The 60,948-nt window shown below is 37.2% G+C and overlaps 3 protein-coding genes and 1 long non-coding RNA gene across 8 annotated transcripts in view; 2 read left to right on the top strand and 2 right to left on the bottom strand.

The window, feature by feature from the left end:
- Nucleotides 1–649: 649 nt before the first annotated feature.
- On the top strand, nt 650–10,552 carry LOC139983023 (uncharacterized). 2 transcript variants are annotated; one of them, XM_071996345.1, is made up of 4 exons: nt 650–1,572; nt 5,037–5,243; nt 7,565–7,669; nt 8,713–10,544. In XM_071996345.1, the coding sequence occupies exons 1-4, from the start codon at nt 1,366–1,368 to the stop codon at nt 9,316–9,318; spliced, it is 1,125 nt and encodes a 374-aa protein (XP_071852446.1). In that variant the 5' UTR covers nt 650–1,365; the 3' UTR covers nt 9,319–10,544. The 2 variants fall into 2 exon arrangements, with proteins under 2 accessions (XP_071852446.1, XP_071852445.1); XM_071996344.1 differs by having other exon boundaries at nt 7,565–10,552.
- Nucleotides 10,553–10,950: 398 nt separating this feature from the next.
- On the bottom strand, nt 10,951–31,674 carry LOC139983024 (uncharacterized). Of its 2 annotated transcripts, none has more exons than XR_011798476.1 (3): nt 31,119–31,674; nt 29,214–29,485; nt 10,951–13,694 (listed from the first exon to the last, which is right to left on the bottom strand). It is a non-coding gene; the product is annotated as an uncharacterized lncRNA (long non-coding RNA). The 2 variants fall into 2 exon arrangements; XR_011798475.1 differs by lacking the exon at nt 10,951–13,694 and adding an exon at nt 13,792–13,860.
- Nucleotides 16,328–24,511, bottom strand: LOC139983022 (uncharacterized). The gene is made up of 2 exons (XM_071996343.1): nt 24,183–24,511; nt 16,328–23,745 (listed from the first exon to the last, which is right to left on the bottom strand). Exon 2 carries the CDS (start codon nt 21,591–21,593, stop codon nt 16,674–16,676), a length of 4,920 nt encoding a protein of 1,639 aa, XP_071852444.1. The 5' UTR covers nt 21,594–23,745; nt 24,183–24,511; the 3' UTR covers nt 16,328–16,673.
- A 2,853-nt stretch (nt 31,675–34,527) lies between the features above and the next one.
- The window catches only part of LOC139982293 (uncharacterized), a 166,148-nt gene continuing 139,727 nt past the window's right edge, over nt 34,528–60,948 (top strand). The window contains exons 1-7 of one of the 3 annotated variants that reach the window (XM_071994982.1): nt 34,528–34,678; nt 39,305–39,548; nt 39,867–41,390; nt 49,253–49,455; nt 52,758–52,834; nt 54,317–54,372; nt 54,924–55,003. In XM_071994982.1, coding sequence (XP_071851083.1) covers nt 40,671–41,390; nt 49,253–49,455; nt 52,758–52,834; nt 54,317–54,372; nt 54,924–55,003 — 1,136 coding nt within the window. In that variant the 5' untranslated portion in view covers nt 34,528–34,678; nt 39,305–39,548; nt 39,867–40,670. Of the gene's footprint in view, nt 34,679–38,117; nt 38,551–39,304; nt 39,549–39,866; nt 41,391–49,252; nt 49,456–52,757; nt 52,835–54,316; nt 54,373–54,923; nt 55,004–60,948 lie in introns of all 3 variants that reach the window. The other 2 variants (XM_071994981.1, XM_071994980.1) reach the window with 2 other exon arrangements.

Here is a 60,948-nt window from a genome sequence, read left to right as displayed (position 1 = left end):
GTAACCATCCAAAAACACAAAAAGGTCGGCAAAAGGAGAGACAAACAGATATCAGACATCTAAAGAAAATATATGTTTCATATTCCGTTTAAAAATATTAGCATTTGGCAAGCTTGTTTGGGAGAAGACTGTTCCACGACCTGCTTCTAGAAAATTGAAAGGACCTTTTACCATTCCCAGATCTAACAGGAGCTAGCATAACATTTTAGCTAGATCTAGTTCTGTACGAATGGCTATCTCTCAGTAGAATGGTAGTATCAGTAAGGTAATCTGGAGCCAGGCCGTGGACACATCTATACATTAGAATATTCCTGAAATATAATCCACGTTGACGGACATTTAGCCACTTCAATTAAAAAAATATCTGTAACATGCACATCCCGAAGCCCACACCCCAGGACAAATCTAGCTGCACGATTTTGAAGAATCTGAACCCGGTCAACACATTTGTTCGTCGCCGTAGTCCAAACGGCAGAACAATAATCAATATCGGGTACAGTTAGAGCGTTTGAAAGAGTATTACGTGGATGCTGGTCAACACACGAATTAATAGTTTTAGAATGCCCAGTTTCTGTGATAGCTTTGGAGTAATTTTGTCAATATTTTTTTCCCATTTGAGAAACGGGTCGAACCACATTCCAAGCATTTGAAAATCCGCCCTTTAGTGGTACGGACATAAGGATTTTTGCTGCCTCAGGCATTCGAAAAGGATCTTGCGGTATTCGCAGGAAATTTGATCTTCTCCTTGGTAGTGCCCATGCTCCATTCCTTTCTAATCCGACAGAAGAATCTCGATTTGGACATTTTGATGCCGAAATTCGAAATGCCTGGACCATTTAGTATGAAATTGCACCGTTAAACGAAAATATTAGTAATTTATAAAGCATTTTTCACGAAAACTGGTTATCCGGGTTACAATTCAAAACAGCTATTCTTAGGAGCCAACTTCCTCCCCATCAACATTTTCGGTTATATCGCGTCAGTTTCCATTTGGACGGTTCCATTATCTTTTGGTGTTAATAATACACATTCTTCTTTATTGAAAGCCAAAATACATTGCCACTGAGGATAATTAAATGACTTTTAATTACAAATTTCTGGTAAATTACTGCTTAGAAATAATATTAGTAGTATTGGTTATGTTTTAAGTGCAATAAAGTTAAGAAATAGCTTAAATATAAACAGCTTCCCCCGTCGATTTATCAACGTGGAACATGCCAAAAGTAAAGGTTACGTCATATCGCTCAGAACTTATCTCCGTTAACGGCAATATAGTGCAACCCACGGACAACTGTTTTTGTGTATAAACGAAGCAGAACTGTACCACGAATTACCCCCTATCGTTCTTTGCGAAATATACCTCAAATGGCGACAGCTTCTCTTCCGAATTTTTGTGTTGGTGAGCAAGCAGAAGCGGTGGACGTAGCGGGAATTTGGGCACCGTGTAAAATAAAAAAAGTAAATGAATTGGAAGACGGCAACAGAAGCTTTTATGTCTCTTTCGATGGATGGAGTCAAAAATGGAACGTTTCGGTCCCTTCAACCAAGATAAGAAAGAAGACTGTTACCGAGGTAAGCAACTTAGGAGGCTTAGAAAAATAACGTTAGAGTTGGACATACACTTGTGTTGACATGTTTTGAATTGACATATGCCTAGGCCTACCTATGGTTGAAGTTATAACACTGTGAACAGTGATGCTAGGTCTTGATATTTAATTGGAAAATGGGCGTATGTTTCTCTGCAATCATGCTCCAGAATAAATTTGTGATAGAATTGGCATCTCATTAAATCTACCAAACATTGACAATGTATCCATAAGTGTATAAATATTTAATGGGACACCAAAGTGGTCTGTCAATATATTAGAATGTTCTTGTATTTTTTCATTGGACTTTCAACCTTTGTTACTTTGTAATCCTTGAAAATGCTGCAGAAATCTAAACCAATTACCGTAGGACATGTTAATATAATTACAACTCCTGCCAATGATTCACTCGATGCAATAGGTTTCCTGTGTAAATGATTTCGTTGGACAACGACGTTTACATGTGGAACCTCTTTTCGATGGCCCGATCTTGTTGGGATAAACATTAAGTAATTGTTATCAAAGTATTAGTTTAATAGTGAAAATTATTCTGTTATCAATCACTTAAATTTACAACTGAGCAAGTCAGCAATTTACTGTATAAAGGTGGAAAGTTCATTATTATTCATAACAGATTAAAATGTCCCCCCCCCAAAAAAAAATACCCTTTTTTTAAATTTTAATCAAATTTGAGATATTACATTTGTCATGGTAAATGTTTGGGGTTTTATTTAGTACAGATGGATAGTGGAAACACAATAATAACATTAAACTTATCATGTTCATCATATATAGTAGCATTACGACAAATGCCCCACGAGAGAATAATAAATAAGAACATACCATTGGCTCCCAAATGTATGGAATAACCCAATGTAAATTAGACAAAATAGTGTAGTTCACTTTTTTCAATTCCATTTCTCCCCCAGTTTGAGTCCAGTCCTAGGCTGGTATATTTTTTGCGAATGCTAATTAAAATAAAATCAGCTGCTAATAAGTTTGGGGTGAAGTTGCACGATGCAGAGTGGAGGGTTTCTGCATGTAGTCATTAGCTTAATTTGGCTAGTGATTTAGCAGAAAGATTGTTGTGTTCAATGATAACTGAAGGTACACTTCTGGTGGAGTTGGAGAATAGGGGACTTATCTTATTCTATAATTACTCTCTAAATGTATGTTTTTGCAAAGCAGCTGGGTCATTTCTAATTTGTATCTTTGTTGTCCCAATTTATTAACCACTCTAGTTTCTGGAATTAACTTAATAATTAATTCAGACAGTAGCTCCCAGCAAGGAATTGCTGTTATGCACCTATCAATTGTATGACCACTACAACCGTGGATATGTGCGTAAATGTCCAAAATTAAGGTTGACATTCATAGGCTTGCGCACCCCTGCACCTTCAACTGTGCACCTTTAACGCACCATTCCCTGGGGTCATTCAGTTTGTCTAGGTACAGATTAAAAATGTTGCTAGGTGCATTGCACTATTTCACTGAAAGGCATATAACATATTGTAATTGTTCATGGTCAGGAACATCAATTCTGCAAACTGCTAACAGAAAGTATCTATTTAGCTGGATGGAATTGCCAGAGATGACATAGTCCATATTTTGAGTAAATAGTATGGCAATGATGAGAAAGAGGTGGGGTGTGGGGGGGGGGTGGTTCATACAAACAATCTAGTAGTGTATCATGAATATCAAACAACTGGCTATATTCTCATCAACCATCATGAAACTACTGTACATACAAAAATTGAGAGTTAAATAGGCCTATTGTTCATATTTGTAACTAGAATTGTTGTTAGAATAAAATAATTATCACTTGGCATTAGCTCACTATTTTGAAAGGAACTTGCCCAATTAATATGTGTAATTCACACTTTATACTTCATTTCACATAGTGTACCATTCAACCTCATGGGCTGAACATTCAGGAAGGACATGACTAACTTTCCTCTGTTCCCTACTCCTTCTCCCCTTTCTCCCTTCCCCCCCCCCCTTTCACTCTTCCTCTCACAGCTCTCTTCCCCTCCATTTTTCTTCACACCTTTCTGTCTTTGTCCCTCTCCAGTTTATTCCTCACCCTGTGCCTTTAATCCTCTCTTTGTCCCTCTACAGTTTATCTCCTTCCTCTCCTCTTCTCCTGTTGCTTTCTACTTATAATCCCCTTTCATCCATCTCATTGTGTTCACCGTGCTCATTAACCTGTCTGTATTCTGTGCGTGTTTTTGTCCCCTCTGTTACTGTAACTTGTCATTTAGCCTCTGAAGAAGATCCTGCTAGGATCGAAACGTCAGGCCAACTTACTTTTACACATTCATTTCACATACTTATAATTATCAGCATTTTTTCCCACAGCTTCCCATTACAATTTAAAAACAGCTTTTCAGTAAATCAGTCTTTGTTTGCTTTCCACTTAATCGCTACCTGGTTATCTTTATTCTTTTAGGTACTGTGTAACCTCAATCACTGCTGTGATTATATTCTTTCCTGTGTATCTCATACACAGGAAAATTAACACCTCAGCCACTGCTTGTATATAAAGGTTCTTTGTAGTGTTGTTGTTAAATCTTTAAGTCTGAATGAAGCTTTAAAAGTTATCTTGTCTGTGCCAAATGATGTTTCATTATCACTATCTGATCAGAGAGGTTTACTTCTGGAAGGCATTTATTCACTTGTGGTTAAATCCATGAATACAGACCTACTTGTGTTATCTGAACCCTTTGAGTCTTATAGCTGATTTTCTGATTTTTTTCTGTCTTAAATCAGAAATTTGTCTGGAATTGTGTCCAATTAATTGTATTACATAATGTTTTGTAATCATATTTAGAAGAAATTTATAAGCATGCACATTGGTGGTTATTGAGCACACTATACACAGTATGCATGTACATTGGCATTAACTGCTCCTTGCCCTCTGCTTGGAAGACCTTTTAATGCTTGTCCAGCATTTTCAAGAAACGATTGATTTCCCTAAAAGTAGCTGTCAAATACAGCTGGAGATTTACTGTATGTGTACACCCGTGTTGTATGTTCATTGCAGTTGCAGTACCTAAACGTGGCTACTGTGGCACCTTGTGTTGTAACCCCCCCCCACCCTCAGGATTGATTTTCTCTAGAGTGATGTTGGTGTCATCCCTGACTGAATGATTGCCCCCACCTAAGTCTCCCCCCCCCCTCCCCCGACTAGCTAGGGTGGTGGAAAGGCCCATAGCTGCAAAATTATCTGTAGATATAGTATAATTTTTTTCTCTTTGGTGTAATGTGTATGATAATGGCAATTGATTTTTTCCATAATGCAGTATATGTATGGTCCGCTTGACGACTGACAGTACCTATTGCTAATGGTAATGTACTCGAAAATGTAATCTTACTCCTCTAATAACAATAAATAGTGCTCTTTCGATTAAAATAGTGAATGAAATATATTCCTGTCTGCTTACTTTTCAGCATACTTTGAAAACTGCATCATTACGTTTGGAGAAAGATGATGCAGTATCTGTTAAGAAAGGTGATACAATGAAAGAAGGATTTGTCGTAGAGGTAGATCCTATTCGGTCAAAGGTGTTGGTTGTAGTAGATGGGGAAGACATTTTGGTGGATGCATCAGAGATTAAAGATCCTCAACAATGTGAGCCTCCATCAAAAAAGACAAAGGTACAGTACCATATCAAAGTTAATATCTATTCACCTTTTCACCATCTACCTGTAAGCTGGGTGTTACTAAAACGAATGACAATTGCATTAACCATAACGAATGACAATATGTTGTACACACTAAAAATTGCGTTGACTAAAACGAATGACAGTAATGACAGCACAGACATTTGCTTCAACCGGATATCACAGTTCAGACTTCGTGGGTATCTAGATCTAGTAAAGTACGGACAAGATTAAGTACCTTATAGTAAGCGAAATTGTAAGTCTGATTTTAAAAAGTAAATTTAACATCGTTTTTCCGATATTAATTGTTAGAAACTAACAATACTATAATCTTGAAATTGCTTCAGTTATCTTTCTATATAAATCTGCAGAGGTAAAAAGCACAGCACTCAAGCGCATTTTCACACAAAAACTTTCCCTGTGGTTTCTATCGGTAAATTACACCAAAACCCTGCAACCACGTAACATGCGAGTTTCCTCAAATCATTTTTGCGCAGAAAACCGTTAACCGCATTTACTCCACTCCGTTAATCATTCTATCTCCACTCACCACCGTCCTTCGTTTTCATTCGCTGTCATTCGCGAATGATAATTAACCCTGTACAAAGACATTTGTCATTAGCTGTCATTCGTTTTAGTTTGTCCCTGTAGGCTCTTCCGTAGTTGATGAGAACCAGAAATCATCTTTGTCATTTCTTAAACTGCTTGGGTCCAAGCAACGTCACCTGGCTACAGTCAATATGAGAATTGGTGCTTCATGGAATATTGTCCTGTTCAGATAAATAAAGACATTTTGCATATCTAGTACAACTGAAAAACACTAGTAACAACATAGAATGAAACCTCATACTTCACTTACTGTATGGCCCTTTGAAAATGTTTGATTAAAATAACTATGAACTGCTCCTTCAATGTAAAATACCATCTTTGCAAATTCTTAATTTAGCTTGCAAATTAGCTGTTAAGGCTTTTAGCCATTGTATGCTGTATTGACCTTACACCAAACTAGTTCACATTCAAAACTCCCCTCCCCAATGACTTATTAAATTGTGCCTTGATAACCCAATTCTCTTTCTAAGTTCATACAGTATTACATTATATTTGCATGATATGTATATTACTAACTGATGCGTTATATCCGCACTGTAGTTATGTGTAGCTTGATAATTGATAAACCTTTATAACTAAAGCTATTAGACAAAATCACCGGATCATGTAACATATGAACCAGTACTAAACAGTATTTAAGTTACTGTAAACTCATATCTAACACTTAAGGGGTTTTGTTTGCAAATTTAGCATTTTTATAACCAATTGTTGCTGGTCACCCTTCTTCTGAGATAAGGGGCATGGCTACAAGGTTCAAGAGAGGAAACTGTCACTTGCTGGGTGGTACCAGAAGACATTGAAAGATCATTGGTGCCAGTGGCGTAGGAAGGTACTTTTGAGTGGGGGGCTGAAGACTGATGGCTGGCCTGGGGGAGGGGTCTAAGGGGAGGGGGTAGAGGTTGCCTCAAATGCAATTTGGTGCAATATAGCACACTTCAACCCACCCACTCCATTTTGTTTATAATTTTGCATTTTCACCTGGCCTTAGATGCAATTTGGATCTCCAAATGAGATTTTTTTCAAATTTGGAAATAAAAAAGGTGTTTTTTGACTTGCGAAGCGGGGGGGGGGGGGCGGAATGATACCTCCGCGCCTCTATATTTTTCACTGGGGGTTGTGCCCCCCAGCTTCCTACACCCTTGATTGGTGCGTTCTGTCGCAGTAGCCAATGGAGGAGGGGGGGGGTAGAGATAACAAGGAAATGGCTACATGAATGGGCTGCTTGCCTGTACATAATTTGATATTCAGGAAGATGTGGTGTCAAAAGGTGACATCTTCCAGTTTGCCACTGTTGTTAATTTGCTTGATATACTCTGTGTCAATGTCAGTGTTTTTCGATGACAGTTTTTTAACAAGACTAGTATATAACACATTTTCATTTCAGACAGTATTCAGTAGGCTTATATGAAATTACAAGCAGCACTTTTCTTAACAATTGGCATTAATAGTACAGTATATAATATAAAATATATACAAAGGAAACAGGAGAAGGGGATTATTTTTAAGGTCTGCACGGCCAAATCATGAGAGCAAAAAAGAAGTGACAAAATATGGCATAAAGTACTGTACCTTTGGTTAAACCATGAAAGATGCAAATGTAGTTTTTTTTCTGAAACTCATTTGATACTAATACTACAGTGTACTAATGGGACTGCTTTATTATGTCACATAAACATCTTCATATTGGTTTTCCTTTTTAACTGTAGGTATCAAAGGTGGCTATGAGGAAGAAGCCATCAGGGCCCAAGTCCTCAACTCTCAGACAAGCAAGTGGACCAAGCACCTCAGCAGCACCAGAGCAGCAGTTAGAAGTAAATATTTCTACTGCTGCTAATACTTTTGTGGGAATAGGGGATGTTTGCTCCTTTGCAAATATGTTTTTAGTCCTGGTGACTTCACTTTCATGGACTTTGTCACATGTCACTGCAATTTGCAAAGTGTGTGTCATTGAGGGTGATCAGGTTAAAGATTTCATTGTGGATTCAGAAGTCCGCTGCCCGGTAGCACGGCTTTATGTTAAGCCTAAAGTAAAATTAACAGCTTTGTTTTCTAAACGAGTAAAAGAATTTGTTCGGCATGGTTTGGAGGCTACCACAAAGTGTTCTCTCGCTCATGGTGATAACTATTACTATCAAAGATTTTTAAGGCAGTGCCGAATTGGTAGTTATATTTGTCATCATGTTACACAGACTCTGCGTGGTAATGCCTTCAGACATGTATTTGATTTTGTTATTCATGATGTAGACTTTTCATTGTTTGGATTGACAGACGTAAATAACTACAATGTATTGTATACAATAACTGATTTTAGTACTTTAGATATGTTATTTTTCAAACAATGGGATGTATTTCATAATGATTTGGATCCAACAGCTCATTTCACCTTTGTTCATTCAATTAGATTTAAAGCTGAATCTAGACGTATTGTTGTAGTTATTCAGAAGGCAATATGTAACAAAGGGTTTAGTGAAGCTTACAGGCAACTTGCTCAACAATATGCAGCATCTGTAACTTCATCTGTTTTACAAGAATAGTAAAGAATGCATCAGTAAGGGTTTGTATTAGGGTCATTCCATATCAAATTACCAGATTTTGGAGTATGTTGTGGTTTGACCTCTTCTAAAATTTCTACAAAAGGTGCAATGAGCTGTAGTGGACATACACAATAGCAATACACATGTATATCCGAATGTGCCATTACTTTGTTGGCCTGGTTCATCCTATTATGAAATATTATTTTGTGAAAGTTTGGCTTTAAAGAATATGACTTCCTAATTATAAGCACAAGAAGCTAGCTGTTCTTTATGATAATTAAAATAATACAATATTTAATGTTTACTGTGCTTCTCAACAGAAATTCCTCATTTTGGCGGACTCAAATGGTCGCTATCTGGATAGCCACTTGAGAGCGACTCTGCCACCCTCTGTTGAGGTTCTCTGCCACTTTTTGCCTGGTGGCACAAGTAGAGACTGTTTGGATTACATAAAGAAGTTTAATAAAACTTTTACTTTAACTATTAATGCAGTGATCATGCACTTTGGCAGCAATGATGTAGGAAGAATGTGCAATGCACAGGAGGTTCTTCGAAACATAGAATCTCTTGGTCAGTGTGCAAGAATTTGCTTTCATTGCCCTATTTTTATGACATCTGTTCTGCCTCAAGTAGGCAATAGGCCCTTTAATGATAAAGTACGCTATATTAATAAAAGGTTGCCTCATATTTTGCAATCCTGTTTGATAATACTTTTGGATGTGACTTTTATTTTCTTAAAATCACATAGAGTTTTATCCATATATTTTTCACACGATGGGATTCACTTAAATTGGGAGGGGAAAATGCTTCTGGCAGCCATTTTTCATTGGGTTCTGCGTTGCAGACCTCATCGTGGTACTGTTCTTCCTATATCAGACATAGGCTTTGAGAGTCAAGCCCAAAATCAGTCTGTCTTTGTTTACTGATTTATTCTTGTAATTGTTACTGTTTGTAATTACTTGCTGAAGTAATTAAGTGTGATGCCTCATCTTACAGGGTATCTGAAGGTCAGTGTCATTTTTTACTGATTTATTGTTATTGTTTTTAATTACTTGCCAAAGTATTTAAGTGTGATGCCTCGTCTTACAGGGTATCTGAAGGTGATTGAACCTGAAACTTGTTATGTAGCACTTGGTGATTAGATGAACCCTATTGCTTTCCATGGGTGTCAAAGGTCATTTGAGTTAAGAGTGATAGTTGCTCAGTCAAATCAAACTTAGTATGCAGGTATTCTTTAGTTAGCAGATGATTGCTAGAGTTGTTAATGTAGGTCAAAGGTCATATTAGTTCACCAGAGGGCATATGCTTTAAATCTTGTAAACACAGTATTTTAAGGATTATAAGTTGATTGAACTTGATACTTTGGTAACCATTATTGTGTAAATTATTCCTTTTGTCTTTTATGGAGGTCAAATGCCATGTGAGTTAACATTTGGAAACATTATAAATATAACCTAGATAGTAACAGTTGGTTGAACTTCAAACTTAGTATCTTGATAGTAGATGAGGTCATCATAAACACTGAATCTCATGAAGTGAAATTTAGTTCAACTCAAAATTTGTTATATGGTAAATAATACATCCTTATTGATTTTCATGAAGGTCAACATTCACTTTACAACATTTAGAGGTTAATAAAGCTGATTACTGTTGAACTGTCAGCTGGTTAAACTTCAACCTTGGGCAAGTTTCTAGTCAGCATCGCAGGAAATTGGAAAATTCTTAGAAAGTTGTTATCACTTAGTCATCTTTGTTTCACTTTGTCTCAATGTATATGCAACAAGTAGTTCATGTTTAGTAATGTCTGCTTTGTTTTTAAGATTTTCTTGTTTAATATAAAGCATAACAATTGCTAAAGTTTTACTTTGATGTTGTGTTCTTTTTAAGTTGATTTTTGTTTGTTGTACAGCCACAAAAAGAAATACCTATTTTATGCCTACAATTAGGGTGTAAGCTTGGCTCAAATGATCCTACTATGATCATCATTTTATCCATACATCAAATATTTAACAACACCAATCCTCCTTTTGTTGATTATGACACCATTCCGATGGCTCAATTTCACTATGATTGTATGTCAAATAAATATGTAGAAAATCAGCAATGGATTCTACCCAAAAAGAAAACATAATTGTTAGTCTGTGATTTATCTGTGATTTTTTTCAATTTACGAGAAGGGGGGGGGGACAAGTGGATGACCAGGTTGGGGAGGGGTATGTTTGCTTTTAGAAGGGGGATTTTCTTTTGTTCCAAATATATTTAATGTTGTCCTGGGAACTTGTAGAAGTCGATTACAAATGCACATCCGGTCTTAGGGGGAGAAATAGAGTCAAAGGGAATGTCAGTGGAGCTGTGACTAGAAATATGTCACGGGGGAGGGAGATGCCAGGCTATGACCAGTGGTGTGCGATGACCGGAGAAATGTCTTCAGTTGCCTTTACTTGCAGAGGGGGTGGGGGGGGGGTGGGCAATGTTGGGATACAGGCAATATATTAAAAAAGCACAAAAACAAAGAATAGCGCAACAAAATATTTCATTAGTTTGTTATTTTTTATTTTGTTCCATCACAGTGAACAGCAAAAGAGAGCAAGGTATAAGGGTTTTCAGCATAACTTACTTTATAATAAAACCGACAAAGTGCTTTTTACTCTTATGAATTATGCTCTCCCATCTTTATGTGAGGGGCACAACCTTTCTGTGGGGTGGGGCACATTTTGCCAAGCCACATCAGACTAATGCTCAGTTATGTTCTGAAAGAAAAACTACCCATATGAAGCTTGATTTTGTTACAAGGCCCAGCCCGCTACAGTTCCAAAAGACGAATAATACAAGGAAGACTTAGTAAAATGCAGTTCGAGTGGTCTGATTGGCTCTAGAGTTAGATCACATAGGTTCCTACTTGATAGACCACTAATGTACAGTTAATACATAACATTGCAAAGCAAATCATTTTAAGTTGATTTTATAAGATTTTTGAAAATCTAAGTTCAGCAATGACACAAACAAAATGCACACGATATGCTCACAATTTTACAAATTCACAAACAACATTTTTACATCAGTATACTGTACCCTTTGACTTTTCTTTTAAAGATTTTATGTATAGATTTTTTGAAAGATAACAATCTCTAAGCTGAGCAACCTTTTCCATTGCAATCTACCAGACACCCCCCCCCCCTTCCTCACCAATGCTTCCTTAAGGACATGTGGCAACACACTTTTTCAGCCAAATTCATTGTGGAGACAATGGAATGAATTAACCATATTGCTCTTGGAAAATTTCAAAAATCATGGTAAAATGTTGAGCTTGGCATGACCATAGTCCAAAGCAACTCATACAATATTTTTCAAGTGTAGAGTTCCATTGCAGCCAGGTCATTCCGTGTCAAATCACAGATATGCCTGTTGCTGCACCCTCTCCAAAAGTTCGAAATTTATAGTATGCTTTGGAACAGCATGAAATGAGCACATTCTGAAAGATGTCAAACTTCAACATACCCCAAAATTTGGTGACTTGATATGGAATGACCCAGTTAATAACATACCATCATATTGTTCACATGGTTTTTAAATAAATTCTACTAACCTCGGATGACCATTGCCTTCTAAACACATCTGCAGAGGAGATTGGGTACTTTCTGTTAAAAGAAAGAGCCCAAGGGCACTGCGGTTCCTTGCATAGGGGTATATGACAATACACACAATATTATCATAGCAAGATTGGGCTCAAATAGTCCAAGTAATTGTGGTCCTGCATGTACCCATGAAGTAACCAACATTATAGCCAACACTTTTCTGATCATAAATTGTGATTTGATTTTTGATCAGAAGGCACTTTTGAGATCTGAATATGGCGTCAAAAATGTAAGAAATAAGGTCACCTACAAGCGGGTCAACAGATACGATAACATTGGTGACCTCAAATCACACAACCCATAAGTTTGAAAATGTTCCACCAGCCCATCCACAACTTGACTCCATATAACTTCACACAGGAAGGTCACACAAGGGTCAGCCTATAGACATTTATGATCAGAAGGTACCTTTGACATCTGAAAATAGCATCGAAACTGTAAAAATCCCCAAAACACTTTAAGGTCACCAGAGGTCAAATTGAGGTCAAGGGTACTCACATAAAAATGTGAACCATCTTTTGATTTTGATCGATCCCACATGTGGCTGCCGCTTGCATTAGACCAATTGATCTGTAATGTTTTTTGGTAAACCCCTCATTTTAAAGGGTCATGCAAGAATACACAATTACTAAATTGATATTCCAAAACTTATAAAACAATAAAAACTGGTATTTCTATCACTATAGAAATCTTCCGGGGAAGATATCGACATCTACAGCAGCTTTTAATTTAAATTTCAGGAGAAATATGGATGGATGATTTGGAAGGAAACTGCACAAAGAGCAAAATATTTGTTCACAACCTTTTCACATGTATCATTTAACCACTTTCTCACCTCTGCATCAAAAAAAAAAAAAAATGGGAGTATCTATAGCAAATCCCCAACCCCACCCCCGTCCAAATAAATGAAGACATTACTTCATAGATTACTTTAACAATATTGCCTTTATTGCCAACTGGTTCCACCAACACTGCAACTATAACCATGGACTTGCAGTTGTTATTCAGCTTATGTAAAATGTATACCCATTTTTGGACCATTTTCTTTCCTCTTTTTGGTAAGCAGTTGTTAGTTGTTACAATAGCTCTTTCTACCATTTTCACCATCAGGTATTAACCATCAGGTATTAACCATGGGTTATTGCTGGGTTTTGTCACTACACAAAAAAGGCCAGAGGTCTTCATTTGGCCTCTTACTATGAAGGAGCCATGGTCTGGTAGCCAGATTTTGTAACAAAGACTGAAAGCCTGTTGTTGCCAATCAATTTATTTTGTTCACATAATATAATGAAGAGATCATGGTGGTCCCAAGCTTTTATTCAAATAACACTACAAGGCAATTCTTGGTAGGCTAGCAATTGCAATGTTAGTTGTTAATGATGATGTGGTTGTTAGCATTCATTCTATTTTGGTGAAATATTAAGGCAGTTGCTGCAAGTTTATTTTGGAGAACATATCACAAGGTCACCATTGACTATTTGAAAGAGTGTAAACAAAACAAAAAAAGTGGTGATGCAATGGTATGTGTATAAACTAGCTGTAGAAAAAAACATATATCAAGTATAATGAAGAGGCAAAGGTCACCACCTTATTAATACTGTACCAAGCTCTTGAAAGGCGGTTGTCGCCAGTCATTTTGTTTGGTCACATATTATGGAGGAAGCACCCTTAAAGAAGAGAACAAAATATGTATAAATATTAATCAGTACAATGTACTAATAACATCAAGTATAATGAAGAGGCAGAGGTCACCACCCGTTATACTGTACCAAGCTCTTGAAAGGCGGTTGTCGCCAGTCATTTTGTTTGGTCACATATTATGGAGGAAGCACCCTTAAAGAAGAGAACAAAATATGTATAAATATTAATCAGTACAATGTACTAATAACATCAAGTATAATGAAGAGGCAGAGGTCACCACCCGTTATACTGTACCAAGCTCTTGAAAGGCGGTTGTCGCCAGTCAATGTTTGGTCACATATTATATATGGAGGAAGCACCAATAAAGAACAGCACAGAATATGAATAAATATTAATCAGTACAATGTACTAATAACATCAAGTATAATGAAGAGGCAGAGGTCACCACCCGTTATACTGTACCAAGCTATTGAAAGGCGGTTGTCGCCAGTCATTGTTTGGTCACATATTATATATGGAGGAAGCACCAATAAAGAACAGCACAGAATATGTATAAATATTAATCAGTACAATGTACTAATAACATCAAGTATAATGAAGAGGCAGAGGTCACCACCCGTTATACTGTACCAAGCTCTTGAAAGGCGGTTGTCGCCAGTCACTGTTTGGTCACATATTATATATGGAGGAAGCACCAATAAAGAATAGCACAGAATATGTATAAATATTAATCAGTACAATGTACTAATAACATCAAGTATAATGAAGAGGCAGAGGTCACCACCCGTTATACTGTACCAAGCTCTTGAAAGGCGGTTGTCGCCAGTCATTGTTTGGTCACATATTATATATGGAGGAAGCACCAATAAAGAACAGCACAGAATATGTATAAATATTAATCAGTACAATGTACTAATAACATCAAGTATAATGAAGAGGCAGAGGTCACCACCCGTTATACTGTACCAAGCTCTTGAAAGGCGGTTGTCGCCAGTCAATGTTTGGTCACATATTATATATGGAGGAAGCACCAATAAAGAACAGCACAGAATATGTATAAATATTAATCAGTACAATGTACTAATAACATCAAGTATAATGAAGAGGCAGAGGTCACCACCCGTTATACTGTACCAAGCTCTTGAAAGGCGGTTGTCGCCAGTCATTGTTTGGTCACATATTATATATGGAGGAAGCACCAATAAAGAACAGCACAGAATATGTATAAATATTAATCAGTACAATGTACTAATAACATCAAGTATAATGAAGAGGCAGAGGTCACCACCCGTTATACTGTACCAAGCTCTTGAAAGGCGGTTGTCGCCAGTCATTGTTTGGTCACATATTATATATGGAGGAAGCACCAATAAAGAACAGCACAGAATATGTATAAATATTAATCAGTACAATGTACTAATAACATCAAGTATAATGAAGAGGCAGAGGTCACCACCCGTTATACTGTACCAAGCTCTTGAAAGGCGATTGTCGCCAGTCATTGTTTGGTCACATATTATATATGGAGGAAGCACCAATAAAGAACAGCACAGAATATGTATAAATATTAATCAGTACAATGTACTAATAACATCAAGTATAATGAAGAGGCAGAGGTCACCACCCGTTATACTGTACCAAGCTATTGAAAGGCGGTTGTCGCCAGTCATTGTTTGGTCACATATTATATATGGAGGAAGCACCAATAAAGAACAGCACAGAATATGTATAAATATTAATCAGTACAATGTACTAATAACATCAAGTATAATGAAGAGGCAGAGGTCACCACCCGTTATACTGTACCAAGCTCTTGAAAGGCGGTTGTCGCCAGTCATTGTTTGGTCACATATTATATATGGAGGAAGCACCAATAAAGAACAGCACAGAATATGTATAAATATTAATCAGTACAATGTACTAATAACATCAAGTATAATGAAGAGGCAGAGGTCACCACCCGTTATACTGTACCAAGCTCTTGAAAGGCGGTTGTCGCCAGTCATTGTTTGGTCACATATTATATATGGAGGAAGCACCAATAAAGAACAGTACAGAATATGTATAAATATTAATCAGTACAATGTACTAATAACATCAAGTATAATGAAGAGGCAGAGGTCACCACCCGTTATACTGTACCAAGCTCTTGAAAGGCGGTTGTCGCCAGTCAATGTTTGGTCACATATTATATATGGAGGAAGCACCAATAAAGAACAGCACAGAATATGTATAAATATTAATCAGTACAATGTACTAATAACATCAAGTATAATGAAGAGGCAGAGGTCACCACCCGTTATACTGTACCAAGCTCTTGAAAGGCGGTTGTCGCCAGTCATTGTTTGGTCACATATTATATATGGAGGAAGCACCAATAAAGAACAGCACAGAATATGTATAAATATTAATCAGTACAATGTACTAATAACATCAAGTATAATGAAGAGGCAGAGGTCACCACCCGTTATACTGTACCAAGCTCTTGAAAGGCGGTTGTCGACAGTCATGGTTTGGTCACATATTATATATGGAGGAAGCACCAATAAAGAACAGCACAGAATATGTATAAATATTAATCAGTACAATGTACTAATAACATCAAGTATAATGAAGAGGCAGAGGTCACCACCCGTTATACTGTACCAAGCTATTGAAAGGCGGTTGTCGCCAGTCATTGTTTGGTCACATATTATATATGGAGGAAGCACCAATAAAGAACAGCACAGAATATGTATAAATATTAATCAGTACAATGTACTAATAACATCAAGTATAATGAAGAGGCAGAGGTCACCACCCGTTATACTGTACCAAGCTATTGAAAGGCGGTTGTCGCCAGTCATTGTTTGGTCACATATTATATATGGAGGAAGCACCAATAAAGAACAGCACAGAATATGTATAAAAATTAATAAGTATCCTGGTATGGCAACTGATATACAGTACTTATGACACCACTATCGTCGCTACAATCAAAAGTCCAGTGTGATACTGTACATGTACTATATGTGTTTAAATGATTTCTTTCTTTCATATGAAAGTGGAAAGGACTGTGACTTCATCGCATCTGAAACATTGGGAAGTTGATTCTTAAGAGTTTTATAATATCTCTCCCTTGCTTTAAATGCATACATTGCCTTTTCTTCAATTGTAAGCTCCCTCCACTTCTTAGAAATGAGACACTGTCGGTCACGTATTGGTAGTCTTAATTGTTCCCCTGTTAGAGTTTTACTAGCATCATAGACAAAAAGGGCAAATGAGGAACCTGGTTTCACTAAACCTGACTTCTTCTTTTTGTGATGTCTTCTTACATTTACCTTGGCTTTCTTTCTTAGCATATTTTTGTATTTGGTTACTACATGTGATTTCCTGTGCTTGCTGCTTTGAGATGAAAATGGTCTTGAAAGTCGTACAAATGGGTGACTTTGTATGTTTTTTATATCTAACATGAATGAGTTTATGTCTGAGAAGGGATCATTTACATACTGCAAGGCAAAAGCAACATTAACAATTGGCCAACCTCGTTTGCATGCCATAATAAGTGATTTAGGTGGGTTCTTTTGGTGACACAGAGACTGCTGTGTCAGCATAATGATCTTCCTATGATGAGACCGCTTTGGTAATTGGTCAACAGTTAGGTCCAAAACCCGTGACTTGCAGTCTCTTAATTTCTTAACTAAAGCATCCTTACTAGAAATTGCTGAGTTTTTGAATAATACTGCTGGTACTCTACCTACAAAATAGAAATTATAAACAGGGCTACGACTTTCCAATTGAGGAGTGCATGAAATACGGTTTTCTGAGGCCATATTGGAAGCATGGTGTTCTAATTCCTCATCAACCCAGTCCAGAAAATCCCTACCAGCTTTTGCATATTGAGCTTCAGAATTTGTTGAATATTTAATAAGTCGAGATTTCAGAAGTCGATACTTGTGGCACAAAATTGCATAAATGGGGTCCTCAGTCTTGCCTGCTCCACCTTTCTGGGTATGCTGATGGAAATATGTACCATCTGTATAATGCAAGTGTTCACCACCTTCAGTTGAAAAACGCATTAGGGTTGTGACTGGAAGGCTTCTTAACAAACAACCAGTAATGTCAATTATTTTGATCATGTATGGAGTTAACTTATTTCCACCATACAAGAGGACAAATAACTTATGAAACAAATCAAGATTCAATATACATTCATCTACTTTATCTGCAGACATACCCCAATAGTAATCATTTTCATCTAAAGATGTTTCAAGTGACCCTGGTTTTAAGGTGGGAACTGGATCTGAGTCTCTCAAGAGAAATGTAACTTTCGACATGCAATTCCAAAGTGCAGTCTCAACTTTTAATTCTGTTTCTGAAGAACTAAACCCAAGAGCTTTTTGCAAAACCACATCAATATCAAAAGTCACATGGTCAGAAGAAACACCTTCCAATAATGGTCCATAACAGCACCCTTCATAGCAGGGTAAAAGTAGAGCATGAGCATCAATTTTATTCAGACTAATTTTTTCTTTAAGTGTACCATCTGGATTGCAATCGATTCTTTCACCTTTAGCAACACAGCGCTCTGCCATATTTTGTTTTAATCTCTCTACCTTTGAAATAAAATAACCTTTTCCACTGCCTTCTCCAGCGACACTCTTTTTTGAACAGAGAGATTTTATTTTCAGTTCTAATAATTTTTCAACAATTCTGGTACATGCATGGTCAATACAAAATACTGTTCTTTTAAGTGGGATGCTGTCAAGTAAAGAGTGATCAAGTGTACGATTAATGTTTTTACTGAGACCAGACCGAAAACCAGTATGTGGACATGTTTCATGCTGTTGTTCTTTACTGTCAGTGGAATACATGTTAAAACCATTTGTTTTGTTGGGGGCAAATTCTCCTTTCATTCCATGAACAGCATCAAGAAACATTGAATCACCTGTTAAAAAGAACAAGCAACTGTTAGTTGATTGCTCCTTTCTTATCCAGTCATTAAGCCATCCTGGTTCACCTACTTCTGTGCCGATTGCATCCTCTAGACTCCACCGCCCATCACCCCCATAACGAATACAAAGTGGCCATATTTCTGAAGGGCTATGAAACTGCAGGCCATGTAATACCATATTATTGTTTATACATGACAAGGCAATGCTACAACTTTTCTCACCCCCAATTTCCCTACCATCTCCCCACACCTTCCACCATTCACATTCTGGTAAGAAAAAATACAAATGACGTAAACAGTGAACTAGTCTCTGTGGATCAATTCGATATCCACTTTTGCAATAATTTGACAGAGGCTGTGGTCTCAAAATAACATTAAATTCATGTTTCAATTGTTTCCACTCAGTTTGCATTGTTTTAGCATCATCAAAAAACAGGGGCAAACTTTTCCTTAAGTTTTTGACAATGGAATTTGCATTGTTCTTATCTATTATAGATATCACTTCTCTAGCACTTAAACGGAATTTCTTACTTACATGGTCACAAGCAATTTCATCAAAGAAATTATCGTACTTCAAATTTACAGAGGGAACTCCCTTTAAAATATCAACCAAATCATCCCTGTTAACTTGACCACTCCATTCAACTTCATGAGAACTAGGAGACTTATTTTGGTTTATATCATATACAATAGCTTGTTTGAGGGAATCTTTATCGCCCTTGTGAATAACGGATGCAATTTGCTGCAGAGAGAGGTGCTGTTGTTTTAGCCTTCTCTTCATTGTTTTATTATATTTTAAGTTAGTACCTGTAGAAGGAGAGATAATATCAGCAGTACTTCTGCCTCTAGATAATTTGGTTCCTGCATTTACTTTACAAACTTTCTCTGAGTCTGTGTCATCATTTGGCGAACTTAAATTCTGCTTGGATGCCCATGCAGGTTGGTTTCTGTCCCTCAACATTTTACAATGAAAGTCCTTTTGTATATTATCAAAATTTTGTAAAAAATAAATTTCAAGTCTGTTCAGAATATCTGCAGTTGGCTTAAGTAACTTTTGTTTACTTATACTGAGATGTGTAAGTAATACCGCAGTAAATGCTTCAAATGAAATGTGGCTCCGTGCATTTTTTTTCTCAAATATAAAATGGTCATCACTCAATGCAAGTCGTTTAAGCCCCGGCAATAGCGGTCTAATCCTTTTGGTTTTAACATCAAGCAAACTATACAAATCATTCATTTCAACATAAAGCTGATTTTCATCTAGCTCTGTGTGAACTGAAAAAGATGCCCATTTACTAGTATTGTTTGCCATGGCAGCCTTGTTTAATAACGTTAGGATCTCTGTGCAAGTATTTTGACGGAGAGTTTGTTCACAAAAGTTAGACTTGAAAAGTAAAACAATAAATACTTTGAGAGAAATGAAATTTATACAGTTAATGTCTATAACTTCTGTTGTACTGTCAAAACCATAATATTTAACTCTGTTAAGCAGCCTAGAACGTTTCCACTGTTTGCCTAACAAATTCATACTGTTCAATAATTGAATATCTACAAACAACCTTCCATTCTGAATAACAACGTAATCACAAAACTGAACGGAGGGGCCTTTTTGCTGAGTGACATTGGTGATATCATTCAGCGGTATAGAGGCATTATCCGAGTCTGATACATTCTTAGATTTTAATGTGACTTTTGGATCACAGCCCTTTGTAACATTTTCAAGCTTGAGAATACATTTCTTACTACTGGAGTTAAGTTTCTTACTACTGGAGTTAATTTTCTTACTCGGAGGGGGTGAAGACGGAAGCAGTTTCCGTTTAGTCTTTTCTTTGGCACAATTAGTAGTATGGGCTCGCACTGGAGTCACTTGAATTATCTGGCTTGCTACAGTCTCATGGGATGTTTCAGCTTCATCAGTCAAAAGCTGATATGAATTCCTCACTGGGATATTTGGTACACATGAACTTTCAATAAATGTTTCCCTTATAACTTCTGTGCTAGAAGAACTAGTCTCTGCATGAGATACATTCAAAGGGGGTGAAAGGTATTTCATGGAAGAATCCTTACTAAACATAAACAAAAAATATCCATCAATGGATTTAGTTTGATAGGAATGGACATCACTATGGTGTTCTTTGGGTGCTTTAGTCACAGAACTGTAATATTGCTGCTTCACAGCATTTGCAAGCTGTGTCAGTGATGGTGCTGTCAATATGTTTGTGTCATTGCCATCAATGTGCACAAATTTGTCATCAATCTTAACAGCAGTAGTAAAATGCCTCCCAATACCCCTAACTGCACCTCTCAAAATGTACTTCTGACCATTAGCAAAGTCAATAACTTCTGGAACAATAATGCCATCCATCACAACCAATTGCTGTATCCCACCAATATTCCTATTAACAGTTGGAACTCTTACAAAGAGATACTCAGGAAGTCTAACAAAATTGTCTCGACTGCTACATTCAAGTGATCTAACTTGACAAGTATCACATTTTCGGTTACTACTTGGGGGGTTAGAAAACATACTTGATAAAGTAGCTCCCATGTCATTATTATGATCATTCAATTCAGGCTGAAACACATATACTGGACATTCTCTCTTCTCACGTACTTTAAAAGCATTGCACCCAGGTGTGGAACAAATGTAACGACATGATGACTTAACAGAAAATAAATCACTCTCATCTGAAGTTGTACAAATATGATCTAAAATTTCTTCAAAAGAAGCATTGGATGTCCTTCCAGCAAAAGATGGACAGTTGCTCTCTATCCACTTCCATACAGCCTCTCTAATGTCAAAGAGAAGTTTCTTTGACATGTTTTTGCCGGCATCATGTCGTAAGGCACATGAGTTTGCAACTAATGACAGGAGTTCACCTTTCTCCTTCGAGCAAAGATCATGAAAAAAGGTAAACTGAGCCAGTTCTAGAAAGCTATCAATAGCACAAGAATTGTTAAAATTGAGGAAGTGATGGTAGGGATCTGCCATACTAAATAGTGGGGGGTTGAACCTCTTGTTATAGTAATGAAAGAACTCTTTTGAAGGTAAAAATACACAAATTTTCTTCTGTGAATATTTTTTTTAAATGCTAGACGCCTTAGGTAACTTGCATAACAGGGAAGTGGCCCAAAGAAAGGGAATTAAAGAAATAATGGCACTACTTGAATAATAACCCCTTCAATACCCTGAACAATACAGTACAAGCTGACTTTTCAAAAATCAAACTTTTAACAACAAGTGGAACATGATAAATATGGTGTTTGTACAGTAAGAGAAAATTGAAAACAAAATTGAAGTAAAGGTGCTCCTCCAAGGTAGTATGAAAAAAATAAATGGAACAGTTAATAAAAATTAAAAAGTCTACTGCACACTTACTATTTCCCTCTCTCTTTAGTACAGTCAAATGTAAAAATGGATAAGAACAAATATGATGATGATGACTCGAAGAGTTGAGTGCAACTAATGGACTTGATTTAGGAATTGATAAATACCAATCCTTCCCACCAAGTCAAAAGAACTGATTCTTCACATGGATATCAAGTGTCTGCAGTACGCTCTAATAACAAACAATGTCAAGTAGGAAATTCTACTTTAGAACAATCATCATTATTGAGATACTGAATGTCCAATGATTAAAGAAAAGGTGTGAACTTGAAACATGACCACTGGGATACTAGCATTTGAGGAGCTTTGGAAAAGGTCTGTTATTTTGACAAATCACCAATGTGCTGTCAAGCACAAACTTTGTGGTTGCTTACTTAGTGCAGTAAACCACATTACACAATGGTGTGGACAGGGTGGGAATGTGTGTCAGTAGAAGGGGTGTGAAAGGCCAGTCATGCTGAGTGCAAGTGAATACTGATTGCTTTCATTTAGCAAATCATAGAGGTCTGGCAACAATATCATAATTTCTTCAATGTGCAAAGCACAATAAGCCTATAATTAACCACTGAATATGATAGTAAAAAGTGTGTGGTAAAACTTTCTTTTCACTACATAAGTGGTACATGCTGTCTTAGCACTCTCACTTACACAACGACGTACTGTACCGTAATCTCCTAATAAGCCTAAACATTAAATGGATAATGCTCCCTGGGTTTGGCCTGCTGAAATACATAATTAACGGTAATCTTAGTCTAGATGATGTACTTGTATATTCAAATGTAACTGAAACATGAGGGAAAGGAGTAAAACGTAGAGGGAGGGGGTGGGGGAAGTGTCTATACTAGGAACATGGTGCTTTCACAAAATATTACCTCATAATTCAATGAAAGACTTCAATTTCTTACATGAAAACCTTGAACTCTGAAATCAACAGTACATGGCTACCTGTACAATATTGTTGCTGGAAATGGGAATTGGCATAATGACATACCTTCAATGTGAAAAAGGCTTACTTTACACTAACCACAATTATAATTTTCAGCTATTGACTGCAAGAAAGCATGTGGCAAAGCTTCACACCAAATTATATGACACGCTCACAAATAACAGTCACTTAATATTGCAAATTACATTTAAATGTCCTAGACTACACTTTAATTAGGCCTGTTGATATTGTACATTTCAATGAACCTACTGTATTACAGCATACAACTGTAATGGGTTGAGGGGTAATTACTTCACTGTACATAATAGTGATTTTGTCAAATATACCTGTAGTAACATTCTCACTACTAAGTGAAACCTATAAAGTACATTTATATATCAATATTGAGTAATGAATGTGTTCCTCATATAGTCTACTGATCAATTGGCTATAGGCCACTAGTGAAGTCTTAAGTAAGTATTATAAAATAAGATTCAGCCACTAACAGCATTAGTAAAGAGTATGTGGCAAAGCTTCACACCACACAATATGGTGTGTGCTGCCTTCACACCCTCACTATTACCAGTTAAATGACATTTCCTTAGGCCAACTACATTATATGAACTACTGTACATAGGCCTTTCTTTGGATAAACCTACTGATATTTGTACCATTCAATGAACATACTGAACAATATCCTATAACTGAACTAGGTTAAGGGCGGGGGGGGGGGGGGAGGGAGGTGGGAGGTTGTGATGGGTGGTTGATTACTTAACTGTACATATTAGTTATTTCTGGAAATATTGTAACACTCTTACTACTAAGTGAAACCTATAAATTACATTTATATCAATATTGAGTAATGAATGTGTTCCTCTAAGTCTTCTGATCAATTGGCTATAGGCAGCTAGTGAAGTCTTAAGTAAGTATTATAAAATAAGATTCAGCCACTAACAGCATTAGTAAAGAGTATGTGGCAAAGCTTCACACCACACAATATGGTGTGTGCTGCCTTCACACCCTCACTATTACCAGTTAAATGACATTTCCTTAGGCCAACTACACTATATGAACTACTGTACATAGGCCTTTCTTTGGATAAACCTACTGATATTTGTACCATTCAATGAACATACTGAACAATGTCCTATAACTGAACTAGGTTAAGGGTGGGGGGGTGGGAGGTTGTGATGGGTGGTTGATTGCTTAACTGTACATATTAGGGATATTTCTGGAAATATTGTAACACTCTTACTACTAAGTGAAACCTATAAAGTACATTTATATATCAATATTGAGTAATGAATGTGTTCCTCTAAGTCTTCTGATCAATTGGCTATAGGCCACTAGTGAAGTCTTAAGTAAGTATTATAAAATAAGATTCAGCCACTAACAGCATTAGTAAAGAGTATGTGGCAAAGCTTCACACCACACAATATGGTGTGTGCTGCCTTCACACCCTCACTATTACCAGTTAAATGACATTTCCTTAGGCCAACTACACTATATGAACTACTGTACATAGGCCTTTCTTTGGATAAACCTACTGATATTTGTACCATTCAATGAACATACTGAACAATGTCCTATAACTGAACTGGGTTAAGGGCAGGGGGGGGTGGGAGGTTGTGATGGGTGGTTGATTACTTAACTGTACATATTAGGGATATTTCTGGAAATATTGTAACACTCTTACTACTAAGTGAAACCTATAAAGTATATTTATATATCAATATTGAGTAATGAATGTGTTCCTCATATAGTCTACTGATCAATTGGCTATAGGCCACTAGTGAAGTCTTAAGTATGTATTTTAAAATAAGATTCAGCCACTAACAGCATTAGTAGAGTATGTGGCAAAGCTTCACACCACACAATATGGGGTGTGCTGCCTTCACACCCTCACTATTACCAGTTAAATGACATTTCCTTAGGCCAACTACATTATATGAACTACTGTACATAGGCCTTTCTTTGGATAAACCTACTGATATTTGTACCATTCAATGAACATACTGAACAATATCCTATAACTGAACTAGGTTAAGGGCGGGGGGGGGGAGGGAGGTGGGAGGTTGTGATGGGTGGTTGATTACTTAACTGTACATATTAGTTATTTCTGGAAATATTGTAACACTCTTACTACTAAGTGAAACCTATAAATTACATTTATATCAATATTGAGTAATGAATGTGTTCCTCTAAGTCTTCTGATCAATTGGCTATAGGCCACTAGTGAAGTCTTAAGTAAGTATTATAAAATAAGATTCAGCCACTAACAGCATTAGTAAAGAGTATGTGGCAAAGCTTCACACCACACAATATGGTGTGTGCTGCCTTCACACCCTCACTATTACCAGTTAAATGACATTTCCTTAGGCCAACTACACTATATGAACTACTGTACATAGGCCTTTCTTTGGATAAACCTACTGATATTTGTACCATTCAATGAACATACTGAACAATGTCCTATAACTGAACTAGGTTAAGGGTGGGGGGGTGGGAGGTTGTGATGGGTGGTTGATTGCTTAACTGTACATATTAGGGATATTTCTGGAAATATTGTAACACTCTTACTACTAAGTGAAACCTATAAAGTACATTTATATATCAATATTGAGTAATGAATGTGTTCCTCTAAGTCTTCTGATCAATTGGCTATAGGCCACTAGTGAAGTCTTAAGTAAGTATTATAAAATAAGATTCAGCCACTAACAGCATTAGTAAAGAGTATGTGGCAAAGCTTCACACCACACAATATGGTGTGTGCTGCCTTCACACCCTCACTATTACCAGTTAAATGACATTTCCTTAGGCCAACTACACTATATGAACTACTGTACATAGGCCTTTCTTTGGATAAACCTACTGATATTTGTACCATTCAATGAACATACTGAACAATGTCCTATAACTGAACTAGGTTAAGGGTGGGGGGGTGGGAGGTTGTGATGGGTGGTTGATTGCTTAACTGTACATATTAGGGATATTTCTGGAAATATTGTAACACTCTTACTACTAAGTGAAACCTATAAAGTACATTTATATATCAATATTGAGTAATGAATGTGTTCCTCTAAGTCTTCTGATCAATTGGCTATAGGCCACTAGTGAAGTCTTAAGTAAGTATTATAAAATAAGATTCAGCCACTAACAGCATTAGTAAAGAGTATGTGGCAAAGCTTCACACCACACAATATGGTGTGTGCTGCCTTCACACCCTCACTATTACCAGTTAAATGACATTTCCTTAGGCCAACTACACTATATGAACTACTGTACATAGGCCTTTCTTTGGATAAACCTACTGATATTTGTACCATTCAATGAACATACTGAACAATGTCCTATAACTGAACTAGGTTAAGGGTGGGGGGGTGGGAGGTTGTGATGGGTGGTTGATTGCTTAACTGTACATATTAGGGATATTTCTGGAAATATTGTAACACTCTTACTACTAAGTGAAACCTATAAAGTACATTTATATATCAATATTGAGTAATGAATGTGTTCCTCTAAGTCTTCTGATCAATTGGCTATAGGCCACTAGTGAAGTCTTAAGTAAGTATTATAAAATAAGATTCAGCCACTAACAGCATTAGTAAAGAGTATGTGGCAAAGCTTCACACCACACAATATGGTGTGTGCTGCCTTCACACCCTCACTATTACCAGTTAAATGACATTTCCTTAGGCCAACTACACTATATGAACTACTGTACATAGGCCTTTCTTTGGATAAACCTACTGATATTTGTACCATTCAATGAACATACTGAACAATGTCCTATAACTGAACTAGGTTAAGGGTGGGGGGGTGGGAGGTTGTGATGGGTGGTTGATTGCTTAACTGTACATATTAGGGATATTTCTGGAAATATTGTAACACTCTTACTACTAAGTGAAACCTATAAAGTATATTTATATATCAATATTGAGTAATGAATGTGTTCCTCTAAGTCTTCTGATCAATTGGCTATAGGCCACTAGTGAAGTCTTAAGTAAGTATTATAAAATAAGATTCAGCCACTAACAGCATTAGTAAAGAGTATGTGGCAAAGCTTCACACCACACAATATGGTGTGTGCTGCCTTCACACCCTCACTATTACCAGTTAAATGACATTTCCTTAGGCCAACTACACTATATGAACTACTGTACATAGGCCTTTCTTTGGATAAACCTACTGATATTTGTACCATTCAATGAACATACTGAACAATGTCCTATAACTGAACTAGGTTAAGGGTGGGGGGGTGGGAGGTTGTGATGGGTGGTTGATTGCTTAACTGTACATATTAGGGATATTTCTGGAAATATTGTAACACTCTTACTACTAAGTGAAACCTATAAAGTACATTTATATATCAATATTGAGTAATGAATGTGTTCCTCTAAGTCTTCTGATCAATTGGCTATAGGCCACTAGTGAAGTCTTAAGTAAGTATTATAAAATAAGATTCAGCCACTAACAGCATTAGTAAAGAGTATGTGGCAAAGCTTCACACCACACAATATGGTGTGTGCTGCCTTCACACCCTCACTATTACCAGTTAAATGACATTTCCTTAGGCCAACTACACTATATGAACTACTGTACATAGGCCTTTCTTTGGATAAACCTACTGATATTTGTACCATTCAATGAACATACTGAACAATGTCCTATAACTGAACTGGGTTAAGGGCAGGGGGGGGGTGGGAGGTTGTGATGGGTGGTTGATTACTTAACTGTACATATTAGGGATATTTCTGGAAATATTGTAACACTCTTACTACTAAGTGAAACCTATAAAGTATATTTATATATCAATATTGAGTAATGAATGTGTTCCTCATATAGTCTACTGATCAATTGGCTATAGGCCACTAGTGAAGTCTTAAGTATGTATTTTAAAATAAGATTCAGCCACTAACAGCATTAGTAGAGTATGTGGCAAAGCTTCACACCACACAATATGGTGTGTGCTGCCTTCACACCCTCACTATTACCAGTTAAATGACATTTCCTTAGGCCAACTACATTATATGAACTACTGTACATAGGCCTTTCTTTGGATAAACCTACTGATATTTGTACCATTCAATGAACATACTGAACAATATCCTATAACTGAACTAGGTTAAGGGCGGGGGGGGGGGAGGGGGGGGGGAGGTAGTGATGGGTGGTTGATTACTTAACTGTACATATTAGGGATATTTCTGGAAATATTGTAACACTCTTACTACTAAGTGAAACCTATAAAGTACATTTATATATCAATATTGAGTAATGAATGTGTTCCTCTTAGTCTTCTGATCAATTGGCTATAGGCCACTAGTGAAGTCTTAAGTAAGTATTATAAAATAAGATTCAGCCACTAACAGCATTAGTAAAGAGTATGTGGCAAAGCTTCACACCACACAATATGGTGTGTGCTGCCTTCACACCCTCACTATTACCAGTTAAATGACATTTCCTTAGGCCAACTACACTATATGAACTACTGTACATAGGCCTTTCTTTGGATAAACCTACTGATATTTGTACCATTCAATGAACATACTGAACAATGTCCTATAACTGAACTAGGTTAAGGGTGGGGGGGGGGGTGGGAGGTTGTGATGGGTGGTTGATTGCTTAACTGTACATATTAGGGATATTTCTGGAAATATTGTAACACTCTTACTACTAAGTGAAACCTATAAAGTACATTTATATATCAATATTGAGTAATGAATGTGTTCCTCATATAGTCTACTGATCAATTGGCTATAGGCCACTAGTGAAGTCTTAAGTAAGTATTATAAAATAAGATTCAGCCACTAACAGCAGCAATATTAAACAGAATGTGGCAAAGCTTCACACCACACAATATGGTGTGTGCTGTCTTCAAACCTTCACTTATTCCAGTCACCTTAGGCAAACCATGTTAGGTTTTTAAAAGATACTTTTTTGGGATAGGCCTGCTGACACTTGCATTATCCAATGACCCTACATTAACCTATTCTTAGGGTTATAACTTAAGAGGGAAGGGGGATTTTGGTGGTGGACTGCTGACATATATGTGACCAAATGAAATGAAAGCCAATTATCCTGACACCACACAAGATGGTATGTGCTGTCTTAATAAAATGGGTCATATGCAAATGAACATAATCATAAGGAATCAAGAATTTAAAAATAGTGGTTTTCATAAAATGCCACCAATTGGTGAGCTTTCCTCCACTTCATAAACCCATCCATAAGTTTATCCTCCTTAATATTTTGTTTTTTAATATTACAAATACACTTTGTGTAGGAAGATGTGTCATCACCTGTACTTTCACTAGGCACTGTTTCTGTGCTGGCAGTTGTATCCTGCCCATCACTTTGTTGGCTTTCCGAGCACTGGCTACTACTGGGAAAGGAAGGAAATGGAGAAGAAGGACATTTATCATCCAAGTTGGTCTTTGCCATCCATGACAGAACCTTTCTGTCGCAGCCTACTTCTTCAGAAGCAAAGGGTCTACTTTTCTTTTTCTTCAATCGCCTTGTTTTGCTCCTTCTTTTCACTTTCTCCTTCCCTCTTTTTCGGGCCATTGCAGTTCTACAAGAAAAACAAGCAATAAATGAACAGAGGGCTTAGATAATAGTTTGTGACTTAACATTTGCATTCAAAGTTGTCTGTTATTATATGAGCCAATTCATTTTGGTTGGTAGAGGTGGGGGGGGGGGGGTAAATGATTTTCCTATTGTGGTCACCTGGGCCATGTGCATGCATCAAAACTGTATTGGCCCCAAACATGCCACATATTCAAATATGGTCAACTTTGGCCAATTTACCTCACTGAGGCATTTAGTCACCATGAGTGTTCATTGAGAATGTCTGAGAAGAATTTGTTAAGCATTGTAAAGACCTCGAGATAAGTTTAAGTGACTGATACAGCAATTTATTGAGTTATAGAAAAAAATCACTGTAATTTATTTGTTATTCCTTTTTTGTGGGGTTATTACTACCCAATGTGCTTGGGAGACAATGCTACAATTAATGGAAATAAGTGTATTTATAAATGTATAAGATGTGCAGGGCGGGTGATTAGTGAGGTACAGGAGGGACTGTGTGTACCTTGTGTGTACGTAACGAGCTGCTTCCCTTTGGACTGACAGTAGTCCCCATCCATGTCCAGATTATGTGGCAAGTAATTCAATGCAGTAGTAGGCCCAGTCAGCCTTCTATGACCTAAACCTGCTATCATTTTATCTTTCATTCTCTGGCTATTAAAACTCATCATATTAAATTGCTTTTTCTGTACAGGCTGCTGCAATTGTGGTGTTGTGTTTTCTTCCATGTTATGTTTTATCAAGTTATTTTTAAAGTAGTGTTTGAAAAATTCTACTAATTTTTTGTTGTTTGTGTAGGCCTACTTATTTGTAACTGCCCTGTGTAATTTACTTAAGAATCATGATACATTGTCTTTGTTGCAGGTGGACAATTTCGATATTCTTGTGAACGAAGTCAATTTATCTCCTATGCCTAGCCTTGGCTGATTACATGCCACAATTTGGTACAAGGATGGTGTTTTGATTTTCTTGTTTCAAACACCACTGCAAAGGCACCCAATTTCAAGCGAATAGCGGCTTTGCTTAGGCTCTGTCTTGTTTATAGCCTAGGTAGACTAGGTCTTGTTCTAGTACTACTATTACTAGTTAGACTTAAGAACACTAGGCTAGGCCTGGTACTAGTAGTAGTATAGCAGTAATTAGTAAGTAGTACTAGTACTACTACTATTACTAGGCCTAATACTAGTTAGACTTAAGTACACTAGGCTAGTACTAGTATTAGTAAGTAGCCTAGTACTACTATTTCTAAGCCAACTATACATTTAAATTAAAGAACAAGTTAAGCATATACTTTAGTACTTACTTCAAAAGGTTCATCGAAAGTACATCAAAGGCTTCCAGAAGGTAACTTAGATGTGTAGGTTATCATCTTAGACTCGTACGTATTGTCAAAACCCTTACATAACCGACAACGTACATGTAATAGGCCCACCTTTATACTATAGAAACTCTCAAACTAGTCTAGCGTGAGGCTAAGAATAGATTACCTAGCATTGTACTAGCTTAGGCCTAACACTAGTTATATTACGGCTATGCTTAGCCTAAGTTCGGCAAACCTGAAACGAAACAAACATTGGAGGGATGTGAAACAGGCCTATGTTTCATAGCCTAGTACTCACCTCTTCAACCAAATCAGTCTCTTCTGTAGCCTTATTCTACTTGAACAATAAGCCGAGACAAAAAAATAAGGGAATTTATGGCCAATTTGAACTCGCTACAGAACGAAGTCTTCAGACCTGTACATTTTTTTTACAGCGCTGTAGTGTGTAGATTCACGATCACTTTCACCGGGTTTTCGCAAGTAGCGCCTGAACTGAAATGCGCGGGCTTTTCTTCTGGGGAGGATGTACGCTCAGGGATCGGCACGATTTGAAAGTTCAGATCGGAATTAAACTTCTCAAACTTGTCTATTTCGATGAATATTGCAACAAATTGGAAATTTCAACCACTAAATTGGGTATAAATAATCCAGCTAAGACTTTTATTACAGTAAAACAATCATCAAACGTAAAAATTACATCTTATTTGGCTGCATGGCTAAGGGAAATCAGGCTACTTGAAAGGAAAATAGTTACGTAATATACAAGCTTATATTCCAAACTAATAACCTTGAATGGTACAGAAACTGCCAGTGTCCAAAAGTGAACGTCCGTGCTACTAAAGGGCGGATTCTCACATGGGTATTTGAATACATACAGAGATTCAAGAATATCATTATCAAGCTTCACATTGAGGGGATTAATATTTTTTTGTAAGTTGAGAAGAGTCAAATATCATACCCTTGGTTTTAGAAGCATTAAGTGTCAGCTTATTAGTGTTCATCCAATTAGAAACAGCTTCCAGGGCCAAATTTATGACCCTTACAATATCTATCATCGGCATAAAGAAAAACCTTACAATTCGAAACTACAGTAGGGAGGTCATTAATAAAATGATAAATACAAATTTTACCTAATCCCTGGGGTACACCAATTGTAACAGGTCCTGCATCAGATTTAACCCCACCAATAATAATAGTTTGTTTACTATTTGACAAATAATTCGAGAACCAGGCCAGCTCATTATCCCGTATCCCATAACAAGATAATTTATGCAGAAGCATATCATGGTTGACTGTAGAAAGGCCTTTTTAGGTCCATAAACACAGCATCAGTGATCTGACCCTTGTCCATAATATCAAGAATGTAGTCAGTAACGCCAATAATAGCAGCAAGGGTAGAATGTTGTTGTCTGAATCCAGATTGTGCCGAACTTAGAAGCCCATTGTTTTGAAAATGACCATCAACTTGGGCTTGAATAGCTCTCTCGAGATTTTTTTAGTAATAACAGGCAAAACTGAAATGGGCCTATAGTTACCACAATCTGTTCTCAGCCCATCTTTAAAAATAGGGGAAACAACTGCCTGTTTCCACTCAGCAGGAATGGATGCTCTACGAATAGTAAGATTAAGAATAAAAGCAATTGGTTTGGAAATTAGATAACTTCCTGTTTTAAATGTCTAGCACTTATGCCATCAATACCAGAAGATTTACCAATATGAAGATTTGCGAGTTGTTTGTAGACAAAATTCTCACTAATTTCAATAAACTTTAAGGACTCGTCAACATACTTTAACTTCCCGACACCACCATTTACAAACTTCCGGGCTAGTGTATTACCAATCACTGTGAAAAACAAATTTGAAAGCATAAACCATCCCACTAGGAGTCTCAACTTCTTTGCCATTGAGTAAAATCTTATTTACAGTGTTACGTTGGAATGCGAGAGGTCTCGATAACTAATTTTTAACGAGACACAAGCCTGGATTCGTTTCCGTAAGGAACACAGACAAACTGACAAGTCTAGAGAATTTGAATGAGAACGTAAACTACATTGAACAATGGAGTCTGAACCAACAACAACAACAAGTGGTAATTACAAATATACAGAAAATTACTCATAAACTTAACAAGATAGGATACACTTTAAAACACGCTGGTCTCTTCCAACGGCGATATCCCTCAGCGGCCACGACCTCGATGACGACGATTCTCGGTCCGTTGTACCGCGAAATTCACTGGTCCTCGACGAAGTTTCTCGCGATCCCAGAAACAGCAGTCACCTTCTTTCCGGCGATGCTCCAAAATAGGAGACGGACTTCCAGCCACAATCGAGTGAAGCACAAGTCGAACTTCTCGCCGACTAAATATTACCAGAGTCAGTCCAAAATCAGCTTTATAGCCACCAACTCCTGGCGTAACGAACTTCCTCAACGGAGACAGAAATTCTTCACCTTCTCCGAAATAAAGACTGGAAAACTGTAGTTTCACAGCAAAGTCCTCTTCAAACTTCTGAATGGAAGTGTAGAATCAATCTTGGTATCGATATCTCAATCCTTCAGAAACTACTGGCAGTTGAGCACTGACGATATATAGTAGAATGGTATCATATGTGTCGTCGCTTGTATTCGTTCAGAAACTGAGAAACTCTCCGATCTGGGCGGGCTTTTATACGATTCGCCAAGTCAAGAATCATCTAGATCTTTCTCGATACACCTGAGTAACAATGCGACCCGATTTCTACGTTTCGCGGAAGTCCTTTGCATATCTCGCGAACATTCCAGAGAGTCCACGAACATGTGTGCACAGCTTACACGCGATCTCACGTAAACCGACGTTAATCCAAGACCAGCGCGTCATCATAAGGAATATACCAGAACAATCGTGTATTATAACATTCTGACACGGTAACCCAACCTAATTTCTCAAATACTGTTTTATCACGTAGGCAATTTCAAATACTTTCTATATTATAATATTAGGTTCCTCACTAGCAGTGACTAGCGTTAGGCTATAATGGGCCCTCGTAACAACAGTCGCTTCATCTTTTGTTGGAAGAATAAATTTAAATAATCTTCCACATCTGCTTGCTATTACGGTACCTTTATTTTGTTCAAAAGTATCAGTTTAGTATGACTTTTTGGCTTGTTTAATTAGATTATTAGTTTCATTTTTGAGATGATGAAACAAATCCCAGTCACTAGAATGTCCATATTTTTGAGCAACACGTTTATATTGGTCATGATCCCTAGTTATAGATATGATTTCATCATTGTGAGGTCCAGGGTTCGATTCCCACCATCTTCGAATGAGTCCCAAAAGGAAGAAACCGGTCGTGAAGTCGTGATTGATCTGGTGTGTTGATCTTTATTGATTTATTATTAGAAAACGTTTTGTAGATGACTTTCAGAATCTGGAAACTCAGTTACACTCAGTCACTGTGCTTACAATATAAACTGAGCCTTGTTATATGATTGAACTTTAACACATTACCAAGCTATCAAGATAGCGTGCAATACATCTTTACTTATCGAATTTCAAAGCATATTGTATGGCAACAAGTTGCTTATTAATAATGTCAACGCAAGAAGATACTTGAAAATAATTGGACTTTGCGCCAGCAATTCCATCCACTATCGCAAAGAGATAAAGTAAATAAGAATAGATTGCATGTGTATACACTAGATAAACTAACTTTATTGTACCAGCCCGTGCCCATTAGTAGTTGCAGAGTATTCAACTTAATCAGTTGGATGCAGCTATATAGTGCAGTCTTATTTTTTTTTAAGGAACGTTATGTGATCTCGCTACTCTGGGACTTAATTAACATATATTACAGACGATTTAATTCCACGCTTTCGGTAAGTTTCTTGATATCAGACTCATGTGAAGACATCGAAGCTACTACTGCGTGTATGCCTATCGAATATATGTGTAATGTTTCGCTACTAACAGTTTCCAGAGCAATTTGTCTTAATGTTTCTAGTGCAGTGCCTTCTTCATGATTCATGACAGTTCTTACGTCATTAATATAGTGTTCGTAGTAGCATTCCTTACAGCATAGACTATTAAGTGTGCTTAACATTTTTCTTTACAGTCTCTTCTGTAGTGTGAAAGAGTCGTCCACAACGTTAAACAACATTTCCTGTTATATCTGTATTTCTCGCTCTCCATCTGTGTTAATTTCGTTGGCAATATGTTCAATTATGTAATTAAACTTGTTATACACCTAAAAAGTTACGTTTATTTGTGTAATTGACTGACAAATATAAGTAAAGTCTCAGTATGATAACAACATAGGTAACATATTAAAGAACATAATATGGCAATGAAAAGTGCGCTGATGCGCGATGCAATACAACATGAACAAAAAAACTGTCGCTATAAACCTGCTTTGAGTTTTTACGACAGCCTATTGCGAAATACAGGTCAAAAAGTTAAAGGGGCGTAAGTTCCTCAGCGTTGGAACTGTGTAACACGGTCCTGGCTGTACAGCATTTGTAAGCATTGAATTCATCCTTTGTTTTTTTTTTCTCTCCGGAAAACGACTTAACTGCATCATCTTGCCACATTTGATGTTCGTCGTAATATGTCGGCTCTTTTATTCAACAGTTTATTGTTTCAGTATTGTCTACCGCTGCCCATATGGACATTTCAACGATATTAAACACGAAAAGAAATGACGACGAATTAAGTGGAATTATTCGAAACAGATTATTACTATTTGTCTGACTCATTGATGGAACTTACAAGGGAATTGGAAAGTAGAACTTATAAGAAATAACCTTATTGCAAATGGTGATCTTTGACATAGACTATTATCTCGCAAATGCCAGTAGCATATTGTCGACTTTGGTAAAAGACTATTGTCTGACTACATCAGAAAAGACAAACCAAAGAACTATAACGATACACGGTTGATTGAAGTGATTAATGTGTCACACAAAATGGCATATACAAATCAGAAGGAATGTTACTGATAAGTTTATCCCAGAATATCACACACAGCAAATTGCCCTTGGATACAGAGTACAATATACCTGATAAATAATGACCTTTCATTTGACTAACGGTCAGGATTGCATGTTTACAACAGCGGTAGAAATGAAAGTTTTATGATATGCTAACAACACCGTGGTGTGAAGCAACCTTCATTGTAAAATGTAAATGTTTTCATGGCAGCCCTTTACGCATGAATCCTATCGTTTACCGCCAATGATAAGGTTAAACTACAGAAGGTGCTACTCCCTGACCTTGGTTAGGAATTAAATTATTTAAATGAACAGTAAATACCTTAATAGCTTTCGACTCTCAATGATTGGATAAAGACATATTTAAAACATATTATTTTCATGTGACTGACTTTACATATTTATTGGCGAAACGACAAATAGATAAATATGCAGAATGATTGCTGTAAACTTTTCTAAACTAGTTAATTATAGACAATGATTTGACCAGCGCAGTTTTAACTAATCCAAAAATACATTTTGTTTGTATCATACTGACAAATGGTGTCATATGCAGTACGGCTCGCCTTTCGTTATGAGGTACATTAAACCATACACCTATCAATTAAGGTGTACAAAGCACCACTTTGCCTGACATCATCGCTACCTTATTGCACTATTTGTTACAGAAATTTGCGTTATACCTGACGAAGTATTCCCCACGAGCTGATCAGAGGAAGACCATGCATATATATGTGCATTATAAACTTTGAACTGGCTTATTCACATACACAAATTCGATAATTCATTAAAACATCACGACATGGATTAAAGTGTAAGTCATGGTCGATATTATAAGCTCGGCTGATATCATATTGTAAACTATTGACGCACATGAAATCAAGCACATGCGTAGTATAAAGTGAACTGGCTTAGCCACAGTCACGAGGTAGACCAGTCATTATAATAGCATTCCATGGATCAACATGGTTACCAGGCCTCAACATTATATACTCAACACTAATGGCTAAGATCTATTCCCTATGGGACTCGTGATACACATTTGACATAAAATCGTCATAATCAAATGCACCGACACAATATCAATGTAAGGGAAGTGATGTCGGGATTTACGACAAATGCACACTTGAAATATCATTTAATTAGACGCTAGTAGATCTTTCGGCAAGTATGATGTGCGATATAGGGTGAAATGTAATTGTTCACATATTTGGGTAGTTTCATATTCGTTGAACTTTTTTGTTTAAATTTGCTGATACAACTCCTGCTTGTGTTATCACTGCTGATAAATTCTTATCTGTTTTATCTATAACCTTTAACTTAAAATGATATGACCTTGTACCCTGACGTTGTATAAACCATGTCGTTAAGAATATTCAACATGCCGCTCTGGTCCTGGCACGATCCTTCCATTTTGTTGTATTTTAAACATGTTTACGGTGAGATGTTTCGTATATAAGTAAAAGGTTACACAGGTTAAGCTTGTTGCTTGAAGATTGGTTATTAGACACTTGTTCATTTAACGTTCTTTAACTGTAATTTTCATGATTCAACTTAAGCGTATCACATGCCATATTTGATATCCGTGGTTAAATTATTCTCCGATATGAATAAAAAAGATACATGATAACTAATACACATCCAACTACTGGTCAAGATTGCGTGCTTTCAACAGCAGTATAAATAAATATGGCATCTACTAATGGCACCTCGAATCCTTGCAAAATGTTAACATTTAAAAATGTTAAAATTTATATATATATATATATATATATATATATATATATATATATATATATATATATATATATATATATATATATATATATATATATATATATATATATATATATATATATATATATATATATATATATATATATATAAGAATTGAATGTGTAGCAAGTGGTATGACAGATATATAGTAATTCAATAAAGAATAACACAAAACACACCAGAAAAATTCCACTTCACGACCGGTTTCGTCCTTTTGGGACTCATCAGGCGAAGGTAGGAATCGAACCCCAGATTTTCGTGTCTCGAACCGAAGTCCGTACCACTCGACCACAGTGATTCTACTGGTGTGTTAACAGATTATAAATTGGCTTTGAATAACTGTCATTAAGGGCGTATTACCCAAGTGTTATGATTGTACAGAGTGCACCCCTCTCCATGCAGAGGGCAGGTTCCTTTATCTGTACAGTTGCAATTATTGTTGGCATTTGCTGTCGGGTTGTTTTCTCGCATTATTCTGGCGTTGTGGGACTTAATAATGGAAAACATGTTTTTCATGCAACTGTAGCTGAATTTCATTGTGTTTCTGTTGAAGATTTTCCTCAGCTTGCTGTCGCCATGGCAACCGTAAACACACACGCCTGAAGCCGAGATAGTCTGTGTTGATGAGTTCAGTTGCCTGATGATCGATGCATATATATGAAATTTTCAAGAGTTGAGAAATCTCGAACAATGAAACATTGTCCAGACTCCACCGGGATTCGAACCGTGACCTCCCGCTTTATATGCGGACACCCTTAAGAACTGAAGGAAGGTCGTTATTCCACTGCAGGCATTTGCCACCTGTATGGAACAATGCTAGTTCTGTTTGGAGACATAGTTTGCCTTGCTCTAGAGATGAAACAAGATGCTAACCAACTCTAACATTATAAGCTCGGCAGTTTTGGCTAAGATCTATTTCATTTGGGAGAGACTAGTGATACACATTTGACATACTATCCTCAAGAGTATACGGTCACAATCTCAATGTAAGGGGACTGAAGGTTGATTAGTAAAGTCGTTTGATTCTCGTGCACAGACTCTATCTTGAGTGACTTTCCTTGAAAAGTGCATTATCATCATATATAGTATATACATACCAGGAACGTTTGTGTTCCAAAGCGAATCAGCTAAGACAACAAACACTCAATTTACACGAATTAAATTGGGCAACATCTGAGAATACAGTCTGCTTGCGACTTAATAACTAGTCATTAACAAGTATTATTCCAATACATGTGCAGTACCTAGCTTCATTGCTCTTGCTGAATAGAGGAGAGGCCTTTTCAGCTAAGATCTATTCCCTTTCCAAGGGACTCACGATACACATTTGACTTAAGCTCAGCATAAAAACATGGTCACAGTCTCAATACAAGGGGACTGTGGCTGAGAGTTGATAACTAAAGTCGTTTGGCTTTCGTTCCTAGGCCCTTGAATCATGTTTTATATGAAGTACATTATAATAATAATCTGTTTGATATCAAGTATATAATGTTTGTGTTTTAATAAGAGAATCAGTGAACAAATTCCTACTTGGGTTTAACTCAGCAGCATCTGTCTATACAATGTATGTGACTTAGTTAATTCAACTCATCTACATCCATTAATGGATATGACCAATCAGAGTACGGTACTTTATTTCTGCACAAGTAGTAGACACTATTCTAGGATTCAGGATTTAATTAACGTTTGTTTTTTTTTCCTGCTAATATTGCTCTCATGCTTATTTGTCATCGTTAACAGGCAGTTCACAGTGCACAAGGTGTGCAAAGGCTATGGGGCGTGTACACGCCGCTGTTAAATTTACATGCTAACAAGAACATAGTGCGAGCGAGAATCTTTTAATAACTCCGAGGTGACTAGAAAAACGGAAGTATGGATCGGATCAGACGACTGGCAAGAAATATTTCCCGTCAGCCGACCAGATCGAACCAGTCCACTCCTGTAAGAGCTGAGCCATCAACCCAACAAGCACTTACTTTGGAAGGTCCGTATAGTTGCGCTTGCTCTGGTGCAATCATACTTTCAAAGACAAATTGAAAAGCATTTTATTGATACGTCATCGTATTCTAAATCAATAGCATATCTTAGTTTTTCATTGAATTCTTTCAAAATCTGAATGAAAATTTTCCAAATAAATATACATAATTCAATAATGTCATATGTGGCGAAGAGGGAGGGGTTAGGTGGGGGTGACGGTCTTTCAAAATCCCACTTTAATATGAAGTATCGTTGCATTGATCGTAATTAATACCGTACCCTACTAATGATTTCATTGTTTACTTTTGAATTTCATTATATGCAGAAAAAAAAAGAAATCTTTCTGACAGAGCTGAAGTCTACGTACAAGGAACGAAATGACGCAGTTCAACCGATCCCTTATATCAAAGATAGACTCTACTGTGTAGATAAAGTATTCGTTGAGGGCAGCATTGAGGGTGTCATCGAGAGACGTACCCCCTTCTCCACCGAAGGATCATGGGAACGTTTGGCGTCATATAATCATATTTTCACTGATCCGCGTATTAAATCAGTACGTCGAATTATAGAGGGTGAACCAGGGTACGGTAAATCAACCCTAACCCTTCAGTTAGCCTATGACTGGTGTAACGGTGTGAAGGAATCCCCTTTCTATGATGCAGATGTGTTAATTCTTCTACGACTGAGACAGCTGGGTAATGTGAAGTCCATTTACAGGGCGATCAAACTGTTTCTACTTCCAAACGAGCCCCGTGTGAAACAATCTGATATTAGAGCTATTCTGGAAGGCTGCCATAGAGTTAAAGTTCTCCTGGATGGCTATGACGAGTATCCTGAAAGAGATCAAACCACAGGAAGTGACGTAGATCAGATCGTCACACTAGAGAAGTTTCGAAAATTCGAAGTAACCTTGACGACCAGGTATCTACCAAAAGACTTTGACAAGTCAGAAACCAAACGAGTAAAGTTGAAAGGTTTTGATGAAACTGCGCGTGATCAGTACATTCGCAAAGTATTCACCAGAGACAAAAATGAAAAGGCTTTTGATAAAATTAAACAAGGTTTGAAAGGAAACCCAATTCTTGACGATCTCTGCCAAGTTCCTCTATTCTTCGTTACGTTCGCTCACATGACTGATGAAAGACGAGACTTTCAGAAATTTAAGTCTGTTACGGAGTTTTTCATCTACATGATGAAATGTTTTCACAGTCACACCAGAAACAAGGCAGCAGAACGTAATGTTATGACCTATGAAGTGGAGTTTGAGTCCAAACATGGTAAACTTGATAAAATAGCATTTGAAGGTCTCAATGGAGATATTCAACAGATTGTGTGGGGGAAAGATGCGTTCTGTAAACGAGTTGGTCAAGCATTTTATGATCACTATATCCGTGTTGGTATCTTAGTAGAGGAAAAGGTCGTTCATATTACCGATGGAGAAACTCCTGGTGATAACATTAATACCAAGACTGAAGTAAGCTTCTACCATAAACTATTCTGTGAGTGGTTTGCATCATTTAGGGTCGCGGATATCGCTGCTAGTGTGAAGAATTCAGCCGAATTAGAACAAACTCTAGGTAAGATGGATCCATTAGACCTCCAGTATGTCTTTCGATTCGCATGTGGACTAAGCCGTACAGCAGCTGGTAACATCATCGAATATTTGAAGAAGAAAAAGGATTGTGATAAGTTTGCAATCCTCTGCATCTTGGAACAAAATGGAGACATTGAGGAGATCAGAAAGACTGTAACAGAGCTCTGTTCTGAGAAGGTTTTCATCAGAAGAGATGACAGCAAGTTACTACAGAGGTCTACCGTACAGCTGCTACAGATAGCATCAAGCCATGACGTAAGTACTATCGAGTATGCACATTCGTTACTATTATATGAGTTATCATTGTCTTTTTCTTTAATTCTTGATGAACTTCCTTATATACCTCAGTTCTATGATATCAGATACAATCTTACCACAAATCCCGCTATAATAAATTAGTAATAATTTCCCTTATGCATAATACCGATGCAATAAAATGCAGTATAAATTTAAAAAAAAAAGTTGTTATAATGATTTGTAATACATTATGTAACTTGTTTAAAATTCGTCACTTTTGGCACTGTTAGCATATTACAGTACAATTTACGGCCTATGTATTTTACATAATGCAATCTGCTTGCCGTGTCGATATAAGTAATTTATGACTGAATTATATGTTACCCGTCCAACTCAATTCATTGATAATCCATTTGCCTGACTTAAGATATCTATGCAAGGTTGTTTCTTTCGTCTCCGCAATTGTGTAATTAACTCGCACTTTGTTATATTCTCCAAGAAAAAAAAGAGAGAAAAAATATACTGATATTATGCCTCGAAAATTGATAGGCCCCTAATAACACAGTTAGAGTTAACTTCTATTCGTCTAACAGAAAAGAGTCATTCGTCTAATTTTACACTGTTACACTGTTTCATCATCATTCGTTACTGCTCTTTGCCAATTTAAAAATTCCCACTTTCTTTGACATCTATGGCTATCAAGTTGGTGTTTTTTATATTTAACCCAGTACATGACTCCATTCCAATTCTCTTGATCATATATTCGTTTAAATTGTCATTGTACGACGTACTCGAGTCCTATTATGTACTCGTTCCCGCTCAGCACTATCTATTCACCCTCAAATAGGCTTATCTCCTCTCAGCACAACATACACTATATACGTACTGCAGGATAAAACTCTGCTGCTCTCATATCAAATGTCAAAAGCTTTGATAAAGACTGCTTAATAATAACCCTTTATAATTACAGGCTGTGTTTTCCCTCTCTTTCTGTTTCCTATTGGTATTGTCCACTTTGTTTGTTCCTGTCACTTGTGTGATACTGTTACCTTTACGTATTATGCTAAAATTAGTTTCTTTTGTGTTCCTACTCATTGTAATTTCAATATTGAACTCACTAAATGTATAAGAAAGGGAACCTCATTATTTTCCCGTGGACGAATCTTAAGTAATTTGTAGTAAGCAAGTATTATGCTGAGTCATTTGTGTAACGTAGCTAGTTTTTCATTTAAGGAGGGCGGTATACAAGCACGTACTTCATTTTTTTTTCTGAAATCATTATTGACGAACATAACAGTTAAAGTAGACTTTTCTGGTATGGTAAATCACACATTACTCCGATGCAACTATTTTCCTCTTCCTTCCAGTGATTCAAAAAGCATCCAAAAATCATAACAGAAATGGCACTCTTAAAAACAGGGCACTTTAAATGTCAAATTAGAACTAAAGTTACTATTTCATTTATGCCATGAATATAATGTAAACGAAACACAATTTTTAGGGTATTTGCTCTGTTCAATTGCTACCATGGTTAGATTGACCCCTTTCTGTTATCTGAGTCTGTAAACTAATCAATGACATAAATAACGAGGGGTATAAATAGCTGAAACGAACAGTGACGCTCACTATCTACTTTAGAATATTAACATCGTTCAATCTCTAAAGACAAATTTTGGGAGTGCGCCCCCGCTTTTATCGACTGTATCCGCGATCCAAACAATGTTGTTTATGTTTGATTTGATCGGATCGGCTGCACAGTTTTTGGCTTTCATCTTTAGTGGACGTTTCTTCCTGTCAGCAGCAATCGTAGGTTACCATTTTTTAAAAATTATCTCGATGAAGTATTACATTATTAATACATATTTTGTTCTCAAATAAGTTAACTCTGGCGAGTTGCGCTAACTTAACCACCACTCAGTAGACTATTCACAGCTTATATATAACATCTGTCATTTGAAGCATTTACACTACTACAATAATGTAGGCAGATGGTATGTCAGCCATTCAGCCTGCCGCGTCAATACAGGTGCATCGTCCATTGCGGTGTTTTGACTGCGTTGAAAACGGAGCTTTTGTTTTGACAGACATAGTTAGGCTCCGTCAAGTCTAGGCCTATACGTTTATCACCGCTTTAGGATATAATCCTACTAAAACAATGTTGCTTTCAAGGTAAGTTTAATTATAGTACTGCAAATAATGTAGACCAATTCTGGATGGTTAGACGTAGAACTAGTATCAGTAACATGTTTGTTTATTTCTGTCAAGATAGTCTAGAACTTTACCACTGGCCGTAAAACATGGCTATGGGCTAATTTAAATGGCTTGTGTTAAATAATACGACTGTTTTTTGAATAGTTATTAATTCGACACTAATACGTACGTATATAGACCGAGTAACATATCAGTAGGCCCTAATCAAATTCCGAGAGTCGAGTTAGCCCTGGTAGTGCCGTAGTGATAATGGATATGATTTCGTTGTGCGGTCACATTGAGAGTGGTAGCAGTACATGGATTACGAATGTCGCTCACGTTTAGCAAAGATATTTACTGTAGCAGTTATGATGCTGGAACATTGTGACATTTGCAGCTGCACAATAGGCTACTACTTTAGACACGACAAAGAATGGACCAACAACAAACATTTTTGAGAGAATATAAAATGCATGGAATTTGTTTACAGTTATAAAAAAACAAAATATTATAATATAAAACTAGTGTCTGACCAGAGTTTACGTGGCGGTAGCTTGTAAGCGGTTCATACGGGCGTGTGTCGGTTGTATTTACTCTGCATGTGTCGGGCGAACAGTTAGTTCTTGCAATGATTGTATATAGGTTAAGGTCTGATTAACCGCGTTAATACTAATGTGATGATCGATGAGTGTACAGAGTAGGGAACGAGAAACGGGAAAGTAATATAAACTTCTATGTCACAAATATCATGTAATGTCACACTATTTTCTAACTTATCTCTTACGATTTTCTCATGCAAGAAAGACTGTTACAGATGAGTGTAGGCTCGTACTGTACACCCAGAAAGATATAAAGAGAATTCAAACAAACAACTGTTTACATGTTATAAACCGTTCATGTCAGCAGTTAGGTGTAGCTAATGGGTTTTATTATCAGGTATAGGTATCTCCCAGCCGTGACACTGCGTGTGTTTGTTATGGAGAGTTTGTTCGGGCAAAGGGGGGGGGGGGTGGTTGGTGGATAATGCTGTAACGTAATGTAAAATAGGCCTAGCTGAAGTACTGCTTTAGAGTAGACACGACAAAGAATAAGCCTACAACAAACATTGCATAGACAAATCCATATGCGTGGAATGTGTTGCACAATCATTGTATGAAATAGCGTTTAGGTGACGTTGCTTGTTAGCGGTATACACCGGCGTGTATCGGTCGTGTTTACTCCGTATGTGTCGGGAGGGGAGGTTTGTTGTTACTGTGTGTAGGTTGAGGCATTATACACAGTACATATTAGGGATGGAGAAACGGGGGTAAAAGTAATAGAAACTTGTTTTTGTTTGCAACTAGGCCTGTCATGTGCTATCAACATAATATTTTCTCATTTACCTTTACTATGTTATCATGCAAGAGTGGTACAAATGAGTAGATTCAGAGAATTAAAAGAAAATACAGTTTAAAGGTTATAAACAATCAATATGTGTCGGGAGCGAAAGTACGTTCGTGCGGTCACGTTATGTAGATTTAGGCCTCACACCCGCGCTTATACTAGTGTGATGGTCGATGAGTGTACAGACGTGATAGTTTAATTTTCACAAATACATTTTTTAATGTTTACGATTTTCTAATTGATTTCTTAGCATGTTAGTTTTCAAGACTGGTACAAATAAGTTTGTGTTTGAAGACCAAGCTATGATGAAGAAAATGTTCAAGCAACTGATGTCATTTACTTGCTACAAATCATTGATACCAGTTGTTAGGTATAGCGAATGGGTTTTACTACCATGTATATTGTTATCATCCAGCGGGCACAAGTGGTGTTCTGTCGAGTTAGTCTAGCTGGTAGGGCGGAAGAGGGGTGGGGGGGGGAGTGGTGGTTAAAGGGCAGATGACAATAGCTTAGCGGCCAGGGACGTAGCCAGGGGGGGCAGGGGGAGCGACCGCTCCCCCCCTTTCAGTGTCATTTTTTTTTTTTTTTAAACTGTCGTTTTTTTAGCATGGTATTTTGTCAGTGCTCTTTTGATCTTGAATACTCGTCAGCTCCGTTAACTCGATTGTAATCGTAGTAACATTCATGCCTACTGATTCAACTACTTACTTAGTTTGGCAGATGCAATTAGCTAAATTTAGCTTATAGCCAATTACAAGCCTACAGTTGGCCACTGCGTAATAAAATACATATTGCCTGCCTAACCGCACTCTATGGAATGTCACGAACTGTATGCACAACAGGCGCGTATCCAGGGGGGGGGCGTTGGGGGCGCGCGCCTCCCGGGTAAGAAAAAGAGGAGAGAAAAAAAAAAAGGAAAAAAGAGGGGGGAAAAGAGGAGGAGGAGAGGAAGGAAGGGAAAAGAAAAAGAAGAAAGAGAGAAAAGGAGAAAAAGAGGGAGTAGAAGGAAAACGCCAAGACACCGGGAAGAGAAAGAGGAACAGTGACATCATTACAGCGCTGGTCCCTATTATATACACAGGGTAGTCAGTGACGGATCAAGGATTTCGGAAGGGGCGTTTGCCTCACCCTACCCCTTACACCGACAACTCCATTTTTGACGTTTCCATTTTTCCTCTCTCACTGATGATCTATATACTATATACAGTGGCGTCGCCAAGGGGGGGCCAGGGGGGCACGTGCCCCCCCTGGAAAACCTAGTGCCCCCCCGGGTGCCCCCCCATCTGAGATTTGGGTTGGTTAAAAAATATATATATATTTTGTTATATTCAACTCCCATCATCTGAGTTGGTTTTTCATAAGGACAAAGAAGCACAGTAATTCGTATTTTCTTCAAATGAGCTGCGAAAAACGAAAAAATTAACAAGTTTATCCTTGAACGTCGGGTATCGAAGTCGTAACCCGCGCCATCACAACAGGTGTCGATATTTACACTGAATGTGTCAGTGCTCACGCCATACCAGCGGATATACAAGTCCGCTTCGCGAGCTACATGACTGTGAGAAGGGAGGGTACTGCAATATGTTGCCTTGGTCTGAGGTTGACAGGTTAAGAGCTGACGAAATGTGAGAATGTGAGGGTCCGCAGGCTCCATACTTGCCTATATTTGTGGACCCATATATTAACCCTGTTGTGTAAGGGGTGCAGAGGTCATTTGAGGTCAGATGCTTGTAGGAACAAATGGCGAATGTTCACACCTGCATACTGAGCCATACTCGATGTGTGATCAAACTTTGGATTGCATGGTGAGATCCCTGATAGGAGCCAATAACGATGCTGGAACCTGTTACATCTTAATAGATAATGGGCGAAAACGAGAAGGACAAGAAAGGAGTCGGGGTCATGCACACATTAATTCAACAAATGTAGCTTCTATTGATAGGGTTAGGCATAATATCGACAGCATGTGGTTCATATCCTCCGCAAAATTCTGCGCCTTGTTAAAATCATTACCTCAAAAAGAGCAATTTCTGGAGATATCTTCAGATCGAATTTAGCATCAAATGTGGCAGCATTTTGCATCTAGCCCATCCTCCGTATGCGAAAATTTTCCAAAGGGGAGGGGGGGCAGTGGCGGCGGAACCGGGGGGGGGGCTTGGGGGCTTGCAATCTGAAAAATTGCAGGCTTGAGACCCATATTTTAGGGCTAGGTATTCGCAGCATAAAACACTCGGGAAGAGCCGTTTCCGGCCATCTGGGGGTTTGAAAAACCCAAAATTTTCTTGTACGCTCCGCGCCAACCGATGGTGGCGCTCCGCTTAGATAGTCTCTACACATTAGTCCCCCCCCCAATAATTTCCCCGTTCCGCCGCGCCTGGAGGGGCACCCCCTCTCCTTAGACCCCTCCCCAGGACGTTGATCCGTATCCACCTAAGTGCCCCCCCATCAAATGCTGGTGCCCCCCCTGTGCCCCCCCAGACTGAAAAGTCTGGTGACGCCACTGACTATATATGGTCTATCATAACGCGTGTGTGTGTATATACGCCTTAAACAATTGTAGAATTGTGCTATGAAACCAACTGTGGCTGGTCTCGAACTCGACCGTGTCGTCGGGGAACCTGACGCATTTCGGGAGGGGGGCGGTCAGTATATTTTTTTTTATGATATCGCCAGTAATTTCAAAATAGAAAGTGCTTAGATGCAACTTACAAGGCCTGGGAAGTGTCGTTTCCAGCGATCTGGGAGGCATTTTCGGCCAAAATTTACTTGTACGCTTCGCGCCAACAAATGGTCCTGGGTAGTGCCATTTCCAGCGATCTGGGAGGCATGTTCGGCCAAAATTTTCTTGAACGCTTCGCGCCAACTTATGGTGGCCCAACCTATGGAGATAATTTGCCTACAGGCTTCGCCCCTCCCTTGGCAAATTCCTCGCTACGCGCCTGTTCGAATTTGTAAAGCAACCGCAGCAGATATCACATCATATCAGTGAGCATGAAAATGGCGTTCCAGGATGAACAGCCTCAAAACTGTCCGACTTGCCCGAAAAAAATAACCAACATTTTTTGCGCGCGTTCAACATGTTATGGTCAATATCATATAAACAAGCATCGGTTATTTACCCTACATCGCATGCCATCGTGTACCGTACGGTCCGTGAAAGTTGCGCAGTGTACCGCGGGATGCTAATGTAAACAACGAAATGTCTTATGTAGATGGAGAAAAAGGCATGGAGGTCCAATTATGTCAAAACTCTCTTTTACATTAGAAAATGGCAAATTAGGGGCTGCAGCCCCCCCCCCCCGCCTCCTACGCCTATGTGTGTAGTGTTCTGTTTCGGAAATATCTGCTATTTTTTCATTTCCTTCAACCAAGTTTTATAATAGCCGTTATAAGAGGTTTTAATATTTGTACACCAATAAATTAACTGTGTCTGAATTTTCGAAAATTTCTGACCAACATTCTTTATCACACTTCCCTCTACTCGTGCAATTTTGGCCGGTCTGTTAGGGGTTGAAGGAGGTTTTTCTATATCGGTTGTCCATAGATGAAATTTTGTGCAACATTATGGATATGTTTTGAAGTGAGTTTATTCACGAGAAATGTGAATTTTCAAATTCTGAACAAATAATGGGCTTGGAACCTTGAAAAGTGGGCCTGACGGATATTGTGGGCCGCGACGTAGAATCACCTATAAAAAGCAATGATCCACAGGACATGCGATGAGGTCGAACATGATTTGTGACTGGTGACAATCTTCAAAAAGGTTATGGATGGAAAAAAAACTATCGGGAATACTTGGTTCTCAGGCAAAAAGTGTACATCTGGTTGGTCATTTTCAAGCCCGGGAAGTGCCATTTCCGGTGATCTGGGTGGTATCAAAACCAGAAATTTTCTTGTACGCTGCGCGCCAACCGATGGTGGCGCTCCGCTTAGATAGTCGTGCCTACAATTTTGAAAATCCATATCAATCACAAAAAGTGCTCCCCCCCTTTCAAATTCCTGGCTACGTCGCTGGCTTAGCCTATATGATTTAACTCGAGATCTGCAATCACTTGTATACATTTATACTTGAGGCTATTCCTATATTTTTATGGGGAAATCATTTTGTTTTCCTTATAGTCGGAACCAAGTTTGACTATCCTACGTGCTCGCGGTAACTCAACACATCGGTAGTGAGTTCAACTCTGTATTTCATTTTGTTCATTTATTTAATTTGTCATTTTGCACTTTTTTTCAAAAATAATTCTTCATTTTACTCATTTAAAGCATCTAAACTACAGTTTATTATTTTATTTGTCTTTCTTCAGATTCCAATATCTGATCTAAGCCTGGAGTGGTCCTTCAGTAAGGTTGACAACAATACCATCATCCTCCGGTCTGGTATTGCTCTACCAAGCCTCTCATCACTGGAGAAGTTATTGGTGAATGCAGGGAAAGATGAACTTACTGAGGAAGACATTATAGGATTATTGAACTATGTACTGCCGTCTAAGAAATTCAGGAAACTTTGGTGAGTAACTAACAAGATAGAATGAATATGAGTAGGAGAGAGTTTGGATTATTACAAAAGATTTAATAAATTATTCAATTAATTAATCCTGTTATCAAAGGAACCGACAAAAGTATACTAGACAACAAATAGCATCAAAGATGCCGTCATACAGGAACAGGTTGGTTTGGCCGGGTAAATTGGAAGTTTAAGGTTATCTGAATGCAATCAAAAAGATAAACTTGTTTATAAAGCTTTATTTCGTAAATATTTTTTATCGCGGCGCGGGGGGGGGGGGGATTGAACTTCCAGTATGACTGTTGCGATACGAGATTGTCCTTGTATAACAATGCTTGGATTTCCGCAATATGTTTAATATGCTAGACTAATTTGAGAGTGTATTTGTAGAACGGAGATACGTATGAGTGGAGTGCAGTAAATTCGTCAAACAGATATTGCGATATAAAGTATGACAAACCACGCCTATTTTCAATTCATATCATTGTGTAAAGTGAAAATAAGAGAAACATGACATCCGGTTGTTTTTTCCTCCTGAAATTCATTTACCAACAACGTTTAGAGGCAACTACAAAAGAAAATATCCTTAAAAACAAATCAATCTAATTAATTCAACGAAATTTCAACGATATATTATGACTCCAGGAAGATAACTACTGTATTAATAATTAACAGTTGGTTGCCAACAAAATCAGTGAGTCATTGCGTAAATAGTGCACAAGTTTTGGTTTCAATCGTAAAACTTCTTGTGTTGTTCTTTGATGAACAGTTAAAAACAGAAGCCAATCAGAAGCCAAAGAAACTCCAAACAAATCGGAATAATGATTTTGTAGGAATTTATGACCTAAGATAGAGTCCTGTTGAGTGTGAAAATCTGTAAATGATAAACATTAACAATTAGACAAAATGATTTTCTCTGTTTTAAATAGTTGAATGATAGAAAACTACATTGTTAAAATGTTGTACTTGGCTAGCATTGCCATTGTAGTCAAACAGAATTACAGGTTTTCCGATTGTCAAGGTGACCTTCAACGGTACATTTGTTCGATGTATTCATGGTAACTAAGAGATGTAACAGAATATGTACTTTAGCTGTGCAGGTGTTCAACCACGTGACGCATTACAATATGATTGACAGGTCATATATAGAGGATACAATGAACATTGCGAAATGTATACGATATGCGTGTTGGTAAAGATTATAAAGAAAGATATACGTTTTTAGGCGTGAGTTAAAGAAGGTGGAGTCTGTGATCATGCGAATTCCGGAAGGAAGCCCGTTCCATAGATCAGGTGCAGCGACGTAATAAGCTGCCGGCATAGTGCTTCTTGTTATTCGTGCTGCGTGGAACGGGAGTAATAGGCTTAGGGCGTATGGCAAGCCGTTTTAACATTTACCTCGCAATTAGACTTAAGTCGAATACATTTCACTTAAGTGGAATACATTCTACTTAAGTGAGATGGAATTCCACTTAAGTGAAATGTATTCCACTGAAGTGGAATTCAATTTCACTTAAGTGGAATTCAATTTCACTTAAGTAGAAATGGACATTTCTATTTCACTTAAGTGGAAATGCATTCCACTTAAGTGGAATTGTATTTCACTTAAGTGGAATACATTTCCTCTTAAGTGGAATTGTATTCCACTTAAGCTAAATAGCCCATCTATTTCACTTAAGTGGAATTGTATTCCACTTAAGTGGAATGCATTTCCACTTAAGTGAAATACAATTCCACTTAAGTGGAATGCATTTCCACTTAAGTGGAATTGTATTCCACTTAAGTAGAATACAATTTCACTTAAGTGGAATAACATCTTTTGGGCGTCAATTTCACTTAAGTGGAATTCTATTCTGCTCAAGTAAAATACAATTCCACTTAAGTGGAAATGTTGATATGTGGCTTACATATAAATACAATTTAGGGTTATGTTCGTCGTAACGCATTCAATTGCTCATCACATATGATGATTTAGTCGATCCTCGTTGCACGTGTACATCATGGCTACGGCTGATCATTCACATCTAACATTGCTGGAATGCGATCAAATAATTGTTGTTGTTAGAGACACAATTCAAAGTGTTGTTTCCTCACTTGCCCAGGGGAACAATCAGTATTATGCACAACAGAGGCGACTTACATCTTGTTTAAGTAACATAGGCAGAATTCGAAACTTTTTAGATAGTGAAACTTTTGACGAAATAAAAGATTTCATCCAAAACCCCAAATCCACAAAAAGTAACACGTTTTCTTGCCCTTGTCAATGTGTTTCCGGCTGTAGCTCCAACCACTTATAATGTATTTGTCATGGCTTTATTTTGGTAATGGTATTCGTCAGGTACCAGGTCAGGTACGTACGTACACACCTTGCACGGATGTTAAGTGCTAGCTGGATCCCGATGGACAGCCGATATTCATTGTGCACATATCGACACCACGTACGTACGTACACGTATCGCGGCAAGTTGTTTATAATGGCGCGCAAAGGCATGGGCAAAGTTTGGCGGTAAATGCACTAGCCAATCACATTCCACTTAAGTGGAATACACTAGCCAATCACATTCCACTTAAGTGAAATAGACTATCCAATCACATTTCACTTAAGTGGAATGCATTTCCACTTACGTGGAATTGTATTCCACTTAAGTGAAATAGACAGGACATTCCACTTAAGTAGAATACAATTCCACTTAAGTAGAATACAATTCCACTTAAGTAGAATACAATTCCACTTAAGTGAAATGCATTTCCACTTAAGTGGAATGCAATTCCACTTAAGTGGAATGCAATTCCACTTAAGTGAAACAGAACTTAGCTTAAGTAAAATGCAGTGACAAGTTGATGAATTCAGCTTAAGTAAAATACAATTAAGCTTAAGTTGAATGGTATTCCACTTAAATGAAATATAATTCCACTTAAGTTAAATAGTATTCTGCTTAAGTGAAATTGAATTCCACTTAAGTGAAATGTATTCGACTTAAGTCGAATAGCGAGGTAAATGTTAAAACGGCTTGCCATAAGGGCGAAGGGTGTGTTTGGGTACTCGAGGTGTGATCAACTCAGACTGGTAAGAAGGTACCATTCCGTGCAAGCATTTAAATGCAGTAATTAAAATCTTGAATTTTATGCGTTGGTATATTCACTAGAACTCTGTTATCTTAATTGCAAATATTTGCATTTTGTTGATACAATTCATGAGGTATTCTCTGTTTATTATTAGGTTACCTGGCTATAGTAAGGTCAACTGGTTGTTAGTATTTAAAGGGAAGCACACGATCATTTGATATGTTTATTTTATATCACAGGTTTGCTAACTGCATACTACCTGCATCTATCAGACCAGAGAAAATACCAGAAGAATTAAAAAGACAGAATGTACAAGGTATGGCTATGTGCGTACAAGGTATGACTAAGACCACGGTCACACGTATAACATTGCATCTTCCGGCCATCGTTTCTTAACTATAGTCTGACCATATTAAACTAACTGCGGTAGCCGTCACACGTACTCACACGCCTTTATATTATATTCGGACGATCGTTATTCGCGGACACATGCATCAGTGAGTTAATTATGCTTTTGCAAAGCTATCATGCGCAGTTGCGTTGGGTCGGTCAAGGGTCACGGATTTGAACATGATTCGCGGGGTTTTTAGTTGTAAGTAGTAGTTGATGGCGATGGAAGCTCAATTTGCCGTAACGCTTTCATTGATTCCTATTGATTCCGTCTGTCGCTTGTACCAGCTCTACTTTGGTCCTAATCTCCGCACACTTCCTTAACACCTCATTATTCCTGGCGGTGTTGTCCACCATACTCTGTATCTTCTCCCCTAAAAATATATCAATTAGTGTCAGGACTTCTTGTTCCTCCCAGGTTTTACCGCGAGTAGTTGCTGCCGTTGCGAGTTATCTTGTCGAATTGTCCGGAGTGTTGACTGTGTGTCGTTTTGTGGTAAAAACCGTACGCGTGTATGTAAAGTGTGCTGTATGCAGTGCAGTGCAGGTTTGTGTTGTTTACATCGTATGTATCTAGGCACGCGTCGCTATGTCAAAGGATTGAAATCGGGGATTTCCGGCCGAGGTCACTGTTTACGCTAACATGAATATTCGGACAACACAATTGCGGTCACACGCATGGTTCCTCCTGCTAACGATGGTCGGACCATGGTTAATTCAGGGCTAACGGTGCTAATTACCATCTTTAGTGGACGATGGTCGGACGATCGTCAGACCATAGTAGAGAGCGGTCACACGCAAACAGTACCATGGTCGGACCATGGTCGGAATATCGTTATGTCTGAAAAAAAATGTACGTGTGACCGGGGTCTTACACTACAATATGTTACAAAACAATGTATACTGGTTACAGTACAGACTGTGTAATGTAACAAACACTTGTTATACCACAATGATATTAAACTACTCTACTATGCTGTGGAGATAAAGCAAAGAAATCCTTCCAAGGTTACAGTTAATACCAGTAAATAAATATTTACTGCCATTCAGCAGGACCGCGATCATTTCTTTCAATTTGATATTTGTTACTAATTGTTCTGCTTTATTGTAACAATGATGATACATAATATTTGGTTAAGAATATTTGAAACAATTCCAAATCGTTAAAGTGTAAGATAAGTTTAGCTCATTTCTGTGAGGGAATGTTCGGCGAATGTCATAGTGATGGTAGGTCAGTGTGATCCTAAATGAAAATCCTGCAGGAAAAAATAAATGTAAATTTTATAATATATCTAAATCAAAAATTAGGTAGCTTAGTTTCAATTTATTGAGAGTCTTAGTTACATAGCTCTGGTTATATTAATAAATGTACTTTGTTGATTTTATTTTTATTCTGTTTTTTTTTCAGTTTTGTGGCCGAGTAATGCCTGTCATCTTGATCTCCAATCCGGTAAATGGAAGAAGGTTGGTTGAACTTTTGTTCTGTTTGAATTCAATTTGCCTGGATGTGTTGTGTTTGCGTGTGCTTGTGTGCATGGGGAGGAGGGGGGGGGGCAGGTTCTGTGAACGGGGGAGGTAAAAAATAAGGAGTATTTTGCATTTTATTTTTTCTTTAAACAGTTACGTATAACCTTTCTATTCTTTTTATATATTCTCTACTGTCTTACCATGGACAGTAACGTACTATTCAATATCAATCGTTTATACTTGCAATAATTTATTCATCCCGTACAAGGCGACTGCATAAGGCATGATAGTGTTTTGACTTATCGGATTTAAGGTGTTATGTCCTTACACGCGTTCTGTATGTATTGTACAGTGCGCCCATACCGGTTGCAACCACCGTGCCTCATAACACACTATATGATTCATCATATATACATATTATTTATTATTTTAATGACTAGTAAAGTGGCACTTGATCATATCATAGTGATTTTATAAATAATTATCATTCTATACCTTATCATATATCATTTTTTTTTTGCTAATACAATGTTTATCTTGTTTAATAGGCTGATGACGTTCAAACTATTACAGACTTGTGCTCACAAAGTGTAGTCATCAGTAGCAAAGACAGTGTGTCAGTACAGAGGTCAGCCATAGAGCTCGTGCTGAAAGCGTCCAGTCATAATGTAAGTAAACCGTCAATGGGCCACATGAGTAAGGAACTTGTAGAATATAATATTACAAATATTTCCCGATCACCTTAGTGTGAGGAAGAATACATCATATAATACGTTTACATTTGATCATTATTGAAATGTATTTGTAAACAAATATTACAACCAAGTCTCACCATAAACTTTCAACAAATATCAACATAAAAACAACTATTCATTACTACAGGTATCCCTGTTTCTCCCATTAATTTTCTATATCAATGGAATGAGTCAATATCACAAATCACCTTCCTCTCAAAAGTAAACTATTCACCTTCATATAACCTTTAGTTAAAACCTCAATAATACATGTCACTCCACTCTAACCATCCAGTCATCGGGTACAGTGGCCTTAGTGAAGTAAAGTTTAAACACAAAGAAATTTTCCTCAATCATTAAATATGATAGAAAAAATAATTGTAAAACCGATAAAATTATACTTTTAAGAAATGAACATCTAGAAATTTACAACACCAAAGACCCATCGCTAACACCCCCCCCCCCCCCCACCGCCGACCTTAAATTAGCACTCAACTTGTATTTACTAAACAGTAACCCTGCATACAGTCCAACCCTGATATAAATATATTTAGCTAACCAACCTACTACTCCCTCGTATTTTAACCTAGTCGTGACATTATATCTCCTGAATCTACTATTGTCTGTGATAACGATGATGACAAAAGATTAAAGAAATATTAATAATTACACTTGACTGTAATTAAATCAATAATTTCAAGTTTTTCCAAACAGAACAAATGACAAATACAATGTCACCCTCCTCTTATACAATTAATATGACTATCTGTAAAATATGTCAGACCAGTTGCTGTTGTGACTAGATTTCCTTCATCTGCCTTAATAGTAACTTTATGTCTTCAAAGTAAACAGTAAACAACAACAAATATGTACGAATTGTTTTAATATGCTTAATAAACAAATGACTACATAATCGCTTGCAAGTCAACTTTTGTATATTATTCAAAACAAACGCAAATTATATAGCACTGCACTATAACTAGAATTTGATAATTTCTTTTTAAATTGAGGAGTAAATATACACATAAAATGTAAATAATAACAACTGTTTTTATCCAAAGGATAACATCACACCTCATTTTCAAACATAATGAACGATAATAGCTTCAAATAAAGCTCAAATGCTGCTACCAATATTCACCTTTACACTTCTTGACTTGTAGGAGAATGGATTTAAAAAAAAAAGGTTTACAAGTAAACAACACACAACAACAATTTATTTACGCATTGTTTCAATATTATTCAATAACACATAATAAGAAAATATTACAATCTGTTGTTGTACTTCTCCAAACGCAAGTAACATTTAAATATCGCTACTAACCAGACTCACCACCCTTGATTTGAAATCAGAGCAGATTAAAAAATTATATTTAAAAGTAAACAACCAACAACAACAATTAGTTACCCGCGTATGTTTATTCTTCAACAATTTACAAATATATCTAAAGTAAATAACAAACATTTAAGTATTTTAATATTCTTCAGCAACAAGCAATGATTCTAAACCTGTTAGTGTTATATATATTCAATAAAACAACACAGAAATATCTCTATGAACGAAATTCAGTGAAAATCAATACATAATAAATAACAGCAGATGTTTGTAAACAAGGTATACAGTTACACCCTAGTTTCAAACAAATAATTACATTAAAGTGAGTTACATCTTTTGCTTACATCCCTTATTGCTTCAACCCCACCTATTGTAAGATAATGCACAGAAATATTTAAAAGTAAACAACAATAATTAACACGTTACTATGATATTCTTCAGCAACAAACAATAACAATAATTTAAGATACTCTTTTATCTCTTCTAAAATCAAACGCAAAATATCCTGAAAAAAAAATTCTGCTTTCAGTCATCAAACTAATATAAACTTTCACCCCTCCCCCCAAAAAAATATTAAAAAATAGTTACAAAAAAACCCCAGTAAACATAAGCAGGATCCGATTGTGAAATTAAAATCTCCATGAAACCACATTAAAGATAAAAACATAACAAAATAAATGTATTTAATCATACTAATTTACTAGTTAAAAAGAAATTGTGTATCAAACTTTCAACCCTAATAAAGCGATATTAAAAATTATACTTCTTGTTTTCCTTTCTTCAGATTTCCACCTCCCCGTAAAACACAAATTACATTTAATATGTATAAGCAGTCTACTTGCTCTCCCACCCTAAACCACCCCTCCTTACCCCTACCACACCCATTCCTACCCAATACGACACCAATCGATACATTTACATTCACGAGGGTAAACCATATCGACGCCCTCTCCCGCCAGTTCCGCACTAAGGCAGCCTCCTAATACCCCGACTAAATATCACTTAATAAAAATAAAATGAATCGAAGATTAAACAAACTTTAGAAATTAAGTTACCCTTTTTTTAACAAATTCAAACCACTATTTATCATATAAACAAAATAATAACAAGACATGATTAAAATAAACAAAATATTATTGATTTATATGAATTTAAAACAATAATAAAGTTAATATTCCTCAGTTAATTATAATGTTATAATTTCAAGTATTTGTCCTGTTAACAAACAGGATGATAATAATTCTATTTATTATTTTCCTTTCTTCAGATTCCCATAGACTGTGTGCATCTAGCCTTGTCCTTTAGTAAGATTGATGAAGATGGGAACATTATCCTCTACTCTGGTCTCTCTCTACCAATCCTAACATCAACAGAGAGGATGTCCATACAGACAGAGGAAGGGAGAGAAATGAATAAACATGAAGTTAATGGAATATTAAACTATGTACAACACTCTCAAAGATTAGAGGAACTGCAGTAAGTATAATTGATAGTTATAAATATAATGTAAGTCATTAATTAAATAAGTACTTGATACTAATGGTGTAAACAAGATACTAATTATTGATAAAGTTATATTTCATAGTTACTGAAGGATGTTTATTAATTGGTTTATATAAATGTAGTAAAACAAAAGAAATGAAAAAGAAATTTGATAAAGAAATAAACTAAGTTAATGAAAGAACAGTCATCAGGTGAGGAATATGATTAATGGGAGAGTAAAATAGAGACAAAATGAGACAGAAACACATGGAATTGACTTATAAATTCTTCAGAAGAATGAAATTTGTTTAAATAAAGAGATATAAGGCCTAATCTTACACTTAACAATAACATATCTCATTTTTTTTTTTTGGGCCAAAAGGAACCCAAAGTAAATATGTACAAACTTCGATCATATAGATTAACCCAAAAAATTAAATGAGATATAAAGGAAAGGGGAAAATGCTCAATGTTTTATCAGGACTCTTTCTCTTCATAATTAATATATGAATTAACTGATAATTAATGCACAGTGATGTTTAAGTAAAAAACAAACAGTGATAAAAAATTAAACGTAATTTCCTTCATCCATTCACAATACTATATTAACATAAGCTTCCCTAATCTACCCTCTACAATTTGCCGGACCACTTACACAATTTCCTTAACAAGGTTTTACTGTAGATCGTTTCTAACGTTGCAGTATTCTGCTCACTACCCCCCGCAACCCCCCCCCCCACACACCCTCCCCCTCCGAAACCTACAAGGCCTATGACTCTTCCTTAATCTCTATATACTGTACATTGTGTTTTTACCAAATTTCCAGTTGCAAAATTTGGCCTTGTCATATATACCCAATACTGTACACATTTATATCATACATCTGTACGTTAACCATTTCTTCCCTTTTCTATGCAGACAGTACTCGGTGTTTTTTATCCTAAAAGTCTGTTGAACTTATTTCATCATTTATTTTTCTTGCTAAAGATGTACACTGACTGTACTGACACTTTCAATAGTTTAACATTTTCTTTTGTTCAACACCTGTCAATCAAATACTTGAACAATACAATGAAAAGAAGTGGTATTCAATGGAATAGACGCGCGCGTCCTTAATAAAAACACCTGGAATTTACTGACAAACAAGTACCTCGAGGTTGCCATGGATACGTCTAGACACTGTCTGGTTTTAAAATCGTTAGTTAGGCCTTCGGGATGTGAGAAGTTTTTTTTTAAGTAGAATATGTTTAATATTTTTTCTTTTCTTCTCCTTTTTGGAAAGTAATGAATAAAGAAGAAAGAAAAGATAAGGCAATGGAAGGAATAGATCACGAAAGAAGGAAACTAAAAGGGACACAGTGGTGGGGATGGTGATGGGAACGGTGATTGTAATGAATATCGTGGTAAAGATGGAAATATGATAAGATCAAAGTGGTGATGATGGTCTCATAATGTTGATAGTGGTGATGATGATGACGAAGGAGGTGATGATGATGGTGGTGATGGTGACGATGATAGTGTTGGTGTTGATGATTATCTTAATAATCATGTTGCTTACCATGGTGAATATTGTGGGATCATAATATGATGCTGGTTATGATGATGGTATAGATGATCCCTACGATGACGATAAAGGTGATGATGATATTGTTAATGATCATGATGCATATTGTGATGGTATTGATGGTAATAATAATGGTGACGGTGATGAGGTGATGATGATGGTGATGTTGGTGGTGATGGTGATGTTAATAATCGTGATGATCTTGGAATAATATGGTGATGGTTATGCTGGCGATAATGCTGGTAAAATGGTGATAATGGTTATGGTGGTCACACAAATGACCAAAACAGCGACGGTGATGATGATGATGGTGGTCATGGTGATGATGAAGGTGATGATGGTGATAATGAAGGTGATGATGGTGACGGTGGTGATGTTGGTGGTGATGTTAATAATCATGGTGATAGTGGAATCATATGGTGATGATGGGGACGGTCATAATGATGAGGTAATGGCGGTGATAATGGTGATGATGACAATGATTTGGATCAATTTTGGGATCATATGGGGGTGATGATGATGACGACGATGGTGGTGCTGGTGATCATATTGGTAAACGTTTTTATTGTGGTTCTGGTGGGCACACACACGACCACAAGAGCGATGTTGATAATGATGGTGGTGGTGATTGTGATGGTTGTAAAGGCAATGATGGTTTAAGGCGATGATTGTGATGATGGTGATGACGATGACGGTGAGGATGGTTTTTATTATAATTATGGTGATGATGTTAATGTTGGTGGCGGTTGTTGTAGTGGTGTTGGTGGTGATGGTGACGATGGTAATCAATATGGTGTTGATAATTGTGATGGTGTTGATTATGGTGTTGATAGCGATATTGATTGTGGCGATGATGGTGAATGGCGATAGTGTTGATGGTGATAATGGTGCTGGTGATGATTGTGATAATGATGATGGTGATGGTGAGGATGCTTATGATGATGACGATGGTGATGATGTTAATGGTGATGTGGTGGTGGTAGTTGTTTTGGTGGTGATGGTGATGATGGTGATCAATATGGAGTTGATGATTGTGATGGTGTTGATGATGGTGTTGACAGTGATATTGATGTTGGTAATGGTGATGGCGGTGGTTGTGATGGTGATGATCATGATGATGATCGTGGAACCATATGGTGATAATGTTGATGGTGATGATGGTGGTGGTGGTGATTGTGATGACGGTAATAATGATGATGGTGATGGCGATGGTGGTAAATGACAATGATGTTGATGGTGATTTTGGTGATAATGGTAATGATTGTGATGGTGTTGGTGATGATGGTGTTGATAGTGATATTGGCGGTGGTGGTTGTGATGATGGTGGTTGTGATGGTGGTTGTGATGGTGATAATCATGGTGATTATCGTGGAATCATATGGTGGTGATGATGATGGTGATAGAGATGGTGATGGTGATGATGGTGGTGATGATGATGATGGTTGTCATGGCGATTG

This window comes from Apostichopus japonicus, chromosome 16 (assembly GCF_037975245.1).
Source record: "Apostichopus japonicus isolate 1M-3 chromosome 16, ASM3797524v1, whole genome shotgun sequence".
NCBI lineage: Eukaryota > Metazoa > Echinodermata > Holothuroidea > Aspidochirotida > Stichopodidae > Apostichopus > Apostichopus japonicus.
This window is presented reverse-complemented; position numbering and strand designations above follow the sequence as displayed.

Coding starts and splice junctions, on each gene's coding strand:
- LOC139983023 (XM_071996344.1), top strand. CDS start 1,366: ATGGCGACAGCTTCTCTTCCGAATTTTTGTGTTGGTGAGCAAGCAGAA. Junction 1,573..5,036: donor GAAAGAAGACTGTTACCGAG/GTAAGCAACTTA, acceptor CTTACTTTTCAG/CATACTTTGAAAACTGCATC. Junction 5,244..7,564: donor CTCCATCAAAAAAGACAAAG/GTACAGTACCAT, acceptor TTTTAACTGTAG/GTATCAAAGGTGGCTATGAG.
- LOC139983022 (XM_071996343.1), bottom strand. CDS start 21,593: ATGGCAGATCCCTACCATCACTTCCTCAATTTTAACAATTCTTGTGCT.